Consider the following 71,488-nt stretch of genomic DNA (forward strand, 5'->3'; position numbering starts at 1 on the left):
TCACCTTAGCCTCCACGGTTCATTTTTAAAAATTCATTTTCGAACAGCATTTTCACTGTAACATTTGGACTTCTCTCAGTGTAAATATAGTGTTAAGCCGATGCATTAGCATGTTGTTTGGTGCCCCATATCGTATACTACCAAACCTTCACAATCAAATTTGTTGCTCCTTTATTCCAATTAAATAAGGACAACTTAATTGTCATTTAAAAGTGTATCACTCCTATTTAGGTTGAGTTATATGTCATTTATATTCTTATTATTCGACCATTTAAACCTCATTTGCCTCTTTGGCTCAAGGAAAAGTTGTGTACCCTCTCGGTTTTAGGTCGAGTCATATGTGTTTTAAATTTACGATCCTAAATCATATGGTTAACGATCAACTTGTCAGTTGTCGCTAGATGAAAGGTTTATTTTCTAACGACTCTTGAAACCTCGACCCATGAGCAAGTAAGCCAGTTGTTATCAAATAAAGATTTAAAGCTTAAAAAGATGCCATTGGCGATAATAAAATACTCCCCTAATTTCAATAACCACCATCTAGCTAGGCTTAAAAGCCCACCTCAAATCTGAAAAGCGGAGAAAACTCATTTTTTGAATGCTCTATTCTTAGCTTATCAAAAATGATAACATAGCATTCACAAGTGAGTTTATGTCTGTTTGTCAAATTTGAGGAGGAATTTAACCTCACGCAAGGGTGGTTATTCAAATTAGGAGAATATTTTGTTATTGTCTCATTTTTTAACTACCTAATCTTTAAACATCGGCTAACATTCTTGCTCATGGACTGAAGTCCCAAGAGATATTAGAGAATGGATCCATCGTCTAATAATATAAGTTAGTTTATGATCGCATATCTAAAACGTATATGGTTCAACCTTAAACTGGAAGAATACACAACCTTTCAATTTCAAAGATGAATAAGGCTTAAAAATCGTATAAGACTTACATAAATATAACATATTTCAGACTAAAACTGAGTAGAAAAAGTATTTTTGTTGTTTGTCATTATTCAATCAATAAGGACAAGGAACCGGAAAGGATAAATAGACAATTCATTTGAATCCTAAATACCCACCAACATGGTCAAGGACTTCCAAGTTTCCATAAAAAACGTGTAGTTTCGATTCTTGCAATCTGACAATCTCTAAAAGCAGTTTAACTATGTCATGTCTAATGCCTTTAGTGCTGATTCCAATCGGATTTATGTATTGGAAAGCCAGGCGAGGATAAGTATTCCCGAGTAAACCTGCTTACTCTGCTTAGGATAAGTATGCTTGAACCTTGAAGTGAAGATGAAAAATCATATAAGGCAATTAAGAAACGTTTTGGTGTGTATAGTGTATGCGTATCATTCAGGAAAAAAAGTGTATACGTATCATTGTATCATCCCTACGATCAAATTGCTTTTATTTCTTGTATTGTCAAGTTGTATAAATAGATGACGCCAAACTTGAAACTCACAAGTCTCATCAGTGATCTTTTTTTTCTATTTTTATGGTTCAAGTGTTATGAAAAGAAGTCCTACGTCAACTTTGGAAAAAAAAAAAAAAGAACCATATATAAGGATTCATATGCCTACTGAATAATTTAAATTTTATGGTGGTGGATTTCAATTCCCCTAACCAAATTACAGGAATGGGCGCATCCATTAGCAGAATGGGCTTATCACACAGGGATTGTATGCAGGTTGATTAACATGGCCTTGATAGTCATTGGAATACTTTTTTTTACTTGAGAAATTAGGTTTTGTTTTTACTTCTTTGAAGAAACTAAAACAAATTAAGGTGCTAAAAATATCAGCTAGAAGAGAAAACTCAAAGACCAGGAGGCGGGCAACTACAATTCTACAAACTCCAAAACCCACGTCTCCCCTTACCCAAATTTAGCTTAAAATATAAAGGCAGAAATTCAACAAGTGCAGTTACAATGAGACTACTAATCTACTATGATTTGCATGGTTTGGATAAAATTCAATTAAGTTAGAACATAATGGTGGATAAAAAATAATTCATTTATGATTTATTAAAAATGCATTAAAATTCAACCCAGTCAGATTAAGTAAAATCATTTGATTCATCAATTAAAAAATTGTGGATAGATATCTATTTTATTTATTTAAACGTATGTTATATTTCGAATTCTTATTTTTAATAATTATAATATTGCTGTGGCGGTGGATCACGTAGGGATTGGAAAGTAGTGGGAATAAAAAAAAGAAACAAGCGTTTACTAATAAGAAAAAGAAAAAAAAAAAACCCCTTCCATCCATTTTTTAGTAGTCTAATGAATTAAGCAAAAACCAATTAATCATATTAACCATTTGTTATTCACAATAACTCAACTCATGCAATACATTTAATTATATTTTTTAAAATGAATAAATTGGATTGAAGTATGAATGCATTGTTTAAATTATAGATACTTCAATTACTTCTCCAACTCTATTCAACATCGACAATCATTTGTAATTTCCATAAATCACGAAACTTTAATAATTTTTGTATTATTTAAAAACTGTGCCCCCCATCAACTAATAATCAATTTACATACTTCCAGCTTTCTTGATAAGATGTTTGGCTTGAATGTATTAACAGACAACGGATGCTGCTTATTTCATATCATCCATCCGACACAAATATTCTCTGAAAAGAAAGTTAACTTTGCATAAGTTAAAATTGAGAACAAAGTGGGGACTCTTTTTAAATCTTGAACGTGAAAACTAATAACCATACCTAACTTTTTTTATATAATTATTCTGCTTATTTTTCTGTGGTAAACTGGGCCATAAATTCATTATGCTTTGTCTGGGAGAGGATGCTTAAATAGTTAAATGCCCATAAAAATAGTAGTAGTAATAATCATCAAAAGAAATTATTAGTATTATAATTTCATAATTTTTCCAAGAAGAAAACTAAATTATAACTAAAGTGTGAGATGTTAAAGAAAAATCAGTTAAGATTTTATAAAATTTTTTGTCTCGTAATGATGTTTTTGGGAAAAAATAAATAAAATTGCAAATCATAAGCAAGAACAATAACAGTGAAAATAATGTATCCAAAGACATAAATGCTGTAAAAAAAAAGACATATATTTATGAATAATGTAGAGAGAGAATGAATATTTTTATAATAAACTAATTTAGTATCTAGTGTCTTATATGAGCATTAAATTCATATGTTATACTTTATAAGAATAACTATTTTATATTATTTAAAATTTAATATATTATTAATTATTTAGTTTAAATTATAACAAATGTGTATTAATAAATATGTCAATAAATATTTAGATATGTTTATATATATATATATATATATATATATATATTCTAGAAAATATTATTAGTAAGTATGTTATTCTAGTCTTTTAGGTAAGATCTTTTTCACTTTTACTCATATAAGACAAATTCATTAAAATGTCTGAATCCATCACAACAAATTGTTAAATTTATATAACTACTGGGTATATTAGTTAACTAGGCTTTGATTTTATATATGATATTTAATATTTATTTGTAGTTGAAAAGTATGTATTCCAAATACCTCATGCTCGTAATTCAAACTTACTAGTTGAATTATTGGGTATATGTAAATCGTAATGGTATTATGTGTCTTCTTTATATTTGCAAAGTACTAGTACTATATTTTTTCAAAAGAAAACGTGACTAGTTATTAGTAATTAATTAAAAAAAACTGTGCTATGAATAGTTTCTCTACAATTTTATTAAAAAGATATTCAACTTCTAAGATTCGTTTAAAAAAGGTATGAAAGAAAAACTATCAATATATATGTATTTTGAGTTGCAAAGAACTCCTTTTGGATTGGGCAGAGTCAAAGAAAGGAAAGAGAAATTTAGCAGTGTGTTTTTTTATTTACATTTTGTGTTTATAACGTTTGAAAGTCAAGATTTGCAGGTAACAATGGCGTTTCTGTGTGGCATAAAAAGAAGAGAAGAGAGACGATAATGGAATCCAATGCCTTTTCACATAATTGCTGTGCTGCCACTGCCACTCTGGTAGGTACCAACCAGCCAGTCATCAACCACAATTCATAGTAACGGTCAATGACCTAATCTACCTGCTTCGAAACACGGTCCTACCTTAATTTTATTTAACTGTATCAAATTTAATTTCTAAGAAATATACTAATATGTGAGTTTAATTAAAATCAAATTTAAGTAGAATGAATTTGAGTTGACTTAAATTAAGATACAAGTAAAATAATGATACAGATATATATATTATTACTCTTAATTTTTTACTCAGGGAATAATCAATTTAATATAAAATTGAGAAATTATTATCAATTAAATCTAAAACAAACTCATGAATCTTCCCTACTGTTTGACAGAAAAGATTGACAAAAATCATCATGGTGTAACAATATTAGTGAAGAAGAGGAGAATGTGGATGGAAAAGAAAATAATAGACGAAAAAGGTTCAAAATCGTAAGATTATTATTATGTATAAAGAAAAAATAGAGTAAGAATTAATATGTATAAATATGTTAAAGTAAAGTAATTAAAATAGGATGCAGGTCATTTATGAGATCCCAACAAATAGGATGTAGGACATTTATGAGATCCCAACAAATGGTAACTTCAATAGGATTTTTACATGTCTAAGAATTCTTTTTTTTTTTTTTTCACTGCAGAATTCAATTTTCATTTCCAACAAAATCCAAGTTATAATACCAATAAGCGAATTTTGTGACAACAAGATACATAATGTAAACTTGGTGTGTTCTTCAATTCACAGTTTCAGGAGAAAATGATCACGTACTTTAATGAATAAGCTAGTTCTTTATTGATGATCTTCTGTGTTGTAATTGGTTGGACTAAGTCAATGTACAAACTCATTGGACCGATTTGCATGTGATATCGGAGCAAATTTCAAAAGAATTGAGACAAGGGAATTACTTTTCGCATTTTCGTTTTCTACTTCTCACACTCTCTCCCTGTTTACAGTCAGAACCTATTCTAACAAAACACATTCACATGTCACAATAAGAATTTTTGGAAAACAATTTCAGAAACAGTTTTTACATATTTCTGAAAATGTTATACTGTGTTTGGTTGATCGGAAATAATAGTTAGAGAGTGGGCATAAAGGTGATAGAAATAATATGGATAATTTGGCGTGTTTAAAATAGAGTGAATGAATTTGAAAAAAGAGCGAATCTCACTATTTATTTCTATTCTATTTATAGTGAGCATTATTTCGTGTATCAGTACATATTTTGCAATCAATCAATTATTTTTGGTTCTTAAAAATTTACATTTCTACTTTTACACTTTTTCTTGTATTCAAATTTATTTGACATATGTTATCTTAAAAAAAAGAAACAAAACAGAATAAACTGATCTAAACCAAACTCAGTTATATTTTAAGATTACATTATCTTTTGTCTAAAAGTTAACTCAAATCCAATCATAAATATTTATAATTTTTTTATTAACAAATATTAATTATTAATTTTTTTAATAAATTCAAACTCACAATATCATGACCTATCTCTTTCTTTTTTTTTTCCCCACTTTTTATCACTAAATCAAGATTGTATCTCCACTAATCAATCTAAGCTTTACTTAGGAGTGCAAAGAAACTTGTACTATGATCGAATAGAATTTAGTGGAAGAGAGTTGTTAAATGAGCGTGATTAGGGATGAAATAATTCTGAGCAACATTATTTATAGACGCACTTCCTAAAAGGACGTGTTGGTCCGATAATTAATTATATTGTTGTTGACAAGGACAGGGGCAACCCTCACTCACTCACTCATTGTCCTTACTCACCCCTCTCTCTATTAGCATTAGCATCAAAAACACTCTCTTGGTTATCCAATCCAAACACCACCCTTCTTCTCATACCCTGCTCAGTTAGCAGCAGCTACTCTCATTCCTCTACCGGAGCAAAACTATAAACAAAAAAAACAAGTCCATCGTATGGGTCTCTTAGCATCCTCATGCTTCATTCTCATTGCTCTCCTACTCCTCACTCCCAAAGGTAAAAACGCTTCCTTTATATCTTTTTCTTTCTTAAACTAAAACAAAGAAAAAACATTTACTAACTGTCGCTTGTTGTTGTTGTTCAGGTGTTATGGGTGCCACCTTCACATTCTTTAACAAATGCGACTACACAGTGTGGCCTGGGATTCTCGCAAATGCCGGTAGCCCACCACTCGACAGCACCGGTTTTGAGCTCCCCAAGGACACTTCTCGCGCCTTCCAAGCTCCCACCGGCTGGTCCGGTCGTTTCTGGGGCCGAACCGGTTGCACCTTCGACGGATCCGGCGCCGGCTCATGCCTCACCGGCGACTGCGGCTCCGGCCAAGTCGAATGCAACGGCGCCGGAGCCGCCCCGCCGGCAACCCTGGCGGAGTTCACGCTCGGCACCGGAGGTCAAGACTTCTACGACGTGAGCCTCGTTGATGGCTACAATCTTCCCATGATCGTGGAAGGCACTGGTGGGTCGGGTCTTTGCGCCTCCACGGGTTGTACCTCGGATCTGAACCAGCAATGTCCTGCGGAGCTGAGAGCCTCGGAGGGAAGCGCGTGCAAGAGCGCGTGTGAGGCTTTTGGTAGCCCTGAGTACTGCTGCAGCGGCGCGTATGGCTCACCCGCCACTTGCAGGCCGTCCATTTACTCGGAGATGTTCAAGGCTGCTTGCCCTAGGTCTTATAGCTACGCATACGATGATGCTACGAGTACGTTTACGTGTTCCGGCGCCGATTATACCGTTACCTTCTGTCCATCCTCTCCAAGGTTAACACACTAACCTACTCTCTCTCTCTCTCTCTCTCTCTCTGTTTTTTTCTAGTATTTTCCTTTCTTCTTTTTTTCTCGTTGTTAATTACTCTTACATTTCATAGCCCTTCATTTCATTCATTGCTCGCTTCTGTTTCTGTTCCAAAGTTACTCACTTGTGTTGAATTTACTACCTAACTTTTTGTCTTCTTAATGTGGTGCTGTATTTGCTATGGTTCGATTCGTCTTTTATTCCTGCACTTAAAAACGCATATTTCAAAGTAAACTGTAACCTGTAACTAGGACATCACTTTTTCTTTTTTCTCTTTTACAGATTACTTTTATTTTATTTTATTTATATAGTTAATTTATTTGATTTAGTTTAACCCTTTAACTTATTAACTCATTTTAGAGAAAGAGTAGATATTATATTCCGTTTCTGAAAAAAAATCATTATGTGCGTAGTTCTTCAAAATTATAGATGTGAGACTTTTTACTAATCGCAGATAAATTTATTTTAGCTGATTTGCTTTTATTTTAGTTCAATGTCTCATGTATTTAACCTTTTTGGTAATAGCAAATAAATTTATCTTCGCTTATTTACTTCTATTTTAGTTTAATCTCACGTGTACCTCATGTAATAGCACTATATATACTATGTTATTGAGTGTTGGAATCTTTTTATAGTATAATTATACTTCTTTTGTAGGGCAAATGTTAAATTTATTTTATATTTTCTCTTTCAGATATTAAATCTACTTTTTTTAACACTCTCTTTACAATATTTTAGTACTCCAGTAAGCTAAATTTTACTATTTCCGGCATCAGTGCGGTAGGTGGGTGTTTCACACGGCCAAAGGACAACTTTTTAATGCTCATGCTATAAATAAATAGATGGTTAAGTGAGTCTTGACTCTTGAAGATGGTTGGTGCCTAGTGCTATTGCCATCATTACCTAATGCTATAGGATAGTAGTAACTTTTATATATGTGACAATTATAACGAGTGTCTTGCGTTCCCTCCTTAAACAAAATTTTGTTGGAGAAATTAATGATTATCTGAATGTGTGCATGGTTTGATAATGATTTTGCAGTCAGAAATCTTCACGAGATACCACTACCAACCCCATGACCTCAACAACAACATCACCAGGGTCAGGGACAGTGACAGGAACCGGAACCGGAACAGGATCCGAAGGGGCAGTGGTATACACGGGTGCGGACAACGGCGTTGCGTATAATACAGTTACGGATTCCGGGTCAAGTTCAGGATCCGGAGGAGAAACAATGCTCGCAGATGGGTCATATTTAGCTGGTTTAGCCATGGGAGACTCCCCTGAAAGAACAGTTTCCATCGCGTTTGTTTACTCTGCTAGCTTTTTGCTTATTCTCTTCCTGCTTTAGCTGCACCAGCATTGTTTGTTAAATGTGTAAATGGCTCTTAGATTTTCGGGTTTTTCGTGGGTGGGTTCAAGAATTTTGGCTTTGCCAGTAAAGCTGGCAGATTCTCTCCCTCATTGTAAACCACCTTCCAAAAGATTCGCCAGAAAAAGTATTCCGTGTTTCATTCGTTAAAGTGCTTGTTTTTATATTAGTATTATCATCTTGGGAGCATTTATCTCCCCCATCCAAGCTTTTTTGAGGCTCTATGATTGTTGTGGTTTAAAAAAAACTAACACATCTCTGCAATTTTTGGGCTGGCTTTGTTGGTTTCACATGTATGGTAATAATAATAATAATAATAATATAAATATCTGTGTGCTGTGTGCCTGTGTTGGGCTATTATATGGCTTTCAATTTGGTTTCTCAATTCTCACCAACGACATAAAAGACAGATCTTTTTTGCATAATGTGAACTGTCAAGTGTCTCATCTTCCGTCTGAATTAGGGTTCACTTTGCGGCTAACACGAGTAATTTGATTGGCTTTTGACCTTTTTGTATTTTGTTTGTTTTTCCTGCTACGGGTGAAGGAATTCTGAGAACAGATGCATTTAGAGTTTTTTTTGTTAACTGCGCATTTTGAGTTTTAACTAGTGGCCAAATAGAAAAGGTTAATTGAGGCCTGAGGATTGAGATAGAATATAGCTGAACACCAACTTCAATTATTAGATTCAGCGTAGTGAGCCTGAACGCCCGATTGCAAATGTAGATTCCTATTTTAAAATCTACTTGTCATCAAGAACGAGAATAATGTTCAATAAGATCGTATCTTATGGAAAGTGTCTTAATTCGCATGCTTTAAATTGGCGTTGTAGCTCAACTTAATTAATGAACCTTTTTCTTCAGCAATTTTCAAAAGGATGGATCATATCGTCCAAATGCTGCCGTTTAGGGGACCTACCACAAAGATAATTTCGAATATATAGTGTGACTTCAACACTAATTTAAGATTTTGTGGTATTTCATTACCTCACATGATGTAAGCTGGTAACTTGGGGTCGTAAAAATCAGGATTTCCTTTAGCTAATAATTCTGGCTGCTAAGTCCCGAGTTACAAAGAAATTGAAACTCAAAATTGGATAATGGTATTTACTTTAAACTAGTTTTTTTTTACACCTTTCACTATCTCGTTGAAATTATGGCAGTGTAATGGAAAGGTAAATATGCAAAGTGTGTGGGTCGTCCTTCATTTTGCTATTGTTAATCAGGTTCTGGAACAGAATTGATACCGACTTCCCAACTATTGTATGTCCCACCAAATCTTTATGCAAATTGTTTAATAGTAAGAAATAATTTTGCAAGAAAAGCAGGAAAATTGTAAAACGAGTTCTCTAATTTCTGTTACAATTCTTCCCCTACGAATTTTCGCTATTCAAGTATTCTGCAAATTTAAATGATAAATTTACAAGCATTACCTTTTAATTAAATAAATAAAAGATTGAAATATGTTTTTAATCCCTAATATATAGTTGAATTTTGTGTTTGATTCCCGATAAAAAAAATTTATATCTACTCCGTGATATCTAAAAAGTTTTATTTTAGATCTCTATCATCATTTAAGTGATAACATGTTCGTTAAATATTTGATAATGTAATTTGTGACACTTAAAAAATTATTAGTATTTATTTTAAAATCAAATTAAAAATGAATTTCTTTTTCTTTCCTATTTCACCCTTCTTTTTTGTCTCTCTCTTGTACCCTCTTCTCTTTCTTTCTTCTCTCGTGAACACCTCACCATAGTTAGTGTCATAAACTCCTTTGGTATGTTCCTTTCATTTTTTGTCATCTTTATTCAATGTCCTTGGAGTGGATGCTTTTGTAGTGGGTTAATTAAAAACTCATAAAAACATAATTCAGAAATTAGTATTATTAACTTAAAATCAACAAATCCCCTAAAATTAATCAATACATTTGAAATTTCAAATCACAAATCCAATTAATCATAAAAGTTAACAATTTTACTCTACATAATAAATTATGTTTGAATAATAATTAAAAATAATAATTTCAAATTATTACTTTAATCCTTTTAAAAAAATAGAATGTACAATACCTTATACAATAATTTTAGACAGAAAGAGAGACAAATGTAAGATGTAATAAACTATTTGATGAAGAAATATTGACTCAAAAAGTGTTGTTTAATATTGTATGAATTTATATATAAATAACACAACCATTAAAAAAATCAGTGATTAAATTTGTTCCAAACAAGGCCTAGGCCCAACCAATAAATGTCGGTTGCATTGATAACACCTAAAGGACAACACGAGTATCTTAATCCTTTATGGTGCATTATTGCTAGTCAAAACACACCTTGATCACTCGACTACTTGATAACCCACCACCAAAATGTAAGCCTAGTCAGCAGCAATTAGCCTCTTGTTGACCTCAAAGTCACTCGAGTAGTCGACTGTCTCTAATAGACGGCATGGGTCTTATATAACTTAATGTGAGCTCTTCCCAAACAACCCCTCTCATGAAACCTCTCATACTCCTAAAAGAAAAATTCTTCCTCTATTTTTTTTTCATTATAGTTAGGATCTTTGGCTTCTGGCAAAATCCCAACATATTTCTATAAATTTCAATCCTTCTGGTCGACTATAAAATTAATCTCCAATTTAAGATTTAATCACATTTAATTTTTTTAAACTTTCTACAAAAATGATTTTCTGTAAATCGGTCGCAAATCCTCTCCTATAAACTTAGCATGTGTCATTAATTTAGCTACATGCATTTAAGTATTCTCTCCCACTTTTTAAAATTTTACATACATCTTACTCCTTTTAACTAAAAGGTTAATACCGTCAAGATTTAAATTTTAACTAAAAGGTTAATAAAGTCAATACAAGCATGGAGTAATTTAGTGATAAAAAAAATTAAAGATCAAATTTAGAATTTCTCTTTGTTTTTATCTCAGTTGACAGCTATAGGAGCGCATATTTGTCTTTGTTTTGCCAGAACTTCTAGCTTTCTTTTAGTTCTATACTGTAAGGAATCTTAAAGGACCATTGCTAACAGGCTGAAACCTCAGGAATCAGTTTTCACTCACGTGCGCCTGATCCAAGAACCACGGCCCTCGGGATAATGAATGTGGATTCCCTACATGATATACAAAATGTTAAGTACAGTACATAAAACATATTTAGATTGTTATTTGCATTCTCGATGTTATCTTTAATTTGGAGAATGTAAAATGAATTTCATCCATAAATAATTTATTTGGAAAATTAACGATTAAATCATATTTGAACACAATTTAGAGTCCCAAGTCAAATCGGTTTGAGTAGAAGTTAAAAATTGCTTTTGTCCAAGTGGCAAACTTTAGTTTGGAAGCTGCAAACCAACTCTAGACTCTAGAGTGATCTCCAGCCTCGTAAATAGTTATATTATACTATAACTTGTTTCTTATAAATAGAGTTGGAGACATTAAGTTTTATTTCCATATTGCATCAATTGCATCTACTGCCACCTTCATTGAACATATTGCCAATACAATACAACACATAACACATGGTACAATGTCAAAGATTGCAACATTAGGATGGCCACTTGCAAACTTTGGACAGACTAGTGACTATCGCTATTAGCCAAATAACACTGACTGGTACGAACAAACAGCTAATAATAACACAGCGTGATATTTTAATCTATCAAAAAACTCTCACGATACTAAATACACTTATTTTCATATGGAACAAAAAGAATTCTCTCTGATCCCACATCATAAAAAAAACTAATAATAACAGTACATGGAGGCCTAAATGGAATTAAAAACAAATGGCCCTCCTTTATTGGAAAAATGAGTTTTAACTATCAGATAGGACAAGTCACCTTGCTGACGGATACTGAGATATCACTTGAGCATAAAGTTCATCAATCCCAGGAATGTCATACCATTCTGAATCACTGCCTATTTGATGTTCCTAAGGATTTCTTGGGCTTCTTGCTCGTGGAAATCTTGGTGTAAATATTCTTGGTTCTGATTGACAACAGAATGTCTAAGAAGAATCCAACAATGCATGCTCCAGTCATGACAATAAAGACTAGCCTGTAACAATGACCTCCAACACATGTGTTGCCTCCTCCCTCTGTTGTAGTTGCCTCCATATCATAGAGTATGCCAGCAAGCAGACCAGAGAAAAGGAAAGAACCGAGAGGAAGGTTAAGGATGAGAATGTTATAGATGAGACCATAATATTTGAGTCCAAATAACTCTGAGGCTGTAGGGACTGTAATGGCAAGCCTCACTCCATAACACATGCCAACTAAAATAGACCCAATGTATAGGGAACCTGGCATAGCCATGGCCAGGAGTATGTAACCTACCGCCATTAGAAGCTGAGATGCTGCATTCCAAAGAGGCCTAGGTGTTGCAGCTTTCCTGTAAAGAAAATTTTGAATTCAAAATTAACATAGACAGTTTAAACTTGATGAACCAACAGTAATAGTTAGAACTTCAAAAGGATCATTCTTGTCTTGCTACAGAGAGTCTAACAAAACAGAGAATCTAACGCCGATGTAGTATATTTCCATATAACCAGCATTTAACACTAATTCCATCGATAAATTACAGCATTTGAGGAATGAGGATATATAATAAGGATTTGCCATTGCAGAGTTAAGCCCTTAGATGGACAATTATACTTAAAGGACACACACATGACATACCAAACCCGTGACAATTTGATTCTTACTATAACTGACCGATCATGCTCGAAATCAAGACAAACAAATTAGTACCTAACTTTTTTCTGTGTCTCGACAAAAGTTACGTTCAAGTACTATATCATTAAGATTGAAATCTATCATAAAAACTTTTAATGCAGACATTGTTGAATAGACATAAATCTCAATAATGTTAAGCTTATTATAAGATATAATATATAACATGTGATTAAAGGACAATGTAATAATAAATAAATCAAAAACAAATTTGAAATAGAAAAGAATAGAACTTTTAAAAAAAGAAAGTAGTGCAACAAGTTCAAAAGGAAATTAGGGAATGAAATATTTAAAGTCAAAATAGGCAACTTACGTTAAAAAAAAATGGTACTCTTATGTTTATATTTAGCATTTTCTTTGCAAAAAATATAAGAATGCAAAAATAGTAAATGAAATCCCTTCATTTTTTTATTAACAAGAAAAGAGTAACCTGTAAAGTGAAAATAACAGAAATAATGTGAATAAGTAAACAAGAAAATAGCAGAAACCGTAAATATCTACGTTATTCCCACGAATATTTTAACAATCCAATAAGTAAATGTAAATGTAAATGTATGATTAGACAGATGATTCTTAATAAATGTAAATATGGTTAAGAATATGCGGTGTTTCAAAATCACAAATTCAAAAAATAAACTACTACTCCAACTTATAAAGTTTCTCTAACTTATTTGAATAAACTGTACTCATAAAATTGATCTAAAAAACACTCGCGGAACACGTTGTTGGGCAAAAGTATTATATTGATAATTTCCTTCAAGAGAAAGAGAAAGAGGAGGGGGAAAAAGTTAAGTAAAAGGTGCATAAATTAGTCTCATAAAAATGCAAGTTGGTCCAGTCAAAAATTTTAAAAAGAAAAATGCAAGTTGGTTGATACTAGTACTTAATACAGTAGTATTTCTTTCATTCCTGATTACAACATCTTTTTTCATAAACAAATTTGTTTTTTTTCTTTTTTTTATAAGATTTTTTCTGATTTTTAAATATATTAATTATTTTTTTATTCAATTATTCATTCTTTAAAATATTAATGAAAAATAATTAAATAGATAAAGAAATAAAAAATAATAATGTAAATAATTGAGAAATTTAATATAATTAATAAAATTAATTATTTTTTGAAGAAATATGAATTAATGAAAAAAAATCTTATAATAAAAAATAAAGAAAGTAACGATAAGACTTGATTGATGATTTGATGGCTTGTTCGAAAAAGAAAAAAGGACTTACTTGATGGTGAACTCCGAAACGGTACCCGAGATTATCCGTCCGAAAAACCCGAAAATACTTGTCAAAGACAGAAAGAGCGAGATATCTGGGTATCCGAGCGCCAACCCGATTTGACCCATATTGTTCATCACTGCCAAACCCGTCCCAACCCCACACAAAAACGACACGAACAAGATCCAAAAATCTACGCTTCTCAGCGCCTCCACTATCGTGTGCTCCTCACCCACCTCCGGCGCCCTCTTCACTATCTCCGCCTCTTCCTCCGCCACCACGCCTTCATTCTCCTTCTCCGGAATCTGAAGCAACGGCTCCTTCAGCCTCTGCCTCTCCACGTCATTTCCCCCTCCGAGCCGTCCCTTCAAGTACGAGTACACCGGGATCCCCAACGGCGAAGCCAGCATCACCACCAAAACCGCCACAAACAATCTTGACACCAACATGCTAGGGCTGGGGATGAACCCATACGCCAACAGAAAAAGCGCCACCGCCACCGCCACCACGTTGAAGAAGCCGAAGTACTTTACCTCTTCGCCGTCGTCATCACCGGCGGAGACGTCGGGGGGAGTCTCCCGGAGGAAAAACACACCGGTGAGGCAAACTGCGAAGGGAATGACAGAGAGCATGATGAGGAAGGAGCCAGGGTCGTCGGCGAAGAGCGCGGAACAGAGAGTAGTGAATATCGCAGTGCTCAAGCCTACAAAGCCTTTCAGAATCCCCGAAACGGGTCCTCTGTTTGAACGGAAGTTCCGAATGCATGTTACCAAAACGGCAGTGTTCATCCAAGTGGTGCTGTTGCCTCCCATGCAGAGAAACACGCACAGCTGCGTTGTAGCAAAGACGACGACCAATGATTGGTTTGGGGAGAGAATAAAATGAAAGGCGATAAAACAAGTATATATACCTGCCAGTAAGGGAGGGGCTGAATTCTCTGGCTAACAACGAGCCATTGGGCTCCGTAGCCAATAAGGCCTTCGACGGAGCCAATGAGGAGAATAGCCCAAGTGGGGAAGCGGTCGGAGGCGAGGCCCGCCAGAAGCCCAAAGGCTTTGCCAACGTCTTTAGCGACGGAGAGGTTGTTGAGTTGGAGCTGAGTGAGGTGCATGAGGGATTTGAGGGCGTCGGAGTAGTTTGAGAAAGTGTAGTTGTTGCCGGAGATGCATTGAATCCACACGGCCGCCACGAAGCCCAGCCATTTGCTGCTGCTGCTGCTGCTTGAAACATAGCTGCTAGTGCTGCCCATCGCTTTAATCCACATGGAGAAATGGAGGACGCATGTGTTCTACTTATAACAATGTCACCAAAGTTTCCTCTGTCCTTCTCCGTAACGTTGAATATTAGTGCCTATTGCTGGGAACCGTGGAGGATTTTTTTTCCTTCTTTTTTTTTTTATTTCTAGTCTCTTTTTCTATTAAATAAATTAGACAACGAAAATAAACCTTATAAATACATGCAAATAATGTATCTCCTTACTCCTCCGTGGTCATTAATTATCATTTGTCGGATTCATATTGCTCCTGTTTGGATTTTTGAACATTGATATTTTTTCTGAATAGTCGGTAACTCTGTAAGTTTCGTGGGACCAAACTTGGCCTTGTCCACTTGATTTTTCATGGTTGTTGACATTTTCACAATAACGGAATTCAAGGAAAATAGAAACTTTCCAATTCAGACATGGAAATGATATACGATATAGGTTTAGTTCAACTTTCATGGAATATTGTACGTGTAACTTTGGAATTTCATTTGTTTAATTTGGTTGCTTATGTTTTTAAATAGTTTCATTTTAATTCATCCTTTAATGTTCAAGTATTGACGTGACAATAGAATGTCAATATGTATCTATCCATTCCCATTGATTAAAGTAAAATTAAGAGTAAAAGTCATTCATCAAAGTGAAACCGAGCCTTTGAATCTTAAAGCAATGTCTTGGGTTGAAGGCCTTGAATTGAAAAATAATTGAGAAAAAAGATTTCACTAAAAAAAAAATAGATGTCTTTTTTGCTTTAAAAACAAATTATAAGAGTTTTGACATATGACTCAGTTTCTAATTATTCAATTTTTATCTCTATATTTTTCAAATTGTGCCCTATTTTTTAATAAAAGAATTATGGCCCAATTCTTAGTTATTCAACTTTTCTGTCCATATATGTTTTAAATAAAGCATTTTTTATCATTGTAATAACCTGAAAACCAACATGTAGGGAGTGTTAAAAAAAAACCCTACTATAACACCAAAGGAATATAACTTAATCCGTTGAATATGATGTGCTAGTGTTATAAATTTTCTAATACCCATATTTGATTCCTATGTTTCAAAATAACATATAAACATGAACAAAATACAATTATATATAGTATTTAAAGGTTTTTTAAAGAAAGGAGTTTTAAAGTGTAAACATCAAAAGGTCGTGTGTTATTGTTATTCATATCCATTTTTTATTTACTAACAAGCCCATAAACCAACTAGTATAGAGTTATTTTAACTTGTTTCATAATATTCCATCTATGTTTTAAGCATACAATTGCATTAATTAGTAAAAAAAGAAAAAAAATTATCACCTTTAATGATTTTATTCGACTTGAACTGAATTATTTTTCATAAAAAATACATGTGATAATAGTCTAGGTATTTATAAAAGAATTAGTGTTTAAAAGAAAAGCGTGTATATACAGTAAAAAAAATGTAAAATGTGTGAATAAAAAGGTAATAAAAAAAAAGTAACCAATTTTGAGAAAAAATGGAAATTGGAGACTAAAAGTTTAAAGAAAAAATCAACAAAGGTAAGAAAATGTTGATGGATGACTTTTGTCTTTAATCCGAAAAACTCGTATTTTTTTCAAGGTTTTGATGTTTTAAATCTTAAATTTTTTAGTACCGTTGCCCAATGTAAAACATTATTTTGATACTTATTGGAAGTAAGGTGGAAATTAACACACAGGAAAATGTGACAAAAGCAGTTTCAAATTTGTTCAAACATGTATTGTGATTTGTGACAAAGATCTTGTGAACGCCAACAAGTTCTTCCCAGGAAAACTGAAACAAATGGACGCTGTTGCTGAGAAAGTTTCATTTTTTCCAAGTGGGAATTTAATTCCAAAACGAAAAAAGTTGCAACTGACGTGCAACTTCTTATTTGTCTACGATGTCGACTATCCAGAGTCACATTTATTCAAAAGAAAAGGGCAAGTGGACTAGTGCCTAGTGGGGCTTCGTTTAGATTTTGATGGATTTTTTTTTTTTTCTGTTTGTTGATAATGTATGCCAAGCCAGTTGAATTTTATACAACAAAAATGTATCTATTAATTTATAAAATTACATAAATTTCTATTTTAAGTTGAAACGTTAAAAATACATCGATTGATAAAAAAACGTTAAAATACATATATTTTAGAGAAAAAAAATATAATTAATAATGGAATTGTCCTTCAATAGTAACGTTTAAGCGTTTAACACTTCAATAAAATTTTCTGTTTTTCTGAGAGCAAGCAACAATTTTTTTTTAAAGAAAAGCAACAATTTCATTGTGACGTTGCTTTCTCCTTTAATATTATTGGGTCACCTAAAAATGTTATGAGAAAAAGAATCGGAGAAAAGACCAGCTACGTAGAAACGTCAATGCCATCATACCGATACTTTGTTTAATGCTTCACTCCAACATATTTTTAGGTTCTTTTATAAATGAAGTCTTTTTAAAATTAATAAAAAATAATAGAAAAGGACGAATTTCATTTACCAGGAAAAAAAAAAACACCTTGATAGTCATTACACTAGACTAATTGATGATAAAATATATAAATAAATTAAGTATTTTTTTCTCAAAACCTAAAACAACAGCTTGAATCGCCTTAGATCGACTTGGGTCTACCCAAGTTTAATAGATAAATGAATTTGATACTTGTCCGTAACTTTAAACGTTTAATTGCATTTTTGTTTCAATTTAACTGATGAGCAATTTAGGTCTTAATCGTTTTTATTTTTATTTAGTACTGTAAATATTTTAAGTGCGTTGATTAAATTCTTCTATTATTTCTCATTACTTTAAAGTTTAAACCTTTAATTTTTTATTTTTTATTTACAGAATTAAAAGACCATTTCGAACAAATCCACCTTTGAAAAATGACCAGCATCCACACTAGGCCGAAAACAGATTCAACTTCCAATTATTGCTAGCCTGTTTTTTATTTGGAAAATTATAAATGGACGCTCCATAATCCATATGCAGATATGCTAGTTAACATCCAGAGAGAGAGAAAGAAAATAAAAGTATAATATTAATATGTGATATGATAAAAAAAAAAAAAAGGAGATATGAAAAATAATAAATGTCAATGTAATTTTCAAAATAATGAAATGTTCAAATATTGACACCTTTTTATTTTGTGTCTGAAGGACTCTCTAATCACATCTAAGCACCAATCTTCAATTCTTATCCAAATTGTAGAATAAAGTTAGAACGTCACCTAATTTTAATTATACATGCTTTAAATGAGCCACAGGTTCATTCAAAAATTTAATTATGAAAGTTAAACTTGTAGGTTGTAGCTATTTAGTTATTTAAATTTTTTTAAACATGTAGAGTCGTAGCAATTCCGTTGTAGTCTAGTTGGTTAGGATACTCGGCTCTCACCCGAGAGACCCGGGTTCAAGTCCCGGCAACGGAAACTTTTATTTTTCGGTTGAAAAACAACAATCATTAGATTGTGCCGCTGCTCTATGTTGAACCTTATCTAACAGTTCAGACTTTTGAGATATTTTTATATGTTTTCAAATAGATTTTTATATTTAATTTTGTAACAAAAACTTTAAAAACTATATCTAACATGATTTTTAACTATGTCACGGTATAAAAAAAACTACATGAAAAATGTTTTAATAAATTGTTAGTTTATGCCGTTCGCTCAAATATTTACTATTTTCAATATTAAAACCTATATATAATTTTTTTAAAAAAGAAAAACCTGTATATAGATTACGTACACACCATTTAAATTTACGTTAGCTTATTATAATATAAAGACAAAAGTAATGGCGTGTTTGTTACCTTGTCACGTCGAGTCAAATATGCGTCTCATAAAAGCTAATACAAATAGCTTAGCCTTAGTATGTGTGTAGGACGTGGTTTCATTGATTGATGCGAGTATAGAATGTGAACGTGTTTCCAAAACACGCATTAAAACCCACAGGAATGCATGCAATATTGCAATGTATCTGTAAATTTAACTGAGTTACAACATCTAATTTCTATTTATTTTACCCATGCATACCTTAATTTTAGTTTGAAATGGAAATGGAATACTAATTATTATTAAGATAAAAATAAAAATGGGTTGACTTTCACCCTTCTCGATCTAATTCTATTCCATTTCAATTCAGGAATTGAGTTAGGTTAAAATAATCCACAGAAAAACGAGTTACGTTTTTGTAAACTCAGCTTATTGATGAATCCAGTTGGATTGAGCTAGCTCACAGGTTCCCACTTGACACTTCTAAAATTCACCAAATATTATGTTAAATTACACGTTCATTTTTATAGAATAAAATTGAAAAAACAAAGCATACTTTTAGTACACAATATATCCTTTATTATTGATTAAAATCTATATAAGAATATTATAATTAATTATAGGTATTGTTTATAACTTAATATAATGAATAACATAGAACTTTATAACAATAAAAATGAATTAAAAAATAGGTTACTAATTATCAACACTTGCCCTTTTGCTTAAAATAAAAAGTTCAAATGAAAAAGAAAATAAGGAAAGAGAGCAAATTAAAATTTGAAATGAATAGAAAATTAGTGATTTATTTTCAATTTTTTATTCTTAAAATTATTTTTTTTGTCCTTTTAAATTTTTCTTCAACGAAATAAAGTAAAATATACTATTCTTGATATTTCCTCTCTCCTCTTTTTGCCTGTCTTTCTCCTTAAACAAACTATAATGTTGAGAGCATACCTTGTTATATGCTCCGTTTGAGCTTTGAGGTTTCGAAGGAGTGAAAGTAGAAAAAAAAATTTAAAAGGAAAAAAAATGTACATAACAATGTTTTTTTTTGTTTGGTTGAAGAAAAAAAAAACTTCAAGAAATAAATATTTTAATGTTCTTCTCTAATTTAAATTTCAAATTTGTTTCTTCTATTTAATTTTTTTCCTCTCTATCAAACATAGGTGAAGCTTTACAACCATGAACATTGTCTAATTTGTTCTTTTTTAAAGGAATCATCAAATTATTTATATAATATTTTTTAAACACTGTTTTTTTTATTTCTTTTATTACTATCATTCATTATACGTTTTCACTTTTTAATAAAAAAAAAACATATGTTTATAAAATATTATGCAATTAACATGTCTTTGGTTAAGAAGAAGATTGAGTAGGCACCTATTTTAGATATGTGGTGACAAAAAATATGTCTTTGCTTCTTGGTGATTGAGTAGGCACCTATTTGTAATTTACTGTGTGTGAATTGTGAGTTAATGATTAATGCTTGTGGTGAGTGGAGAAAAAGCAATAAGAAAAGGGGGGGAACAAAAACAGCTGTCCGGCGTACGGGTACGGGCGTATTAGACAGCTCATGTCGTATTAGACGGGTGTGGGCCAAAGGGCAGCCATAACATAAGTGCAACTTTAGTTATTATTCACTCATATCAAATGAAGGAGTGCATTTTGCAATTGATAAGATAAGATCTCGTGCCTATAAATCAACACTAGCTAAGACGTACGGAACATACTCATCACCAAGCGACAACCTATATCATATGATATATTGTAATCTACTAACAGCAAACTAATTATAATAAGAATGGTGATTAGGTAGTGTGTGCTTGATTTATATCTGGGTGTATTTGAGATAAAAATTTCAAAATTTATTGTAGGTTTTATAGCTTTGTACTTTACTTTAGGGTGTGTTAGTTTAGGGGGATGAATTTAGAATGCAATTAAATTGAGGTATTTGAGGGATGAAAGTTGTTTGTTTTGGGTGAATATGTGATGCAATTTCTTAAAAAATTGTGGGTGTCATTGGAAGATATTAAATTGTGTTGGCCAATGAGAAAAAGTGAGATATGTTCTTCCAAAATTGTCCCAAAAAAATCTAGTGTCATGGAAACTTTTGAATTTGATAGAACTACGGGTGTTAAGTTGTCAATATAATCCATTATGTTTAGGACATAGTTAACTAGGTGATAAGTATGTTTCGTACGTTTTAGCTAGGTGATAATTATGTTTATGACATAATTAACTGCAATTGATAAAATTAGTTAAAAATTAATTGAAAGTTGAAAAATTAGTTGGTAGTTAAAAATTGAAAGTTGAAAAATTAATTTATTAAATTATAAGGATTAATAAAACTAATTATTGAAATAACAAAAAAGTGTAAAATAACATAAAAATAATAAAATAATAATTTATTTTAAAAAGGTAACCAAGAAATCAAATAAATGTATTGAACATAAAAATGGAAAAAAATATAAAAAGATAGAAACTAGTGTTTTAAAAATACTACTTCAAAAAATGTTAGAAACTACTAAAAAAAACTTGTTTACCAAATAGCAAAATAAGTTTTTGCAGCTAGTAAAAATAGTTAAAAATTAACTGAAATATCTTATCAAACATATTCAAATTAATTATGTTTGTATCATAGTGGATCAGGTATGACACTATATTGAAACATTTTGTTGTTAGGTTGACTACATAATTGATTATCTTATTAATATAATCAGTTATATATCAATTGCATAATTAATAGATAGAGATAAAATGAATATTTCTTGCATTTCTGTTTATTCTTTACTTGCTATTTAATAATTCAAATCTTTCATCTCTTTCATCTTAATCAAATAATTTCACTTTCTATTATTTTTTCACTCTATTTCAATTCTTTTAATTCCTCACACTTTCATCTCTTCATCAAATACTATCTTAATTTAAATGTATCACTTATTTTCATCTGAATTAACTTTCATACTTTTTTCATTCTTTTAAACTAAACTCACCCTAAGATAACATCTATCTCAATAAGGATTAAAGTAAAAACATCATATATACAAAACAAATATAATCAGGCTTAGTTTAGTTGGTGAGTAATTTATTTAAAAAAATGTGAGTTTGATTTTCATTATCGATGTAAATAACTAATTGATGAGTAATTTATAAGTATTTCATATATAAGTGTTCCTTGAGTCTTAATATCTTCTCTAATATTGATGAGTTGTTAAGAGACCAAAATCCAACTCACCTATGTAGGAAAAAAATATAATAAGTGATAATTAAAAAGAGAAAAAAAGAAAATGGAGTGAAAGTAAGATACACGAATAAATGTTTAAAATTATAAAACTAGTTACTATATTATTAATTATAAAATTTCGCTGGGTTAATTTTTGTCGGTATTATGGAAAGTAAAAGATTAAAAAAAAATGAAATTTGAATTAAAAGGTCTAAAACTTTTATCTTATCAACACTCGGACCCCAATGTTGAAGATAAGAACAAATTATGTTTGATTCGCGCCTATTATACACTCATCCACATATCATAAATTCGTACCTTCATCTTTTCAACATTCAACAATCAAGATGATTATAGATAAGGATGACATTCTTAGAATCCAATTAAAATCAGATTTTTTTTATGTAAGAATTAAAATTTAAAAAAGTTAAATTTCAGATTAAAGAACAATCAAAATTATATTTTTTTAGGAAAATGTTAAATAACTTCACATCACACTTTTATTTTGAGTGTCAAATAAATGAATAAATATTAATTTTTATAATAATTATTTTAAAAATTATATCATCGGTAATTTAGGATTAAATAACTATACAAATATTTTATATTATTAGTGTGATCATTAAATTTTAACATAAAATATATTTTTAATTTTTTATGAGTATAAAAGTTTGATTTTAATATTTTTAAATAAAAAAACAATAATTTTAGTACTTCCCGATTATATGACTTAGGAGCATTGGTCACATCAAAGGGCAAGGCAAGTAAATGTAACACAATTATTACACCTGGACGATGTGTTATTTCCATTTACTTAACAATGTCGATAAAAGGAATTACATATGATATATGATATACATTTAAAAGACAATGTACTAAAACAATACGTTTTTAAATTTGACGAAGTAAAATTAAGTTTCAAGGACCAAAATTTATATTTCTTTTTTATTTTATTAAAGCACGCACAAAATAGGCAATTAATTGATATAGAGGAAACAAAACTTGTTTTGTGGAAAATTCAGACTTGTAAACTGACGAAACGGACAGAAGAATATATAAGGCAGCGGGGCATGCATTGTCAAGAAAATCTGAAATGATTCGTCGGGGACAGGGCATTTAGTTTATTGCAATGAACCAAAAAGAAAGTATTTTTCAACGTCACGAATACTTCAAGAAATGTTAATAAAAAATCATATAATATGAATTTTGTTTACTTTGAAATTCACGTGTTATATCTTAATTATGTTGCTTCTTGTGTTACAAATGTTATGCCATCATTTTAAAATATTATATTCTGAATTTTAAGCAATCAACAATTTTCAGTTATACACGTATATTTGTTTAAACTTATTTATTGAGAAAACACTTATTTTAAATAAAATAATATTTTTTGTTTTTTTAGTATGTTTTTTTAAATTGTTTTGCTTAAAACTTTTAAGAAACAAATTTTAAGTAAGTTTGTTTAAACTTTAAAATTCATTTTTAAAAGAACTTTTTAAAAAAAAAATATTTTTTTAAGAAACATATATGATTTTTTTATAAAAAAACAAAAAAAAACTACTTATTTTAAATAAAAGTAGTTTATAAAAAAAATTAAAAAAAATATTTATTTTATTAAGAAGCATGTTTTTGAAAAAATAAAATTAAACAAATTGATCCTTTTATATATCTGTTTTTTTTTTAAGAAAAATATTTAAAAATGCTTTTTTACAATTGCTTTTTTCTGAGTCTTTTTGGGTTTGTTTGACAATAATAGTTGATAATATGGGTGTTGTAAGTCTCTAACTTTTACAGGACGGTTACTTTGACATTAGAGGCCTATTGGAAAAAGAAAAAAAAAACCGCAAAACCTGATGGAAAGTGTCATACGTTGTAGAAATGTGTTTCGGTTCCCTTTCTAATCTAAAAGCCTTATATACTTCTAAAAAGTTGTAGAAGAAGTGTGTTTAGCTTAAAGCTTTAGGGGTATTCACTCAATGAGTGTTGTTAAGGCTGATAAAAAAAAGTGTTGTTAAGATGTAACATCATCATAAACACTACTTTCTTGTATGGGTAAGTTGTATTTATTGCAAACTAATTAGGTGGGTTAGTTTAGTTTTGGTTTAGAGAGAAGTGCTGGATAAAACTAAGAAGGTGGCACCAAATTGATGAGATTCCAAAGCATCTTTATCATATGGTAATGGAGTCGGTCTTCTGTCAACGGAGAAATTATAGGAAAACTACGTTCCCATTGACAATGCTAACGTTTTATTTACTTTTCTTTCTTGAACATCGTATATACGAGGAATTTTCAAGCTCAAATATGAGGACCCTTCAACACTTTGGCGGAATGGCGGTAGAGAGCTCATCGTCATTAGGAATGGAAATACGTAAGATGGTATGTCAGGCACATCGGAGATTTAAAAAAAAAATCTTTTTAGATAAAAAGATAAGGTTTTATTACACTTGATGGGCTAGTTTTATATTTTATGCTATATGTTTTTATTTATTATAAATATTATATTTAATATTTAATATAGGTTAATAGTAATCTTTAAAATAAAATATTTTAATTTGAAACTCTTATTCTTTTACTATGTTATACTCCTTTAAATTTAATTATGTTTTAACTATATTTCATGTGTACTATTAATCAAATTGTATTATGTACGCTGAATATTGTAATATCTATCATTGTCGATTTATCGGGAATTTACATATTATCATACTTGATACGATAACACTTCACTCAACTTCTTATTAGTCATAACTGCCTGTAGGTAGTTCTTTCAATGTACTTTATTTTTATTCACTCATTTTTGGAAAATTTCTAAAAAATGTCACTCATTTCATAATTGTTTCAAGTCAAATATGTTTAGTTGTACAGTTTTTATGTGATATGTTACCAAAAATTAAATGTATTTTATTGGTATATGTAGTACTAATTAATTCTTTTAAGTCATTCTCAACTATATAATCTCATACTTACACAACTTCTAGATTCCTCTCATTCTAATGTGATTCATCTAGGGTGTTACGTGTTCTTTCGCTTGGTTCGTCCTTGAACCACACCATACTAGGAGAAATATTTGTTTTGATACAATTTGTAACATCCCTCATCCTCAATTTTCACGATGACACTTCACTCAACTTTTCGTTGGTCAAAATCTTCCATAAGTAAGTATTTTTGAGACATTGGCAACTAGCTTTGACATCACTCAACTTCTTTTAGGATCATTGACTGTCCCCATAAAATAATACGAGATTTTTTGATATGTTTTGTCCTTATTCACACACGCTTTTGGGAAAACTTCTTAAAAGATCACTCATTCTATAATTGTTTCAAATCAAACACACTTAACTGTGAATTTTTTATTTAATGAGATATCGAAAAGTAAATATATGTTATTAGTATAAATAATATTAATTAATTTTTTTAACTCATATCTTTAACTTTAGAATCTCTTCCTTTTACGACCTTTAGATCCTTCTCTGGTATTATTCACAAATATTCTATTTATATCTTGCACGTTGAAACTTGATTCATTGCACATAATAAATGAAGTTTGTATTACAAAGAACTTGACTACATTGACTGGGTCATTATTTAACTCTACGAAAAGTTGAGAGAAACTTTGCGTGATATACTACAGAACTTCAAAACTAGAATGATAATTTTGTGTAAAAAAAAAAAGGCATGGGAAAAACAGTTTAGAAAGAATGTACATTGAGATTAAACTAAAATAAATCCTTTAGGTGAAAATAAAATTATGACAACAACTTGATAATTATAAAGTTTGTCAAAATTTATTTTTCTTTATTTTTATTTTTTACAAAGCATGTAATAATTTAGGTGGGCATTATTTTTTATGGTCTATTTATTAGGCTTATTCACCTATTTGTAAACTTTATATAAAACAAATTAAATATATAGGTTTTCAAGCCCATCAAGCCTTCAAACATGATAGGCCTTAAAAATTGTCGATGATAGACCAACATGTCAACTTCAAACTCTGACTTTGACTTGTTTTCACTGTTACCTGTTTGTTCCTTTTACTTTATTTTTGGAACAAGAGATTCATGAATTGAGATCCTAATGAGACCCTAATGTATAGATACAAATGGTCCAATTCGTCCAATGGGAGCAAAAATTTTGGGGAGCATCAAGTGTACGATGAGACTATCATTTGGGAGCACTCTAACAAACTAACACATGAGTATACTTGTGCTAATTAAGTCTAGAATCTTTTAGGGTTTAGGGTTAGAGTGATGATACAAACTGTCCCCTTTGTAATGAAGGGGAAGAAACAATTTCTCACCTTTTGTTTGTTTGCAGGGTGGCAGCTTCCATTTGGTATCTGAGCGCGCATTGGTGCGCTATCCAATCGTTGATTCATCCTATGGTGGAGGACTTCTTCTGGCAGTTCTCAAATTAGGTGCAAGGGAAAGAAGCTAAGTTGATGTGGTCAAATGTTTGGCCGGAGACAATATGGAAAATTTGGGAGCAGCGAAATGATGTGGTGTTTCAATGGTGGCCAGTTCTGCAGGATGAAGATATTGGAGTTGGTTAACGTGAGGTGATGGCACTGGAATAGGGGGGGCGGGAAATTAAAAGGTTTTCATTACTCACTATATGATTAATATGATATTCCAATGTGCGATCGCTGATGAATCAGATGCTGTGAAAAGGCTCTGCATGTTATCTGAATTCATTATGCTACGACGATTTTTAGATAATATACAGGCACTTGTGCGGACTGTCAAGCTTAATCAGTTGGGAATTGAAGGATCAATCGAATTTGTTGATGCATACGGAAGTAACATGCATGTATCAATGGGGAATTGAAGGGCTCAGTTGCTGTTCATAGTATATTTTTTAGAACTTTGTTTTGTTTTAGGGACCTGTATGGAAGTGGTCTAGAAGGGATGGTTCTGATTTAGGTGTTGGTTCGGGTGGTTAGCATCTATTTAGGTTCCATTAGGATTTAAATGGCAGCTAACCATGTCAAGTTTTCTGTCTTTTTTTATGTATGTATATGGGTTATGGTACCTCTTGTATCAATATATTTTCTTAGCTAATTTTTTTAAAAAAAGAGTAAAACCTTTTAGAGAAGAAAACATACTTTGAAATGAAAAAACCATTAGTGTTATACACAGTATTGTCGGTGGTTGTGTTACCGTCTTCGCTGCTGCATACGATGGATCGTTGCTGGGGTTCCCAAACATTGGCAAGTTCGTAATGAGTCGAGTTGGGTGAAAGAAATTTGGAAGGTTTTTCTATGGTCTTTTGTTGTAATATTATGGGAATGGAGTTTTTTTCTTCAATGAAATTTTTGAACAATTTTACCGCAACGGTTGCTCTTCAACAGCCTCACATATAAAATGGACTTCAATTCCCGCCGCCCAATAATGGCAATCAATCTGTTCTACCCTACCTTTGGTTTCCATTCACCAAATTCACACCCAATCTAACAGAATTATCCTACCAAAAACCAATTACTTTTTGTGCAGGAAACTGGTTTAACGTCGAATTCATCAACACTCAATGTAGTTTTGAGACAATTGTGTTCATCAATTCCGACATAAGGATAACCTAATCCCACAACAAACACGGCAAAACCAGTTGATTAGGGAAATAAACCCTAAAAACACAATAATAACACCTAACGACTAAAAGTAATTAAATGACTAACATAAAAAGGGCAAACCAGTAAAATTACTCAAACTCATATAAAATAAACATTAACTTTTGATTACTGCAATATATTACCTATATACAATTTTTGAAGTTGAATTTGATATTAAATCATTGTTTCCAATAAAAAAATTATAATTTAAATAAAAAAACCCTTGAAAACATTATATTATACTCAAAAATCTCACGTACAATTTAGATAAATTCCTGACCATTTTTAAATTAACATTTTAAAAATTGTTTTTTATTAAATGGATTTTTTTATAAATAAACTATATTTTGTCGTTAGGAATTAGAAGAGTTTTGAACTAAATACTGGTCACAATTTCTTAATATAAATAGATTAAACTTTGAATCAATTAAACTGATGTCTTAATTATATGGTATTTTGTTATGAAAATAGTTAAATGTATTTGCTTTCAGAAAAGTTAAATGTTTCTATAAAAATAACTATAATTATTTGAACATCAATTATGTATTTTGGGAATAAAATTCTCACTGTGAGGCTTTTCCAATAATCAGGACCTCATTATTCCGAATTTTCAAATTAAATTAATTTATCAACTTGTTTTCCCTATGTGGACCGCCCTCTGTTCCGAGCTTGAACCATCTTCAGCTTCAAGTTCTTAACAAAGCGCCCCACGTTCTGAGACAAACCCAGTATGCTGTCTGCCATGGAGGATGAGAAAGTTTCGATTTTTCATTGATTGGGTATAACTGCACAAAGAGGTTAGTGAAGCAATGCATAGAGCGATCGTGTTTCTCATTCACCCACGATTCCTCCTCCTCTTCCTTGTCCTCTCAATTTTCCTCATTTTCACATTTTCTGGTTCTACTACTACCAGTGGTTTTGCTACACCTCAACAGGTGCGCCCTTTAACCCTTTATCTGTCTGTTGTCTTTGTGGGTCTGATTTTGGGCAATTGTGCCGGGTTTCGTGCATAATGTTTATATTACTGTGAGTTTGATGGGGTATAGTTTAAGTTTCTTTCCATAGATCTGAACGTTCCGTTACATGCATTTGCCACGTGTTTTCGTTTTACTCTTTCATTTTTACTTTCTGTTACTGATAGAATGAAATCAAAATGGAGTTTTTGTATTTTAATTTTGCTTACATTACCTGTAATGCCATCCCAAGGAAGTGCACCTTATGAAATTAAACTCTTTGATGTAATTGAATTGTATTGCTTTCGGATGCATTTTAACTTTTGCCATTGTAATCATTCTTATTATTAGTTGTCTGCTGTCTATGCAGTCTAATTTGATTACTGATGAATATCTCATGGCTCAATTCTGTGGGATTGCGCTGTGTCTGGGTAGCATGCTTTGCATTATAATCAATTCCTTCTTTATTAATTCAAGTAAGTTGTTTGAGTTCCTTTTTGGTTGGGTTAGTGTATGCTCTATGCAGTACTAGAAGTATGAACTAGGTAATGTATTCAAACTTCCAGCTGTAGACTAGCACAAAATTGGAGCAGCTCAAGAATAAAATGGAGGTTTAGCCCTGAAAGTGAATCAACGGAGGGTCATAACTCATAACATACATTAGCCAGTTTGAAGAGGCATCCATCTTGTAGACCAAATGTGTGTACCCGTGCCTTGTAACCCAGCTTTAGAAAGAAGAGGATAATGAGAGCTTCAAAAGGTGGGTGGAGACACAGAATCTTTTAGTTCCCATGATTCCTTTAAGTATTAGTGAGAGGACATCTACACTATAGGGCTCCCGAGGCACAGGGTGCATTTAGTGCTCACAGAAGGCTATGATCATTTATAAATGTGATAGAAATTGATGAAACGAGGATACTAGATTAGGAGAGTATACTAGTAGAAGAATGTGACATAAACAGAAGAGGATAGTATTTTGATGAGAAAGGCAATATGAAAAAAAGTGTTTTGAAGAGGATAGTATACCTGGGTAAGCAATACCGCAGAAGTTAACTTTATCCTTTGATTTCAGTTTGAGTCTTTTGCTGAAATCAACCCATCATGTTTTATCTTTCCCACCTTATTCTGAGCATTCCCTGCTTCTTGGAGTGTTACCCTTATCTATATTTGTGGCGGTAGCTCTATCTAGTACAGGTTCATTGGTTGAAGTTGTATGAGCCACACTCTGACTATAAATGAAGTTTTTTTGTCCACTATATTATGTGTGGACCTGTTTTGAGACCACCATTTTTAACACTGAATATTTATAAACATTAAACAACAACTTGTGTTAGTTGTGTATCATTTGATTGCAAATCGATGGTTAGGTGTTAGAATATTAGGAAAATATCTTTAATTTATTAAAGAATATCTTAAATTATCTCTTACGATTAGTTGTTATTTTGGAGTATCTTAGATTATCCTTTAAAATTAGTTTCTTATCCCATAATATCTCCTAGGATTAGTTTTCATATTTCTTAGTAATTATCATGTTTTGTTTTGTTATTTAAGTAAAATTAGGAGTCTATTAATTAGAATAAATAAAGGTTAGTGCCTTAGTCTTTTGAATAAGATCAGTGTATCGAATTGTATTCATGATTCAAGATTATTATCTTTTTCTTTTCTCTCCTTTTTTTGCCAAACCCATATACCTTCAACATGGTATCAGAGCCATCAGGACTTGTCCTTCATTATTCTGCTATTGAGTTGCTACTCAGAACTCTTGTAACAATGTCTATCTTTCCAAATCCTTCTCTTTGTTCCTTGATATTTGTTGTTTGCCACCATTACATATCCCATAATTACATTAGTGTTCTTCTTTAGTTTTCAAGCTCCGTTGTTACTAGCATATGCCATTTCTTTTGCTTTGCATTTTCAATGGTAAAATTTGCAAAATAATGAAAGTTGGGTGGTAAAATGTGCAATTAAGCCTAAATTCTAAAAACTTTTTAGTTTAAGAAAAGATCTTTAAAAGTTCTCATTCAAGATGATGATTTAGATTTATAATATAGGAGTAGATTTGGAGTCTATTAATTAGTATGAAAGTTCTCAAATCATATTCATAATTCAAGGTTATTTGCTTTTTCTCTTCTCTATTTCTCTCTAAAAGCTAGTAATTTCAACATTAGGCCATGTGTAAATTTTTCCCACTTATGATTTCCATCTTAACTGATAAACTTTCCCCTTTTCTGATGTAGGTTGTTGAGATCATTGAGGAGAAACCAGAAGAGGAGCCTGAAATTACACACAGAGTATTCTTGGATATTGATATTGATAAACAGCGTTTAGGTTGTCAAGGAGTATTTTTAGAAATTTTACTCATTGCAATCATTTGAATCAATTTGACTCATGAAATACTTTTGTTACAAAGAGGATGTAGAAAAATTGAAGCAACAATTTAGGCTCAATGTGCTTAAAAAATGCTATTTTTCCTTTCCTATCTGATATTAACAACCTGCGGTATGCAATAACTTCTACAGGTAGGATAGTGATTGGATTATATGGCAAAGTTGTACCGAAAACTGTGGGTATGTCATTGTTCTTCTATTTCATGTTCTTTTGTCTGCAACTTAATTGCTTTAAGAATATAATTTTTCATTTTGCATGAACCAAGGGTCAGCTTCTTTAGTAGAAAATGTAATATTTGTGGGTATTCATTTTCTTTCACCCTTTTATATAGGGTGTCTACTTTAGACTTCAGTTATTTCTGTAAATTCAAACTTAAATGTGCTTGATGAAGCTTTCTCCTTGTATATTTAGGCTATTTACATACAGTAAGGCTTATACGTTATAACATTGCAATTTCTAATGACTGAATTTTCTGTCTGCAGAAAATTTTAGAGCTTTGTGTACAGGTACCTGTAGTCTCTTCATTTCGTTTATTAATTTGATCCCCATCGGTCCTTGCACTGATTAGGAGTGTTCCACGTGTAGGGGAGAAAGGCAAGAGTGAAAATGGCATAAAGCTTCATTACAAAGGAACACCATTTCATCGGATAATATCTGGTTTTGTGATTCAGGGTGGAGACATTGTTCATCATGATGGTAAAGGGTCTGAATCTATTTATGGTGGCACCTTTCCTGATGATAATTTCAAGATTAAACATTCTCACGCTGGTGAGTAACAATTTGCTTGGATGAAAGCATTTCGCTTTATTATTAATATTTTTATAACTTGATGTTTTTCTGTCATTTCTAAGATGTGTTTGAGTTGTTTCTATAAAATCTTACTCCCATGATTGCAGGTGTTGTTTCTATGGCAAATTCAGGACCTGATTCCAATGGCTCACAGTTTTTCTTTACCACAGTGAAGGCCAGATGGTAAGTTATTTTTGTCCTTAAAGTGTATGGTTTGGGCGATTTCTAGACTGGGGATCAGATGCAGTTGGATTAGTTCTTGTAGGTTAAGCGCAGTCTTTTTTAGGGTGCGAGCACACACACTTGTGAGAATTCTGATTTATCGTGAAAAACAAGAACTATAAATCTAGATCATTTAACCATACATGCAGTGGCGGACCTTGAACTAAAATTTTGGGGGAGCCAAAATAAATTTTAAGGCATATCTTTAATATGCAATATCATATTAAGTTGCAATATAAATACAAAGTTGAGAAATAAAATTATCAATTACATAAAAAATGATAAATTGTTTACATAATTATTACAAATAAAAATAGATAAAATCTATAATCATTACTTGAACATGCATGAAATTTTTGAGCATTAAGATAGAAAAAAACATTATAGGCTAAACATTACATATTTTAGAAGGAAAGTGATTATTTTACGAAAGCATAGGTTGCACAACAATAACATCAAGATGGAAAACGAGAGCAATAACAATGCTTCAAAAAGTTAGTAGATCATTGGATTTATATCAAAACAGAAAAATAAATCAATAACACAATTGAGATAATATATATGTATATATATATATATATATATATATATATATATATATATATATATATAATAACTAAAGATTGAAAATGAAAACACATATATACTTATCAAGATAAATCGTGCAAATATGAAAAACAAGTCTATTGATATTGTTGAAACTAAGCTACAGGTTAGGTGTTTCAGAGAATAAAAAATGATAAAGAAAGAGAAGCAACTAATCTGTAAGTTTGTGTTAAGAAAAAAGTATCAGAAATCCTTGAAAATGTTAAAACTATAATTGGCCAAAAGAGAAACAATAAATGATGGGCTTTCAATTTTTGTTGAAAAGAAAGAACTTTTGTCCTAAATTGTAAGTTAATTGAGTTAAGGTAAAAGAAACTAAGTATTAGAAATAATTAAAGTTTTTATTAATCATATTATTATAGACATATGTGTTTATAATTTTGAAAAACTCTGGGGGGGCCATGGATCCCCATCCCTATATAGCACCGCCAATGCATACATGGATGGTTAAGATCATATATTTATCTCTTAATCTCATTCATTCAAATATGATCTAGTGGTCCAAATTTTTAGTTCTGATTTCTTACAATGACTAGAATTCTCACTTGATATACTTTCTATATATAGATTGATTGACACTACCTTTGAATTTGTTCTTTTAAAGGCAAAATATATACTCATTGTGTCATCATCTATGAAGCACGGACACCTCTCTTGTCCGTAGTATTTCTGTGTCAGACGCATTTCCGACACCGACACACTCAAACATGTATCCGAGATTTCTTATTAGGTGTTTGATTCAAAAATTACTTTTTGTTGTTGAACACTTAAGCTGTCACTTTTACACAACTAATACATTTGAAAAGATATAGAAAGTTGGTTTAAAAACATGAATCTACCATCAATTTGGATATTTTATTATATGTTACTCATATGTTATTTAATTAAAATCTCTTTGTTTGTGTGTGAATGCGGTATCTTCATGTCCTATATTATAGACATTACCGTGTTGAAGTGTTTGTATCCATGTCAGAGTCTATGCTTCATAGGTTATTATCACTAGTTTATAGTTATGAGTTATGATATCAATTTACTTGTAAACTTTCCAGGTTGGATGGAGAGCATGTTGTCTTTGGCAGGGTTGTTCAAGGCATGGATATTGTGTATGTAATTGAAGGGGGAGCCGGAACCTACAGTGGAAAACCCAGAAAGAAGGTAGTGATAGCAGACTCTGGGGAGATACCAAAGAACCACTGGGATGAGGAAAATTGAACTTCCTCCTTTTGGTGACCGACCACTAGCACATGTTTGGATAGCAGACACGGCTGGTTTGTCTTTGATCTTGATTCTCTAGTTCTTAAACCATGGTTTACAAATTATTGAAAGTATACTGAAACCCGATTTCTTTTATATGTAACAATGTAAGCAATATATTTGGTAAGTCCGTTTTATGTTTTTCTGTTTATTGTGTTTTTCTTTTTTTAAATCATTCCTGTATATTTATATTAAACACTTTATATCTTAACACGGCCCTTTGCTGTAGAGAAAGGGGAAGAAATTATATTTTCTTGTTTCCGTTGAATATTCTGCTGCCCCAAAGGTTGCCGTAATTAACTATGCTCTATTTTTCTCTCTTTATTTTCCTCTATCACATAACGGATTTCATTCCATACTTTTCTTTCCCTTCTGTTTCTCTTAATTGTAAAAAAAAATAAAAAAATGTACGAAATGATATCACTTCCGGCATTGTAAATATACAAGTTAATGAGTTTGAAAAGGAATTCCCTTTCTATTTAGTTTATTTAATACTATATATTATGATAAAAAAATTCTACATCTAAATTACTTATTTCTCCTCAAACTTATATATAAGTTAATGAGTTTGAAGAATATATCGTTTTCTCCTCAATCTTATTATTCTCCTAAAAATTTATTAAAATTATAAATTTCATGATAAGTGATCATTGTAAATATTAAACAACGATTTAATTAAAATTTATTAAATCTTAAAAGGTTTTTTAAGCGATACAGAATTTAACATTTTTAATTAAATAAACTTTAAAAAAGTATCCTAACTTCTTTATTAAATCCTATCAAAAAACTTCTTTATTGAATAGGTTTAGCTTGACATAAATTATAAAATCAGATAATAATAATAATAATAATAAGATACTGCACACTCCGATCATTGATTGGATGATTCTTATTGTTGTTGGCAGCACTAAGTAATAAGTTACGTTTAAAACCTCTGTTGAAGTCTGTGGAAGATTAAGCCGTTCAAAAGAATCAGATCAAATAGAATTTGGTTTAATGTTAGAAGTTAAAGGAATTAATTGAAGCAATGAATGTCAAGCCAACAAATGATTTGTATTATTAGAGGGGATGATATCGGACAACAATAAGAAAGAGCCACAACCCACATGTTTCTGGTGTTGTGCATGTATTATTAATTATTAAGTAATAAGAAAAGTACAACTTTGAACATAATCTCTTTCTCTTTTTCTTTCTTAATATTATCTTATTATAATTGTAAGGTTATGTTAAAGAGAAGTGTGATTTTTTATTTTCTAGCTGTTATTTACCAGAGCAGAGTCAACAGACTGAATGTAAAATGAAGTAAAAAGCCAGATCTGCATGAGCTTTCAAAGCATGTGGATTGCAGCTCAATATTTTTTGACAGATTATACCGCGTCCTTTGACTTGCTGTCTGGATATGGTGTTCAACCACCCCGCTTCACCTACGTCTGAGCCGGTCATCAACTTGAACCATCGGCTCTGATACCAATTGTTGGAGAGATTCGAGGGATACACCTGTGGACCACGAACCACCACATAAGGAGACCTGACACCACACTCTAACCCAAAACCTTAAGGCTCAGGTTTATGGGTCTTCTCCTCACTTATATGGTGTTCAACCTTTTCACTTCTACCAGATGTGAGACTTCACCTCACACTTGTACTCAACATCATGTTCTTCCAATATCTCTCAATTTAAAAAAAAAAGGTGAAACCATAATCAAGGTTCTAAAAATATTGTTTAAGAAATTTAAAGGAAAAATATATTTTTTAGAAAAAGAAAAATTTTATTTATAATCTTTTTACCTTCTCTTATGATTTACATGATAATTTTTTTTAATTAATACCCTATGCCCACTGATTAACTACCAAAACCCTAAAAAAAAATAGAGAAATAGTAAAGTAGTATTAATATATAAAGCATCTTAATAAACGAACAAGAGAATATCCTAACAATGAAATGAATAATAAATACTATTGTACTAAACACTAAGAAGAAGAAACACTATGTATAATGTCTGACCTAATATCTCACAAATTAAAAAAAAAATTAACATAACAAGTAAAAGTATTCTGTTTTGGTTTGAGAATTTTTTTACGGCGAGGAACATTTCTTACACCCATTTGCAAGAAAAGAAAAGAAAAATAATATTTTTATTTATTGTCTTGTCTATAGAAAATTATCTTTGAATGCAACTACTTAATGGAATATAATCAGGCGTAGTACATATTAGAAGTAATCCGATTAATACACTAAAACCATAAAACTCCTATAATTTTAATTGGTGTGTAGAGTTTCAGACATAATTTTAATTGGTGTTTTTGGACGGATTGAACATGGAACATTCTTGTCCTGAGGGCTGAGGCAGCGCCACCAAAAACACAACATTGAACCCTGAATAAACACTCGTGCTCTCTCCGATGGGTTCTAGCGAGGATCCGAACAACAAAGTCGATTTTCCGTACGAGTCCCCGGCATCGCAACCCTTTCTATCGAAACCCTCGTACCCTTCATCGTCTTCTTCGGCTGTGGAAGAAGAATCGGAGTCAAACCAGCAATTCCATCACATCACTTACAATTCAGGTCCTCGCTCCTTCAAGGACCTTCCTTTCCTCATCCTCTTCCTTCTCTTCGTACTTTCCTCCTTCGCCTTTGGCATCTTCGCCATCATCCACCGAAACAACAGCTACCCCTCTCTCTCCTCCTTCACCTACGACCCCACCACCACCTCCTGCGTCCTAAACCCTTCTAATTCCTCCTCCTCCTCCTCCGTCTCCACGCTCTCCCTCGTCGACACAACATCATCCGTTTCTCCGAAATTGGTGAAGGGTCTCATATGGACTCTCGTCATCACCTTCGTTCTCAGCGTCCCCTTGTGCTGGGCTCTGCTTCTCTTACTCAAGCATTACACCAAACAGATTGTCTACGCTGCTATTCCACTCTTTATCGCCATCCCCGTTTTCCTCAACGTGTATTGGTTCGTGGCCTGCACCCTCGGCGCGTCTTGCAGCAACGCTTTCCCCCTCGCGTACCGGGTTCTGATTTTGGTGTTCTTGTTTTTGGTGATTGGGATCATTGTGTGGATCTTGGTGGTGAATTGGCATCGCGTGGAGCTCACGGTGAGCATAATCGGGGTCGCTTCCCACGCACTTTCGAGGAACATGGCTTTGTTCGGGGTGCTGCCTTGTTTGTCTGTTGGGCTGGTGCTGTATTTTGTTCCAATCGTGGTTTTCATGGTGTTTGCGAGGTTTAATGGGAAGATTGTTGTGAAGAATTTGAAGAGTGGATATGACTGTGAATGGAAGGAGGATTCTTGGGTGCCAGCTTATTATGCTTTGGCTGTTCTCACCATGTTGTGGTCTGCGGCAGCTATGGTTGAAGCTCAAGTTTATGTCATCAGTGGGACTATTGCTAATTGGTATTTCTCCAAGGAACATCAAACTCCTAAGCGGAGTATTCGAACTCCTCTCAGGTCAACATTGTTGTTGTTGCCTTACATTTGTTTGCTTATAAGTTATATCATGTTTCATTCAGACTCCAGTGTTAAATTGGTTAGTTTAACTTGAATTGCGTGCTTTGATATGATTTTGGTATATCCTATATCCTAGTTTATACATCCATGTGTACTTTATAAATTCTGTATCCAGTGTTAGAGTGCTTAGTTTGAAATGTTTTCTTTGCTTCCATTTTCAGTTATTATTTATGTCAATGACTCTTGCTTGTTGCTTTGGAAAATTTTCTTAGTTCAACATTGCTGTTACCTGTGGTGTGTCTTGTGGCTTTTGAATATGATATGGTTGTTCCTTGTAGTGTACTCCTTGATTGGCTGATAGGAGAACTAATGAAAATTAATGTTCAACTGTGTTGAATGATTGCTTCTTTTCATTTAGATAGACATTAACTGTGGGAATTTGGCTTGCAGAAATGTTTTTGGTCCTTCTTCTGGCACGATATGTTTGTCAGGATTGCTTGTCTGTGTTGTTCGAATGGTGCGTTCTGCGGTTGATAGTGCAAGACAAGAGGATACTCCTGGGATAGTGAACCTTGTGTTGCGGTGCTGTGTAAATGCATTGCTGACAGCAGTTGATTTTCTTAACAAGTTTACCATAAACTTTGCTGCAATAACTGGTGAAGCCTACTGCTCTTCTGCAAGGATGACATATGAACTTCTAAGACGCAATCTTCTCTCTGCTGTTTTTGTGGAGACCATCTCATCTCGCATCCTGGCTGGAATTGTCTTTGTTTTTTCTGCATCATACACAATAGTGGTACGTGGTGTTAGTATGACTCTTTTTAATGCTTGCACTTTGCATTAGAAATTTGCTGTGAATTGTAAGTTCTTGGCATGGACATTTTCTCTTGAAACATTAAATAATTTGTACAGTGATGAAAGTTTGGCCAGTGCATAAAAAATGTATAAAATTGAAATTTTCAATCATGGTAAAGGCACCAGTCATGTCAGATACTAAATAGTGAGATCCTACAAAGATTGTGAGCAAGTAATTGATTAAGATGGAAATAATTGAAGACAGAATTGTAGGAAGTGTTTAGAATGCAAGAATAAAAGCGACTAGGGTACAAAACTCCATTCTTGTCTTCCCATGCAACTGAATTCAATTCAATGCTAATCAAATCATGAAATTGGAGTTTGAACCTATGAAATTAGATTTAGCTCAATTCCTTGAGTCAAAACCAAGTATATTTCTTATTCCTTACACAATATCTAACTTGATTTAGCAACGAAATCAAAGATTTATAAAGAACCCCCAAATTTGATGTCTGTTCTTATACACACCCAGACTTCTGGCAAACAATTTAAATTCTAGTCTAAGCCCGGTGTTCCAATTACCCCACAAACCTAAGATCAGTTTCTATAGCGAAAAACTAAAGAAACACCAAGAGTATTGAGAAAGATGCACAAATTTCATGGAATAAACTTAGATAAGAAAATTCAGATTACATAAAGATTCAATATCAACCTTATTTAGCTTAGAGAGGATTAGTTACACATGGAAAACGAAACAGAAGAACAAGAAAATAGAAGGGATAAAATTCGTTTGTCCTGCTGGATCCTTTCCCTAGGACTCCAAGGCTTCAGGAATGTTTTGGAACTCTTTGATCCTCTATTCCTGCATATGCCTTCTTTTGGTCCAAAGATTCAAAATAAACTCTTGACCTGCGACCTTCAGCGCCTATTGTTGGCGCTGACTAGATACTCTTTAGTCTAACCCTTGGTGCTGGCTTTGTAGCATTGGGCACTCCAAGATAGTATCTCACTGTCATTTCATCACATGATGCTTTAGAGGAAACACATAATGCTGACTTTGTTGACCTTCAACTCCTAACACTGAATCGCTGATGATCTAGTTCTCAAGACTAGGTTATTTTTAGATTTTTTTGCACAAATAAAATATAAAAATCATTAAAAAAATGTAAGTAATTTCTAAAAATATAAAATACTAAAATTTTACAATTAAGTGCCAAAATGTAAATATGAGAATCTAAATTCCCTAATAATGATGCCTAAAATTAGCTATAAATTTACATTGTGTTGAGCTACCAAGGAAATAATAACCCCTAAAGAGGTTAGAGCAAAGCCTAATTGAAATGAATTGAATTATTGATTGTGTCATATAGACCCTTATGTCCACGCCCTAATTGTTAAGGTAGACTTATGATATATCTCTTGCACTTGTAACCTGTGGATGTTGACCGTTTGTTTGACCACTTGCAAGTTAGAACATTTCCTTCCATTAGCATCTCTACATTTGCACTTGGTAGCCATAAATTGTAGCCAATTTATATTTCTTTTCTTGGTAATTGTTTTGAAGTTAGAAGGAGTTTGCAGGAGGATTTAAATCAGTTGAAAATTCATTTTCTTATAAAACTCCAGACTCCGGGCAAATAATGTCTTAAAAATACTTTTAGGGATAAAAAAGTATGCCATTTATTTGATGGACTTGGTTATTCTGTCTATTTAATACATTGTTACTACTTACTAGTTTGTTTTTCTATTTTCATTGTTTTCTGTTTCTTCTATCAAGTTTTGTCTTAATTGTTTATGTATTACCAGGCCTGTGTTATCTTAAAAGCTGGTACCAATCTTGGGTCTGACTCATATTTTGTGGCTGCGATGGCATGGGTGCTACTGATGGTAGTGCTGGGTTACCTCGTGCATGTGCTAGACAACGTAATTGACACAATTTACGTCTGCTATGCGATAGACCGGGATAGAGGAGAGGTTTGTAAACAAGACGTCCATGAGGTTTACATTCAACTACCCATTAGTAGAAGTCTCAGACAGTCTGTTACTACAAGAACTCTAGGTGTGTAAATAATTCTTGAGATACAAATGTTTTTGAATCCTGGGATTGCTATTTTATGGACAGTGTGGAGTTAGAATTGTCTGTGACTGTGACTATGACTTGTGAGCCTATTGTGCATACTCCTGAATGTTTCTTCTTTAAAATTTGTTTTCTATTTTTTTTCTAAGGGTAACTTTTAGTTAATCTGAAAGTTGACTGCAGTTTTGTGTAACCTGAATGATGTATATTTTGTTTGGGGGGAAAGAGGCACAAGTTTACCCTGTTAATCAAAAAGATTTGTTGGAGAACTAAGCAAAATCTGTATTACTTTTGTAGTGCTTTCATTCTTATTTGTTTGGTGCATTGATTTGCTTTGATCCCCTTTAGGCATTTGTATACTATTGTCTTAGTCACGAAGCCGTGTAAAACTGTAAAAGCTTCAATTCCAAGTATCTATCTGTTTCTTCTTCCTTTAGAAATACTTGTTTGTTTTAGACATGTAAAAATGAGTTAGGCGCCAAGTCTATTGGTCATTGTTTATTGAAAATTGTACTCTCTCGACCCCCTAGATCGGACATAAGATGATCTGGGCTTTGATTCTAGTCCCTTTGTGCTTACGCGCTGGGGACTGTGGGGCTATGTACCCCCTCAGCGTACTTGGTCAGAAACTGAGTGATCATTTATTGGGTTTGCCTATTTTAGGGTCCTTCGGATTCAAGACGACTGATATCACGATAAATGAGCATTACATCATCCATGTAACACCCCCCTAAGCTATAATGATGGTCTAGGAAGTGTCGCTATGTGATGCCCATAATGACAATTAATGGGGAGTTAAATGCAGGGACAACCGTTATTAGGCATGGGAGAGACTTGTGAATAAGAATCTCGGAAATAGAGTTGAAAAGATATATTATACTTTTACACTGAATGTTATTGGACTAGTTTTGACACGATCTAAATACAATAACAAAAATGATTGTGATTTTTTATTAGAAAAAAACCTTTGAAAACAATTCAGACCAACCTAGTGCATGTTTGGAAACCCGTAAAATTGCCTCCAAAATTACTTGAGGCAAATACTATCAGGGGAGTTACTTCTAGCCACTTACATTTATCACAAACGAACGGTTATTCAAACACATGGCTATTATATTTCTCAGGCTAAAATTTGGGTTACTAACTTTTAGAATGCGTGGATAAATAGCTGAATTAAAGCTTTACTTTATATTATTTTTTTCATAAATTTGATCATGGGATTTGTTGTAATAAGGTAAAAAATATATTTTTTCATAAGTTATATTAAGAAGTTAATTAAAATAAGTTGAAAAAAAGCTTATGAGAATTATAAGTTAATTTAAAATGTTTCTTAAAAAAAAAATCCGAACACTTTCCTAGTGGGTGGACCTGATAAAAGGAAGATGGACTGAGATAATTAAGGGCACTGGCAATGTCAGGTTCATTTGGTTCTTGTATCAGGTCAGTTGTCCCTTATGGTGGAGAAATTCTAATACTATATTGCAAGACCAATGTCCAATACTCAAGGTAGTTTTGGAGCAATTCAAAACTGTTTTCTTATTTTTAATATTTTTAAATTCAAAGGCCTACTCGTAGAGTATATGAGAACTCATTCAGTTTGAGAAAATGCCTTTTATTTTTATAAATAATCACAAAAATGTAACTTTACTTTTACATTTTTTATTTTCAATGATTTGTACAAAATAATGAAAATAAAAATTTATTATTTTCACTAATCCTATACATTTTTAAAAAATAACAAAATAAAAAATGTATTTTTTATAGTAATTTATAAAACTAGAAAAATGTTTTTTTTTTAAAATAAAAACAAACTTGACACTTCTCCTTGTGGAGAGGTGTGATTCACTGTACATGTTAATTGGTCCAATAATATACTCTTGCTGGAAGCATTTTGTATATAGGAAACGTCAATAAAGCATTGTTTTTACCTCACTAAGTGTATGTTTGCATGCAAGTTAGGAGAGTTGATTTTTTTAATAACAAATTATTTTTTCTTTATTTTGTGTCTCAAATTTTTTTCATATGTGACTTACGTATAACTAGACTCCTTATGTCTTAAAATTTATGAATGCCAATCTGAATTTTAGAAAAAAAAATTAAATCCTTCATTCCTTGTGGGTTTAGCAAGTTAAGTGGGTTTCAGTTTGCAATTCCAAAAGGCAAGAGTTCTTTGTTTCTTGGATCCCATCACGTGAAAGCTGGCACCGGGAGAGTGGCAGTGATAGTGACAATTATTTATGTGTCTCTTGCTGCTCCTTCCTTGCTCGGTAAAATTGGCTATCAAGAAACAAGCCACATGATTCAAAATCTCGAGTAGATATATACTGTTTTTTTAGTAACAATGGCTTCTCTGCATAAAGTTTAACATTTTACAGAGGCAGTGGCAATTCCAAAACTTTATTTTTAGTTACAAAGTTTACTTTCATAAACTATTTTGCTAGCAGTTTGATAGGTTATATTACTCCACAAAAAGCCTCTCTTTGCTTGACAGGTTGGTAAAGGAATATGATCAGATCAACTGATAACACCATCATAACGTACCCTTTAGCCAGATCCCTATCGATACAGATGTTGATCAAACCCCAAGACTGCAGTGCAGATGCATCAACCAACATAATATGTTGAATTGAATCAAACATGCATCTTCACTCTCGTACTCTTTTGAATTAGCATGAGCATAGGGAAGAATTCACCTACCTGATATGGTCTTGACTTTTGAGGAAGCATTTTGTGAACACATAATGTGCTGTGAGGTGTAGTCAACAAAGAAAACCTGCCTGTTCTGTTGTCTTCCATTAGCATTTCCTTTGAACTGGTGGAGTTGCAAAATTTTATGGATCTATTATCTATATATATAACAACTGTACATGTACGTAGCTCTATGGCCTAAATATGTTGAGTTGATGAAGCTTTATAATTTTCAATGGTAATCAGTTAACTTAAAGCTAGGAGCGGAGCCTATGATTTTAACAAAAGCCCCAAGATATATAATTGAGACTCAAACCATGTTTAGACAAATAAGGAGTGACATGGAATAAAAAGAAATGAAATAAAATACAATACAATAATCACTTTATGGATATTTCATATTGAAATGAAAAAAAAAAAAAAACACAGACGGGTGTTGTCTCTTATCTCAAACTAGAGGTGAAGAAAAGGATTGATATTAAGTGGAAGAAGAATAATCATTTGATTATGAGTACACTTCAATGGATAAAAGAGATAAGATTAAAGAACGAAATCTTAATAGGGATAATAACAAAATAAAAAATAATAATATTACGGTGTAAGGTAGATATAAAAATTGGAATTTCTTAATTATTATATTATACGTGTAAAGTATTCATATGCTTTTGTTAATAAGATGTAGAATATTCGTTGACTTTTATTGATGAAATATTTTTTTGTTAAAAAAATGATTTAACACAGATTAGTGAAGTTTCTACCATATTTATTATTATTATTATGAATATTCAAACTTCAAACCTTATAAAAAAGAGCTTAGAATAGTTTCATCCGAACAACTTAATGTTAGTAAATGTAAAACTTAAAATGTGAAACAATTATGATCGTAAATGGAACATTAAAATTTATTTTGAGATTCCATTTGATCATATTTTAATTAATCTAAGCCATGAAATTGAAGAAATTAAATTTTATTTTTCTTCATGTCGTTCATATCCGTAATCTAAACAGAGTGGCTGCGTTGCATTGAGCCATTGTACGTGTTACGTGACAATGGCTTCAAGGTCATGGCCTTGTCGTTGGGTTTAGACTTTAGCGGATATATATAGTCCATGCATGCCCCCTTAAGCTGGCCTTACTTGGTGAACCACTTTTCTATCATAGGATAATTTTCTATATGCAATTAGAAGCTAGCGGGCCAATCTGGTTCTGCAAGAAATCCGAAGATGTAAGCAGTTGCTTAAAAAAACAACAATGTGTTCAAATGTGTGAAGCACTTAAGCTATACAAACTGCTGTCTGATCTTGTGGATTAGATCATGGAGAATGGAGATCATTCTCTGAATCAGAATGTACCAAGCAGCATAGCACATGATATGTATATGTATGTTGTCTCTCCCTTTAGTTTGCGAAATATTACTTTTTTTCAGTTCTTGGTGTAAACAATGATAATGAGGAGAGTCTAGAGTTAGAATCTGATCAACGCCTAATGTTGACAAGTCAAATAAACATTAATCAGAATAAGGTCCAACAAGATAAAGTTAGCCTATATTATTTGCTGTTTTGTTGTCAAATTGATCGATCAGGATTATTATACACCACAAGAGTGGGTACTTCCATGCAGAAGAAGCTCCTTGTAATATTAAAGTAGTTTGATTCTAGTGGCCCACCACTCTACCACAAAGTAGTTAGACATCATGCAAGACCATCCTATAATCAACAAGTAGTTTATGAGTAAAAATATTAAATCTTGGGATTGTGTTGATAGGAATAAGTGAATCATGCCACCTCAACTTGTGGGCCTAATCAGAGTTTATTAAGTCAAGTAGAGGGCCCTTGGTTCGATAAACATGCCTCCCAATTCACCTGCATAAGTTATCTTGCTGGCTATATCACTGGATTTTTGTGTCTGTAATCTCCATTTATCCTCTTTCTCTATGAGCTAGAGCAAGCAATGCATGTGGAAAAATATAGCATGGCGACACAAAGAACTGAATGTGTGACTGCGATATTGAATCAGAAATAATTTTAAATTAAACAGAATCATATCTGAGTCGCTGAATATGTCAGAATTTCTATCGCTGTCTCAATATCAACTTAATGATATGATATTTGTTGCGGTATTAACTCTATTGGCTTCATTTTCTTAGACAAATGCATGGGATTACTTTAGCCCTTGGGGCGTTAAATGTCGAAGCTGAAAGAAGCACGAATAATATATATATATATATATATATATATATATATATATATATACAAACGGATGATAACCAAGTTCAAGTTGGCAAGGGAACTGAACTGTGATTGGCAAAATGTACGTACATACACAGTTTTATGAGGAGATAATTTTTTATTGTAGTTTTTTTTTCCACCTTCTTATCTGTTTTTCTTTCACGCAAAGACTATTTTCAGAAGCAAAAAGTGTGATGGAATGTGTGGGTGTGATCCGAGATAAACAGGACCATGGTCAGCTATACTGCAAACAAATATTTGTGTGTTAAAATACATTGAATTGGTGGGTGTATATGTTTATCGGGAAAAGTATATTAAATCCATATCGAGCTTAATTAGCATTTTTTTTTAACTCAACCTCATGGCATCTTCAAATAAACTAATGCAAGTGCTAAAATAAGTTACTTAAAATTAAGTAACATTGCTGTTGTTTTTTTATTGGAGTTGATAATTTTACAGCGTATTGTTTAACTAAGTTGTTTATATAAATAGATATTATTTAATTCATTATTATAAAAAAAATATTTTTTAATTCAAAATTTAATGTGATTTAAGTTAAGTATACCAGTAATATAACTTTAATATTGAAATAAATTTTTGTGTAAAATTTTTAAATATACGTGACATTGTATTCATTGATATATAATATAAGTTTACTTTTTCTTCTATTTCATTTGTGGATTATTAATTATTTATATGTACTTTTTTTTCTCTTATAAATTGTGTTTGAGTTTAACTATATCCTATAAAAATAACTTGTTTGATGAGAATTATCATTTAATTATATATTTAAAGTTAAACATGTCACTACTAGAATTATCATTTATTTATATAATTTAATTTATTCTTTTTATGTCGATCTAGAATGAATAAAGTATCTTGAATATAAAATTTGGAAGAAATAATATTTATATATTTGTAAGTAGGTTGATAATATTAGATTTCTTTATTAAATACCTAAAATAAGGGGAGAATTAATGCATTTCCCCTTATTTTTATTACTAAAATTGCTGAATATGCTATTTTGGTCCTTTGCTTAGTTGTTTATTTTCATTCTAGCAAGTTGTGGATCGAAATTTTTACAGTGTCCTTTTCATTCCTTATAATTATTTCCATATAAAAGTTAGCTACCCCCTTATGCAATCTAGATTATGGACACAACACATCACACCTTTGTGAGGGAAATCAATTAATACCGTGACCAATTTGGGTTAAGTCCGTCTATAATTTTTTTATTTTGCTTTTGTTGTCACTTTTTATTACAACTTTTGCGCTCGTCGTTGTCACGAGACCTTGAATGGGTTACCATTAATTAAATGTCAGTATCCTATGTACCTTAATGGTTTATTTAGTCATCCACAATTATATTCCCACAAGTATTTTTCTTTAGAGATAATATTCTTTAAGTTTTTAATTTTAATTTTTTTTTCTGAATATTGTTTAAGTTATTACCAGATACTAAATATAAGCATATTTCTTCTTCTTTTTTTATCGGCATATACGTATCTTTCTTGATAGAATTTAAATTTGAATTTGCTCATTAGTTTCTAAATCATTAATTTTACTATAATTTACTGATATTTAACAAGCTTAATTTTATCATTGGACTTTTGTGATTTTGTTTTCACGAATTTCAACATTATACTATTCAATTTTGTCAAAATTTTACCACTTCGTTATAAAAATGACTTATGAAAAATAATGAAATTCGGGGCATATCTATTATTAAGAAAGGAAAGTAATTAACAAGAGAAAAAAAATCCATATCCATTTTAAAGAAGAAACTATAAATGATTTTTACTTTTTTTATAGTTAAGATATTAAAAGTTTTAATTTTTCACATTTAATGATTTATATTTTAAGTAGCTTTAAAAAGGTGAAAAAGTTTTATTAAAAGGTATTTTATATATATCTTACAAAAAAAGGTTTTTTATTTAAGATATTAAAAGTCTTATCAATGCTTTTATTAAATATTAAATTCTTGTGTTTTAATTTAATATTTTTAAATAGTTAAAAGAAGTACGAAAAAGGATCTTTTAGATAATTCATGAACAAATAAGGGTGAATTTATTTTTAAATTATTTAACGAGCTGAAAACATATTCAGAATATAATAATGATCGTTTTTATAATATATTTTACAATTTTTATAAAACAATTATTTATTTTTCATTATTGCCTTTATTAAGATTTTGAGTATTTGTGTATTTTGTTGTTCATTAACAAGGATAATTTGAGAAGTAATTAATTCTCTTTTTTTAAAAAAAGACAATAGTAATATTTATTGATAGTGGTGCATAATTTAATATTTTCACTTTACTCACGACAATTAATGAGGATAAAATTGGTATGAAAATTAATTTGCGTATTACAAGTGTCTTATATTAAGATCCTTTTTGAAGAGATTTTTTTTAGTAAAACTTTCTTCAAAGTATTTAACATAATAATCAGATATTCAAAATTTGAATTGGATATATCTTTATTTGAGTTGAAATAATCTTGTGTCATTTAATTCACACACAATGATAAAAAAAAAGTGCATTAATAACATTTATAAATGAAATGTTTTTATTTTAAATTTCTTAATCAATGTGTTTAGTATTTGTCAATTAATGTTGTTCCTTGTTATAATTGTCAATTATTATGCTAATTAATTTATATTTTTTATTGTGAAAAAATGTACAAGTGTTAATCAATAACTTTGTTTGATTATAAAATTCATTAATTGTATCAAGTGTGTGAATTAATTAAAATGAAATTATTTTAACTTAAATAATAATATTAAATTCAAATCCTAAATATGATTAATTAAATATTCAAATAAAAAATTATTAATACTACTCATTTAGAGCAGAAATTTCCCTCTTATTCAAGATACCTGTAGTTAAAAAAAATTATTAATTGTATATATACAAATCAGAATATTAACTACAAATAAAGAAATGATTTAATTTTGTGATGACCATTCGACCTGTGTACCAGAATTAATCATTTTGAAAGTTGATCTGGCACCCCATTTGACATTGAACTTCAATTCAAGATTGTTTAGGAAGTATTAAAAAATGGAGGGTTATTGCCAAATGGTTGAAATTAATATTAATAATACACTAAATTAGTTTGAAAAATGTGAACGTTAATATTTTTTAATTACTAAACAACATTTTTTTATGTTATCAAATGATAACTATTTTAATGTTGAGTATTATAAAATAAGATTTAAAATGATATTTTTATAACTCGAGATCAAATTAATGAATATACACCGGAGAGTTGCAAGATAATTAAGTTTCTTAGAATTCAATTATTAACTATTTGTGTAAAAAATTATATTTCTTGATAATTTTTTTGTCATACATCAAAGATCAGTTAGCATTTTCAACAACTTATGAATTAAAGATTAATGTTATTCATGATTTATTATCGTTGTGAATCAAATTTTTGTTGCATAATATAAATTAAATATAATTTTTTCTACTAGACTGTTCCACGTGAACAAAGCGGGCCTTATCCCACTTACTTGGTGGTTTATTTATTAATTTGTGCAAACCAAACGAATAGTAATAATGAATATAGTTAATTTGATGTATTATTTATTAAATACTATAGAATAGGATAAAATTGTAAATAAGAAGAAATAGGAATGGCAATCTGAAGGAGGCCCTGCTTATATATAGAGCCAAGTCCCACTCTTCCTTCAAATTCTCGTCAACCTTCTCTGCTGAGACAACAATGGCGATGGCTTTCAAAATGGTACTGCTCCACTGCATCTGCATCTGTAACCACTCTTTTTTTCGATTTGGTTGTGTATATATGATCTTAAAGTGATGAATTAACACTTAATTAATAGGCCACTACTGGGATGTGGGTGACGGATGAGTGCAAGAACTCTTTCATGGAAATGAAGTGGAAGAAGGTTCATAGATACATAGTCTTCAAGATCGATGAGAAGTCAAGGCTTGTCACCGTTGATAAGGTGGGTGGTCCCGGCGAGAGCTATGGTGATCTCGCCGCCTCCTTGCCCGACGATGATTGTAGATATGCCGTATTCGACTTTGATTTCGTCACCGTCGATAACTGCCGCAAGAGCAAGATCTTCTTCATTGCATGGTATAATTAATCAACCTAGCTTCTGTTGATTATTATTCATATGTCATGACCATAATCATTTTTTTCATAGGCAAGTCTTAATGGTTAGTATTATTAATTTTTGTTAGCGAAACATTTGAACCTGTAATCTTTTTTTTTTTTTTTTCCACTGGACCAATCTTATATTTCTGTCGTGAGCATAACCATAACCATGGTTAAGTGGTAGTGCTACTCACCCCGTTTGACTCCAATACTAGTAATGTTGTAGAAAAATGGGATGGGAAAATGACCCACTAACCAAAAGGGTAATTTAACTTCTGTTTTAGGTGTGAATAATGCAATTGTCGTGTGAATTTAATATTATGATGATTGATGGCAAAGGCTTTATTTTGTTTTTTGTTTTTTACGAAAAAATTCAGGTCTCCAACAGCATCAAGGATAAGAGCAAAGATGCTCTACGCAACATCCAAGGATGGTCTGAGAAGAGCTCTGGATGGAATCAGCTATGAAGTTCAAGCCACCGATCCAGCCGAGATGGGATTCGATGTAATTCAAGACAGAGCCAAATAGATGCCCCCTTTTTTAAAGTGGGAATCCAACTCCTTATTTATGTGCCTGAGCTAATCAATTAATCCATCAATCTTACTCTCTTTTATTTGCTATAATTAAGTAACTATATATAGTCCAATGACTGTATGACATGTGCTCTTCTCTTCTTTCTTGTTTTTATGCTAGTTTAATTGTGTTCGATGTAAGTGGGGCATCTAATCTTCAATCCTTAAGTCATAATATTAAGTTATGTGTAATATATGACTGTCGGGTGTATGATAAGTTAAGGGCAACAAACTTTGGTTGCAATCTCTTTAATGATGAAAATTTGTGGAAAAGAATGGATTAGCTCAACTTTTCCCACGGAAAGTTGATGCGTTACCATATTTATAAATGATGCTTTCACATTCTACATTCTCAATACTTTAATTACTTAACTATTGTAGTTTGCTAACTTGGGCTCGGCAGTTTTGTTCAATGGCGCCATAACGAAGGCACTTGCCAACAATGCTTCGCTCATGGATTCGTACAAAACCAGAAATAGAAAATCAGAAACAGCGGTGACTAGGATCTGAGACGACATCAAAATAAATTAAACAATGCAGGACCTTTTGCAAGTCAGAAGTATTTTTATATACTTTTCTAATACTTTACGCTTCTTTTGGGTACAGAAAAAGAGAGAATAGCAAGTGCTCCACAAATACTTTAATTTTAAAGTAAATCTAATGATTAAAAAACTGATATTTTACATAATTAATAGTAATAATATAAACATGCTGACTGCAATGTTACTTAGAGGCTAAACTATCCTCCTTCACACTGTTTCCTTTAGCTTGATTCGGTATTTTCTTTTGACCTTTTCTTTTCGTCTTTATCTTTTAGACAGCCAACAAAATTGAAAAGATGTATTGCCGTGCATGAAATTGTAGTATTTGGTTAATATTTGGGTAATGCACCATCAGTGTGAAATTTCTTGTCTTCATGACAACATGTTCAAGGGGCTTTTGTACGCCTTTACTCTAAATTTCTCGTACTTGAAAGTTACAAATAAGTTAGCCAGCCTATCAAGATGGGGATAGGCATAAAATAAATTTGTTAACAGATTGAAATACCTTGTTAAATATACCAACATTTAAAGTTGTCATTTTCAATACAACATTAATAAGCAAATATACATGCATAAGATGTCGACAAATATGAAACTATTTAGTATATATTTTGAATAAATTGCACTTCGCTCTCTTATAGTTCCACACTTTCAACTTATTTTCTTATACTTTTCTTTACTACTAAATTCCTTATTATAATCATGGGTAATAATGCAGTTTATAAGTTTAGAACCGCAGTTAAATCAAATAATATATGGTTCATATATACAATCATACCTTGTATACGATATGAATGTGAAGATATATCAAAGTTATTAACAAATATTTCTCAAAAGTATACACATAAGCATATGGATGTTTTGTATGCATATTTTGATCTCACTTTCTTCGGTTTCGCTCAGAATGAAAATTGAAGCCAAACTTGGACTCAGACACATTTGTATACGACAATTTCCAAAAAAACAGAAATAAGGTTACGCAGGTAAGTAGTCTTTGTCGGTTAAGGAGGCTAAATTACGTAGATGGATTGACTTGTCCAAAATTGGGCAGTTCTAGTGGGTAGATCGAGCTGGGCCGGGCTTTACTGTTTATACCTTGCTACTTTTTATTCCCGTGTCGTTTTCATGTTGCTGTGGAAACCATTCAAGCTTATCACCATTTCGTCTTTTTATACAACCCCACCTCAACTACTCTGCTTTTTTTTTTTTTTTTTCCTTTGCTAATTATTCTTACTCAAAAATATGCTATTATCAAATACCTTTTTAATCATTTGTTGAGCAATATATATAATTAAATGATTACCTTTCCCTTATGATCTAATGCTTGAATGGATCATTAAAATATTTCAAATAATAAAAAAAGGTATGAAGTCAAATGATCCTACCCTCCGACCTCCGTGTGTATATATAAAAGCTGCTGAGGGGGCGAGGTGTTGCTTGCGATTGGCATCAAATTAAAGCAACATAGCAAACTAAGACAATATATCTCTCTTAGTCACTTTGCAGTTCTTGACACTGCAGTTAGTTATTCAGATATATTGTTATGTGCTTACTGGTTAATGATTTGTACACAAAATTTCTGCATGATACTGTATTTGGCAACAACTAAGAAAACCTTCAAATTCGTCTAGCCCAATGAATGGGTATATATACAAATCCATCGCCTCTTGCAATTCACGAGTAGCTAGGGAAATAGCATTAAAGCAGTCCTTTATTTCTCACTATGTTAGAAATTAACTGAGCATGGCAACTCCGGATCCAAAAACTGATTTAAACAAATCTTATATGGAGTATTCTAATTATACTCTTGACCAACCTGGGACATTTTAACATTTAACTTAAGATCGACCATCCCAACTATCAGAAATGAATGTACACCAGTCAACATATATCCTTCCTAAAAGGCTAAAACCATGGCTATGTCTCATTCCTCGATGCTAAAATAGCAAAACTACAGCTAAACTACATGATTGTTTTTTCTTTGCTACTAGATGATTGTTAAAACACCATTCGACTGCGTTAAAATATATAGCATTTTCACAATAGTTTCTGAAAGTAAGAAAATTAAAAAAAGAAAAAAAAATTCTGAAAATACAATATTTTGATCACTTTAGTTCAAAATTCAAAAACGTAGTATAACCTAACTACTAATATTAACACATGTTTAAAAATTAAAATAACAATAAATATTTAGAAACTTATTTGATATTCTAAAAACTTATTTTAAATTTTCTTAACTTCAGGACCAAAATAATATTTTTTTTTCCATGAGAGAATTTACCTCATCTTTGTTTTGTATTAAAAAATTTCGGTGTATCCACAGTGTGTAACACAAGTAGCAAGTAGTTTGATCCTTTTAAGTATATGTCAGAATTTCAATCTATGGTATGTGAATAAAGCAACACGTGGGAGAAGAGAAATGTATCCTGATATTCTAGTTTTTTGAGAAATTAGTCTCATAGTTTTTTATTGTGAAAATACCTTTTTAAAAAAATCCGATGCACGTAGTATCTAGTATGTACCATTTGCCTTGTTTGCGTGCGGATAGTCTTTGCTGACATGGACCACAACCCGAAGCCTTGTCATGGCCGAGTTACTTAGAAATTGTAACTGGGCCAGAATTGCTAAAGGTTATGCATCAAATTTGGGCTTGACCTATATTTAGTTTAGATCTCTTTTTATTTGGTCCAGAAATTTAGTTCATTTCTAAACTATATATCCATCTTACCCAGTCCAGGCAGGGCCACCACCACTGTATTTTTGGTCATAAAACTAAAATCAAATTTTCAACTCCCTCCCCACCCCCAAGCGGAAAAATCAAACTGCCAAACCAAACTTAAAATCTTTTCAAATGAATATAAGATCTTTATATTAATATGAACTCATGTTAAACCATTACTTAACTGAAAATTGGTTAATGAAATTCTTAATTTATTTTTCAACTTTAATTTTCGAATACTACCTCTAACAAATTATCAATCCGAATGGACAAGCAATCGACCTGATAACTATCTTTTCTCAATTCTCCAATTTCTTCTTTTCGTTTTCAAACTAGAATTCGTACATCATTCTATTTCGCGATAAAAAAAAAATAGTACTATTCTTAGTTGGTGTTTGATCTGATATTTTTTTATATATAGAGGAGAAATCTAATCAATTGAATTTTAAAAAACAAAAGAAAAAGTAATTTCAATGAAAAATACTTCTGAAGAAGTTAATTAGATTAACAATTATTTCCAGTTTCAGAATATATATATATATATATATATATATATATATATATATATATATATATATATATATATATATATAAAGTTAACTGCTTTTAAGTAGTGACTTAGATTGTGCTTTTTGGCCTGATTGACGCAAATTAAATCAATAACTTGTTTCTTTGTCTTTTCCTTGGACCGGCTTTGATGTCATGGAAATCAAAGAAGTAAAGCACTACTACATCCTGCTCGTCCTAAAGGAAGGGTATAGGATCCTTACCTCCGCTACATGTGATGTGAGGTCCATGGATTCTATATCTCCTTGCAAATCTTCATCAACCACAAAACCATCTTATGAATCTTTATTATGATAACAAGTAAGTAATCTCTGGGATTTATTAAGCATATTTTATTTCTTTGTTCAATTTTCTTATTATTTTCTAATTTATATCTCTGGGATTTATTTTGTTTAGATAGATTTTTTTATAAAAAAAAAGAGTTAAATGGGGAAACTATAATTTTTAGTATTTAATAAAAAAAAAGAGAATAAAGGGAGAGAAAAAAAAAGTAGAACTCACTAATCTCTCTTTAAGTAGAGATAAAGATAGCTAGAGGAAGAAAACTAGATACAATACTGAATTTTTTTATTCATCTACTTACTTATTATTATATTAAAAATATATAAAAGTAATTTACTATATTTTTCTCACTTTTTCCTATAACTCATTTTTTATTCATCTACTAAAAGTAATTTTCTCACGAGAGTGAAAATGGAATACTGTTATTGTTAGTGTCGAAACTTGTTTGTAAATGACCATTTGAAAGTTTAGATTTTTTTTTTTACTTTTATGTGTAACTTAAATTTTTAATTTGATAATACAAAAAATTTAAAATAATACTTTTTTATTTGATTTTTTACTTTATCTTAACTGTGTATTGTTATTAAAATATTATAAAACTGATATTAAACTAGTGTAAGATATAATAGCTAAAATTAATAATTATTATCATATATAACAATAAAAAAATAGTATTTGAGTTTATTTATTTTAGGTTAAATTAATTTATTCCTCTTTTAATTTATTTTTTAGGTTTGATTTGATTCTTTATTTTTTTTAAGATTTAATTTGGTCTTTTAATTTTTTAAATCTATTCAATTTGATCTTTGTTGTTTAAATTGAGTTAACCGTATTAAAAAATCATACTTTATAAATAATAATTTTAAACTATCACAAAACTTATATTTAAACGATAAAATCATTCAAATTAATTTAGATAGTAATATTAAATTGAATTGATTTTAAAAGTTAGAGGATTAAATTAAACCCAAAAAAAATTTAAAGACTAAGTCAAATCAATTTTAAAAATTAAAGGATCAAAGTAAACAAAAAAAATAGAGCAATAAATCAATTTTTAAAAATAAATTAAAGGAAAAAACTAATATAACCTTTATTTTATTATCATTAACAGTACTTAAATGACAAGGAATAAAAAATTGTATATCTAAAAATTATATTTAAAAAAATAAATAAAGTAAAAATAAACTCCATGTATAATTATAAAATTATGTTTAACACTTTAACCATTATTAACAATATATTTGGGGCGGCGTTACTTTAACTTTAGTAACTATTGGTCTTTAACATATTTGGTTTCTTTTGTCCAAGTGTCTTTTACACTGATTTTCAACCACATGGATGGTATATATTGTTCTTCTATTCCGAGTTGACTCAACATCTAAACTCGTCGTCAAAGGGTACACACCAACTTCTGACAAAATTCACTTTTCCAACTCAAAGGAAAATTAAAGAAAAGAAAAAGAACAAGTACGTGTCGGACCAGACCACTCTTTGGGCCGTGAATGACTGAAATCATCACATGTCCATCCACGCATAAATCTTTGTGTAACACAATCTCTACCGTTCATCTCAGTTGATAGTGGCCCAGCCAATGAAGCTGCACCGTCCGATAGAGGGTCATGGGGACACTATCTTAATAGGGGACATAGATAAAGATCGTGTAATAAAAAAACCTTAAACAGCATATTGTTTTCCACGCGCCTTTCATGCAAGTAGAGTAACTATCCTCTACATGTTCTGCAAATTGAAAGCGTTCAAGGTCTCTTCTTAAAAATGTATCGTAAACTGTAGTTGCATACAATGCAAGATCATGGATTTGGAAACATCCTCCGTCTTAGATGCTCTCACTACCTACATAGTTGATGTTATTCTAACTTGAAAGACAAGATAATTTCACATTGCATTATATAGAGAGAAAAAGAAAATATTAACTAAAAGTCTAATGATGTTACAAGTATTCCAATTGAGCTTCGCTTAAATTGGCATTTACCATGATGATCTTCTGATCAAAATTTTCTTTTTCAGTGCTTTTATTTTTTTGCTTTATTTCGCTGGCTGTCATTTTTTTTAGTTAGTAGTATAAATAAATTCATGGGGCCAATGTAAATGACAAAAGAATACCAAATGAATAGTATCTTTAGCTTTCCTAATTTCTGTCGGTTGATGGAAAATTAATAATATTAAAAAAAACATGTCTGTCGGTAGTGTTGTTACTATAGACTTTTGTTTGGGGGTAAAGTCCCTATCAATTTGCATGTCATTGCTGTATACAATTCCTCACCACGTTGAATGTGATATCTATTTTCGTTGGTCAGATAGATTTTAGTTGTTTCCTTCTTTTTTATATAATTTTTTTTCTTTGAACTATACATAAAATTAGTTGGTACCAATTCTTCTTGTTCTTTTGAAGGAAGTAATACCTTTTTCGTAAGTAGAATTTGTATTTTAATCAACTGCTAAATTAGATTTTGAAGTATATATACATAATTATATAATAAATATTATTCTAGTTACTTTCAAACATAATAAATATTAAACTTTTTTCATTAAAAAAAAGCGTTTAAACTTTAGAAGTTTAAACTTTCATGACAAATCTGACACCTTCATTTTCACGAATAGATAAAATATTAGTTGATGAAACTCATAATTAACATGTATAAAAAAAAATACATGAATTTTTTTGAATGTTGTGAGAAGATAATTAGAATTGGTATTTTAATTAACTGTTAGATTAGATTTTGAAGTATATATACATAATTATATAATAAATATTATTTTGGTTATTTTGAAACAATAAATATTAAACTTTTAAAGCGTTTAAACTTTAGAAGTTTAAACTTTCATGACAAACCTAACACCTCTATTTCACGAATAGATAAAATATTAGTCGGTGAGACTCACGATCGGCATGCATAAAAAAAATGCATGAATTTTCTTGAATGTTGTGAGAAGATAACTCATGATACTTATATGATATTACTATTATTCTTTTTACATTTCTTACTTTAAAAAAATAATTTTATTTATTTTCAGAATTTGACATAATATTAGTTATTAGTTTTAATTATATTTTAATTTAAAATAAATAAAATATGAAATATTAAAATAAAAACAATGTGAATAAAAGATATATTAAAAATTATAAATATTCTTAATATAGAAATAAATATTTGTCTTAATCATAAACACCTTTAAACTAAATAAAGAAAACAGGAAAGTTGTAATTTTCTGTCGCCACTCTTCGTTGTAGTACTTAGAATAAAAATTATAGTGATTAAATAGAAGAATATTAGCATGGAAAAAAGAAGAATATTTAGAGTGTATTTGGTAAATTGTTTTAGTATTTTGTAAGCTTCTTTAACCAGTACAATAGCTTAGAAGAAGCTTTGCAGCAGCTAATGTTGGATATAGAGAATAAATAGAAAGAAAAAAAATACTTAAATCGGAGTAATTTTTTGTTTCTTATAATTTTTCTTAATTCTTAATTTTAGTTTTTGTTATTTTTTATTTTAATATCTGACTAAACCATTATTATAATTCCAACAAAGATATAAATTTTCTATTGATATTTAGTTTTTTAATTTAAATAACATTAAATTTGTTTTTTCTACCTTCATTAATCACACCATCACATAAATATAAAAATCGTCACGTCCAAAATCAAAATAAAACAAAACAGATTAATAAGAAACCAACAAAATAATTAAAAAGTCCAAAACAAAAATAATCATGTACTAAACTAAGAAATTATTTAAATAAAAGAAGAAACATAAAAAAGAAGGAAAATTATGGGTGGCATGAGAATACTAACACTTATCTTTCTGTTCAACTTTTGTGCTTAACTTTTGCCTGTAAGTGGCATTTTCACAGAAAAATATTCCACTGCCTTGTTCTAATTTCAAAGAAATATTTATATATTTACAATATAGAAACTAGTGAAAATATATACTCGTGCTAATTTTGACCAGAATATCTTAGAACATCACGTAGTGCCTGCATTTTTTAATTAAACTTTTCTAATTATTTTTTTAAACAATATCAAATACTATTATTTTAATGATATTTATCTTTAATTAACTGTTAATTATTTATATATTAGTCACAAAATTAGATATATAATGAATTATTCAGAAGTCTATAAATGAAAATAAAAACTTAGTATGAGTCGTTTTTTCACCCACTTCTAAACATTTATCATTATAAATGATTTGGATATTAATTTCAATACATGTATATTAGTTATAATTTTATAAGTGAAATAGTATTCTGAGATATTAAAAATTAAATTTAACATAGATAAAATATTAAATTATATTTTTAAGCATACATAATTACATATATTAAATGTCGCTTAAAAAAAACAATGGAGAGAGTACAATTATTTCGTTGACGAGCACCTATGGTTGTTAGTAACATATACGAAAGATTGTAAGGCATAGTATTTTGTTGTCATTGTCTGGAAAGAATTTCACCATGAAAAAAGGACACGGTGGGGTGACTGGATGCGATGGGATGGGCCTTCTTCTTACGTGTCTTGGCCTTCCACGTTTCATTATGTATCGCACGTTCATTTTTATTTTTTTTCGTCAAAATCAAAGATAATATAATTTTTTTTTATAATAATTCCCAGTTTTGATTTAATCAACTGACTTATATCACTCTACATTGATTTTCTTTTCTAAAAGAAAAGCGAAGAATTTGAAGCTTACCTTTTTTCTCTTATATGATGGGGATACACATCATTTTCTTTTCCAATATAAATAAAATAAAGAGGACCTTGTAACAGTTACACCACTTGATGCTATACAGTCTATCACATGGCATTAGAATCATATTTTTTTAAATAAAAAAATACTGAAGGAATTTTCGAACGAATATTTGATACATGATTAAAAATTAAATTACAAATAACACATTTAAGAATTACTTTGATGTATTAACAATATATAAAAATTACTTTATAAAAAATACGCTAAAATAATTTTGATGTTATGGTGAAATAAACAATATAAAAAAATGACACTATTAACTGATTAAAAATTACTTTATATATAATATTTAAAATAATTATTATAAAACACGATAATCTTATTATATACTGATTACATTCCATAAATAACAGTATAAAAAACTTATATACTGTATATACAATCTAACTATATTTTATACTTACAAGAGACAATTATTTTGCTAATAAGAAAATAGGTTATATACTATAATTTAATCATAAATTATTATTTATAATAAATTTATTAGTTTTTATAAATAATTATATTAAAAGTTCCACGAGTAATGATTTTTTATTTATTGATAGTGTAAAAGTCTTTACACCGATAAATATATAGTTATTAAATTATGTGTGTATTTATCAAACTTCATTGTTGACAAATCAATCATTTGCATAAATAGTTGTTAATCAATTATACCTAAAATAAGTTTACACAAATTGTATGGGCGATAATATTTATAAAATATTTTTCTATAATATTGTTTATAAAATATGTTTTTACACAATTCTATACTTTTCCTATATTTTCTATTACAAAAAACTGTACAGAATTACTATATAAATATAATTCCTTTGAAGCAGTTTGAGGTTCACAACCATGAACCAACACAAGAATTAGATAAATATTCTTATATTATAAATTATAATATATAAATTTTTAAAATTATTATAATATATAGTTTAGAGAATAAGATTTTTTGGTCTTTTAATTTTTTTAATTAATTATACACACTACATACTCCTTCCCTTTGTTTTTATCTGTCTTTAGATTTTTATGCAGAAAACAAAAAATATAATAAAATTTATTGATTATGATATAATAGTTGTGGGTTTTTCTTATTTTATCCCTTTCTTTTTTCACTTCACAATTAAATAAATACATATATAAAATAATTAAATATTATATGAAAAATAAAAATATAATTGATAAGATAATAATTAATGAATTTTAAAACTTTACAAGCCACAAATAAATATAAACAAATTTTAAATCCAACAATTAAAAAAACACAAAGGAAATAACAATTAATGAGTTGTTAGGAAAAGACTGATCTCTACAAAATATGTCATTAGAGAATAATAAATTTTAATTATAATTAAATCTTGAACACATAATTAATCTCATTATTAAACCTCCCAAAGTGTTAAAAGTTTGTAAAAATATTTCAAAATGAAAAAGTCATATATCCTTGGAGATTAAAAAGAAATTCTTAATTCTTTAAAAAAAAACTCTTAAAAGAATACATACACCATTATTTGATTCGACAGCTTCATAACACGAATACGACAAATTTAATCTAAAGTTTTGACGTTTACCCTAAAGCATTAAATGCATTTTGTAGAAATGTTTTGTTTTGAGATTTAATTATGAGTGGGCAGGTTTTTTTTTTTATAATGAAATTGATAGGAAGTATTTATTAATTTTGTTAATAATTAATTTTTATAAAAACAAATAAATTTAATATCACTCAATTAACGATTTATCGGTTGCACAAGTAGGTTTGGTTTAGTTTTAAAACATTAAATCAATCAGATTATACATTCAGAATGTAATTTTTTTACACTAATATTCAATCCCCAATTATTACATATGTCAAATTTATTATTTTTATAAAAATTAATTTGAAAATCATACTAATAATATTTTCTAATTAATTGATATTATATTTTTTTATAAACAATTGATATTACAAATTTTAAAATACTATTTAATAATTAAACTATAAAACAATTTAATTCACTTATAAATATGTTAAATTTAAATCAAATGACTTTGTTCGGAAAAAGTTAACTAAAAAGTTAGTGAATAACTGGATAGAAAGGGGTAGTTGGAGATTAAAAAGTATAAATATTAAGTAAAATTAGTTAAAAAGTATAAAATATATTTTGATTTATTTAAAAAGTATAATTAAGAAATTAGATAAATGTATTAAAGAAAAATGAAAGAAAATTAAAAAAATAAAAGCTAGCATTTAAAAAATACTAATTTAAGTAACATTTTAAAAAACATTACAAACTATTAACAAATTACTAAAATAAACTTGTTGATTAAACTGTTAAACAAATTTTTTAATTAATAAAAAAATTAAAATTATCTAAAACATCTTGTCAAATATAACTTATTTTAATCAAGTAAATGAGTTAGATATTTTTTTTTTGAAGAAGTACAGAACCTAGAGGATTAGAAGTATCTGGGAAAGAGATCAATTTGATTTACTGTGTTTGTCGTGTGTTTGATTTTTCATTTGATTTGTTGTGTTTAAATCTTACTAAATCAATTTAAGTAATAGGTTGTCAAAACTCTTGATTATAAAATCAATATTCAAAGTAAAAAGATCGAGACTAGTTTTCTATTATATAAATTAAAATATAAAATTGACAATTTTATTATTAAACATTATTAATATTCTATGTCTTGTGTTTTTTGAAGGAATATTTAATATATTATCGTCTCAATCATAAAAAAAACATGTCTCTTAATTATCTTTTTCTTTTGTTTTTCTCATATATGAAAAATACTTACAACATATTATATAGTATTATTCATTACAGAATTAGTTTTTGTCATTATTTTTAGAATCTTGAGTGTTCCCTGGGCATGAGTGGACGCTATAAGACTCAGTGCACTCACTCACTCACTCACTCACTCAGTGACTGTGTCTGAAAATGGGCAAACAAGTATTGAATTCCTTTCGTCCCCCAGTGGTTTTCTTGTTATTCTTCATTGTCTTTTCCGTTGTTTCCTGTGATGAAGCTTCCAAGACCTTCATCTTTCGCGTGGATTCCCAATCCAAGCCCACCATCTTCCCCACCCATTATCACTGGTACACCTCCGAGTTCGCCCAAGAAACCAGCATCCTCCACGTATACGACACCGTTTTCCACGGCTTCTCCGCGGTGCTCACGCACCAACAAGTCGCGTCCATAAGCCAGCACCCCTCCGTCCTCGCCGTCTTCGAAGACCGCCGCCGCCAGCTCCACACCACGCGCTCCCCGCAGTTCCTCGGCCTCCGCAACCAGCGCGGCCTATGGTCCGAATCCGACTACGGCTCCGACGTCATCATTGGAGTCTTCGACACGGGCGTCTGGCCCGAACGCCGCAGCTTCTCCGATTTGAACCTCGGCCCCATTCCCCGCCGCTGGAAAGGCGCGTGCGAAACCGGCGTCAGATTCTCCCCCAAAAACTGCAACCGCAAGCTCATCGGCGCCAGATTCTTCTCCAAAGGCCACGAGGCAGGTGCGGGTTCGGGTCCTCTCAATCCGATCAACGACACCGTCGAATTCCGATCCCCTCGCGACGCCGATGGCCACGGCACCCATACCGCCTCCACCGCCGCCGGCCGCTACGCCTTCCAAGCCAGCATGTCCGGTTACGCTGCTGGAATCGCGAAAGGCGTTGCTCCGAAAGCCAGATTGGCTGCTTACAAAGTTTGCTGGAAAAATTCCGGTTGCTTCGACTCTGACATCCTCGCCGCCTTTGACGCCGCCGTGAACGACGGGGTGGATGTGATTTCGATCTCCATCGGTGGCGGCGACGGTATTGCCTCCCCATATTATCTGGACCCCATCGCAATCGGATCCTACGGCGCAGTTTCCAGAGGAGTGTTCGTGTCCTCTTCCGCCGGCAACGATGGTCCCAGCGGAATGTCAGTGACGAACCTTGCTCCATGGTTAACAACAGTAGGCGCAGGCACCATTGATCGTGACTTCCCCTCACAGGTGATTCTGGGCGACGGTCGGAGACTCTCCGGCGTGTCGCTATACGCCGGAGCAGCTTTGAAGGGGAAAATGTATCAACTTGTTTACCCAGGGAAATCAGGGATTCTTGGAGACTCACTCTGCATGGAGAATTCTCTAGATCCGAACATGGTGAAGGGTAAGATAGTAATATGCGACAGAGGAAGTAGCCCGAGGGTAGCAAAGGGGTTAGTGGTGAAGAAAGCAGGGGGAGTGGGAATGATTCTGGCCAACGGAATATCCAACGGCGAAGGACTCGTGGGAGACGCTCATCTTCTCCCAGCTTGTGCTGTTGGTGCCAACGAAGGAGACGTAATCAAGAAATACATTTCCTCTTCAACAAACCCCACAGCCACTCTTGATTTCAAAGGTACTATCTTAGGAATCAAACCGGCACCGGTTATAGCTTCTTTCTCAGCGAGAGGACCCAACGGTTTAAACCCTCAGATACTTAAACCGGATTTCATTGCTCCCGGTGTCAACATCCTCGCCGCCTGGACCCAAGCTGTCGGCCCGACCGGTTTGGACTCCGATACCAGGAGAACCGAGTTCAACATCTTGTCTGGCACTTCCATGGCTTGCCCTCACGTCAGTGGCGCCGCGGCTTTGCTCAAATCGGCTCACCCTGATTGGAGCCCCGCCGCCCTAAGGTCCGCCATGATGACCACCGCCACCGTCCTCGACAACCGCAACCAGATCATGACCGACGAAGCCACCGGGAACAGCTCAACTCCTTACGATTTCGGTGCTGGCCATCTTAACCTAGGACGAGCCATGGATCCTGGCTTGGTGTACGATATCACCAACAATGATTATGTTAATTTCCTTTGCGGTATTGGTTACGGGCCTAAGGTGATTCAGGTGATCACTCGCGCGCCGGCGAGTTGTCCGGTGAGGAGGCCGGCGCCGGAGAATCTGAATTACCCTTCCTTTGTTGCTATGTTTCCTGCTTCGTCCAAGGGGGTGGCTTCCAAGACGTTCATACGGACTGTGACCAACGTGGGGCCCGCGAACTCAGTTTACCGCGTGAGCGTGGAGGCGCCCGCGAGTGGTGTCAGCGTGACGGTGAAGCCGTCGAGGCTCGTGTTCTCGGAGGCGGTGAAGAAGCGGAGCTATGTGGTGACGGTGGCGGGGGACACCCGGAAGCTGAAGATGGGTCCGTCCGGGGCGGTGTTCGGGTCGCTGACGTGGACGGATGGGAAGCACGTGGTTCGGAGCCCCATTGTGGTGACTCAAATAGAACCGTTATAGAGAGCCTCGAATCGATCATGTCGTTTTGATCGATGCGGCTCGTGACTCGTGACGTAAGTGGGTGGCACCCCTGTAGGTTGCCACGACTAGTATAAAAGACAACAAAAACACAAATATTTTGTATTTTTTCTTTCTTTTTCATTTTTAGATTTTTGTTTAAGTGACCAAGTTTGGAGGTGTAATCCGTTGTTGTACTTTTTTTAATAAGTTTTTCTTCTTCTTGGGTTTAATTTAGCTTCACCTTGTGTTTATAGACTTTTTAGTGGTCTATCTATACTCGATAAAATTATAGGAGTAATTTGTAATATTTATGTTAAGCCGTCATTATTTAATTTTAACCACGTTTGATTTGAAAATATCTTTTTCTATTACAGCATATTCTGTTTTCTCTGTTGTTGATTAGTTATTATTATTGCAATCTTAAGTTTGTGGTTTATGCTGCCAATCTTACACTGTTTTAAACTAAGCATTGATTATGACAGGAACCTAGATTCGTTGTCTAATATACTTCTATCGCCTCCTCTCTCGATTCTGTTTTCCATAATATTAGATGTGCATGTAAGCTTTGTTTTGAAAAAATAAATAAAAGAAGCTAAAGTTAATTTTAAGAACGAAGAATGGAGTTTGCATTGTCTTTATGTGACATAGAAATCAATGACATTTTCTGTTTAGTAAAATTTTATTCTTTAACTGAAAATAAGAAAAAGAGAATTTTATTCTTTAACTGGTTAGGGGGATTTTGTGGGTTGGAGATGTGACTGTGGAAAGGTTGAAGTGGGGGAATGATTTCTTGAAGAAGAGGTTGGAGTCTGGTTCACACTCCCAGGTTAGTCCTCAGGCATTGGAGAGCATGAAAAGGGTTAAGAAATTGACTATGATGTCTGAGAAAGTTGCCACTGGTGTGCTCTCTGGGGTTGTCAAGGTGTCCGGATTCTTCACAAGTTCTGTGGTCAACTCCAAAGCTGGAAAGAAGTTCTTTAGCCTTCTTCCAGGGGAAATCGTCCTTGCTACCATGGATGGATTCAGTATGTTATGTTCCATTATGTGTGCATGGAATAGGTAGGAATTTTTTATTTTATTTTATTTTTCTTATAATTATTTTTCTTTGATCTGCAGATAAGGTTTTGGATGCTGCAGAAGTAGCTGGAAGGAATGTCATGTCCACTTCATCAGTTGTGACCACCGGCCTAGTTTCAGATAAGTAAGTTCGTTCTCTATTTAAGTATTCTTCTCATCACTAACATAATTGCCTGGCCTCAAATGATACAAGACCTTTGCTTGATTTTTTATTTGTTTTTTATCAAACCAATGTTTTGTTCAAATTAGTTCGTTGTTTGGTTGTGACATGTGGGGATTGCACTTGCTTGGTTTTAAAATTGGACAAGCCCTTATTTCTGTAGGTTGCATTTAATTAACCTGTACAAGAAGCACCTTGAGCCTTATTGATGTGGTGTGATTGACTTGGTCTTTTTTATTTTTTGCTGTTGTTAGATATGGAGAGGAAGCAGCACAGGTTACAAATGAAGGCCTTGATGCAGCAGGGCATGCGATTGGGACAGCTTGGGCCGTGTTCAAACTTAGGAAGGCACTCAACCCCAAGAGCGCAATCAAACCAACAACACTAGCTAAAGCTGCAGCTGAAGCAACTTCTACTAAACTTAAGAAATAAGGCATGGTAACAAAAGAATTAGGATCCCCCCAGCACCCTTCATATATAATAGTTTGCCTTTTTCAATCTTTATAGTGATTAGGATTTATAGTTAATCCAGATGTTCGGGAAAAGGAATTGGGTTAAGTCCAACGGGTTATTTACCGAATTTGCGATGTTGAATTCCATTTATTTTTTTCCCATTCTTGTCTACTGATATATATAAATTGCATATTCATGGTTGAAAGTGGATGAAGTTATGTTTGTAGTTGTATGGTATAGCCAAGTTTCTTTCTCGCTGGCAGCAACTCTATTCAGTTATTAGTATTTCGTAAATAACAGAATAGCCACAGTAATGTAAATGAAAGTGAAAAGAAATCTTAAATTTAAGGGATATCAGAGGGGTGGAACAAAAGTAATCTAGCTAAAGAAATAAAAAGGCAAAAGGAAGAAATACCATGGACTGAGGAGAAGAAAAAAGTACTATGACTAAAGAAATAACACGTTCAAAGACTTTTATTCCTTACAATTGACTTCAATATAGCAGTTACACAGACACGTATACGTCCAAATTCTGAGGTATGTTATGTCCAATTATCATTTTTTTCTTCTTCTCAAATCAATTGCTCTAACAGCAGCGGCATGGAGCGTATATACTTAAATTTCACAAACCAACTTATCATTAGTTTTCTATAATATCATCAAGCTTAAACACTTCTATTTCTACGACCTTCTTTAAATCTCACTTAATAACTAGTTTTAAATGGCTTATAAGTCTTGAGGTCCAAAACAACCCCTGCCATGGAACCAACTGCAGCTAACAATGAAATGATGAGGCAACTGACACTAAGTAATTGAAGTCCAATCCACCGACTAGTCCATCGTCCAATCTTCTTTTGCGAAATATACATGTCGATAGGGAAATAAACTGTTAAGGGCCAGAACCCAAAAGCGCCAAGTATTCCAACCACATCGTTGAAAAAAGGCATGAGCATGGCTATGAGGGTCGTCAACAGCACAAAAATGGTTCTCCATACTAAGCGGAAGAAGTTGAGTTGGTACACACCAAAGCAGGGAATCGGTATATCATATTCTGCCGTGACAAAATTGCTCTTTGGCCATTTGCGTACACTCCATTTTTCCACAAATGCAAATAAGGGCTGGGAAAAAACCTGTGGAATAGTATATACATTTCATATATAAATGTAAATATACCAGTACATTTCTTTAGCATGCTCCCAGCCCTAGTTTATATCTAGAATTGAGAAACTAATATCGATTCAAAATTAAAGCAACTCAAACCAAATCATAGTGACACAAACTGCAACATGATAATGTTCAACAGTTTTCAGAAGTTCTATCAAGTCTTTGAAATAAGATACTAGTCATTATTCCTTGAAACAACGTACTAACCATCAAGTCCTAATGTGGCACCATGTAATTGTTATAGTTTAATTCAATTTTAGTCACAATCATCTGAAAGTGTCTCTAGGAAAATGTATATAATTAATTAGATGTTCTATGAGAAGAAAAGCACAACCCAATTAAGGCAAGATCATTATAAGTTTATATTCGATCAATTCTCTCTTATTTTTCATTTCTTGTCTACTGCTGCCTGCTCAGAAGCTCTTGAGCCCATCATAATTCTTGCGTCAATATGTAGACTTCACAACAGATAACTAGCATTGAAGGATCATATGTAATATAATACCTGATATGCCCCAACTAGGTGGATAACAATTGCAAGGTTGGCAATGTCCAGAAGCCAATAAGGGTTATAGAACCCAAAACCAGTCAAGAGATTTCCAGGTGCATTATCTCCGAAGGCTGCATAACCCATGCATCCACAGAGTAAATAGAACACTGTGGTAACCGCGATGCTCAATGTTGTGGCCTTTCTCATGGTCTTGTGCTCTGCAGGAGGAAATTTTATGGTGTCCTGCAACAAAGATAAATTGTTTCTTAATTAATTCCCATGCAACATTATTAATCTTTTTGTGAAGAATACGTATTATTTATTATGATAGGCCATATCTGACTTACCTGAATTTCGATGAGGATAATGGAAAAGGAGTATGCAAAGGCCATTGCCCCAAGAGCTTGTAAACTCCTCCATATTTTCTGTGTGCTGGTGACTGTTCCGGCTTGTGTTACTGTGCCAATGCTAATTCCCATCAGGCTTCCTTTGAAAGTTTTATTTTCTGCAATATGAAAAACAATTTCAGAGGTTGCAAAAAGAACTAAACAATGGTTTAAGGCTGCAGGTAAATGTTAGACACATGGAATATAAATCTGCTTGCACCTGCTACTTTGGCCACTCCAAGACTCAATCCAACTGAAGAATAAGTGAAGGACATGATAGCTGCAACTATGGATAGCCACCACACCTGATCAAAGTCTGGGATTTGGGAAAATATCACTTCTGCTATTCCAAATGTTATCATATACCCATTGCTTGACATGTGGCAGGGATCTTTTCCATGACTGCTGTGATAGCAATTCGACCTTTTTATGGCCCTGAAGACAGGCAGAAAAGTCAAGAATAAATTAACATCACAAATATAGTTCCAGCAAGTGAATTCATTTTATAGAGCAAGAAAGAATAACTAAAGTCCCTTATTATGTTTGAACTCACATCATACTGACAGAGGCAGCAATGGTGTACCCGATTGCAACTCCAAACAGATTGATATATTGGATGAGGCCACATAACTTGACCTTTTTTCCTCCTGAAACACAAAGGGAATGGCATGACATGATATCAGTTTAATAACAACAACACACTTTTTGTGGTTACATTACATTACATACACACACACTAATAACATGTTCTTAATACCCAAGATGGACTTGACAGCCTCCATGTAGGTGTAATTTCTGTGTCCATTAACGGAGTCACCGGTCCTGTAACACTGTGTTAATAGGTTGGAAGTGTAGAGATTGACGACGGCAAAGAGAAACATGACAACAGGTCCAGCAACCCAACCAAGCTGAGCAACCGCCCATGCTAGTGAAAGGACTCCCGACCCTATCACAGCAGTGATGATATGAGCAGTTGCCGTCCAAAATGTTCCTGCACAACATGCTTTAATTTGTCACTTCCACATTCTGCTTCATGTGTCACCTTCAGGATTGTTACCATTTTATGTCAATGTAGCTTATGAGACAAATTTTGCCTTCTAACACTCTACTTCTACTCTACAGCACGTTACTTTCTCAAATATAAAGTACTTTTTTTTTTTTATTAAAGATTAAATTACTTATTTTGTTTTGATTATTATCTTTTTAGTAGAGGGCGAGCCCTGGTGCAGCGGTAAAGTTGTGCCTTGGTGACTTGTTGGTCATGGGTTCGAATCCGAAAAAGCCTCTTTGCATATGCAAGGTAAGGTAAAGAAAATTAAAATATAAACTATAAAAATTAAAAAACCACTCTTAAAGGACTAAAAGAGTAAGAATTATAAAATTATAGAGACCAAATGAGTAATTTAACCTTTATTAAATTATGTTATAACTTTACTAAAATGAATTATATAATTTTGAGTTATTTTTATAGGGATCACTACTATATTTCAAAAAAATTGCATAAATGAATTTTTACTTACCAACAAACCATTAAGATCATATTATCTTTTGCTAAGCTATAGCCTACAAGGGCTTACCTATTTGAAAACTTAAATAAAGAAGTTATTTTACAGAGAAAACAATGACATAGTTACTTTTATCTGAATTTTTTAATAGAAGTTTATATAGATAGATAAAAAATAAATAAATGATATTTAAAATTTCGTGAAAAGTTTTTAAACTAAACAACATTTTTGTGCTTGAGATTGATTTATATAGATGAAATTATATGAAATTCATGTATGTAATTTAATTTAGCAGGTACTTGAATGCTAGCTCCTCCCCTGAAATGAATCTACCATAGCTTTGAATTTTGATATTAAAGTAAAACCTGTTCTCTTCAAGCGACCATCATCATCGAAGCACTTGGAATAGTTAGACTGGATATTCATCGCTTGGGTCTCCGTTTGGATATTATTGGGTCGCACTTCTACTTGTACGTAGGGCCTGACATCGTGCCTCTCTTCTATCTGTTGTAAACAAATGAACATCAGATCAATAACGTGATCGAATAATACTATACTAGCTGGTGACTAACAAAATTAAAAGCAGAAAAAGCGTATGATACTCAAATATAGATTCCTTTGTGCACTTACAATTCCTTGGTGGATTCTGCTAGGAAGGGTTCTACTTCTTGGCAACATGGCTGTGAAATATGAAGCTCGATACTAAGAAGAAAGCTGAATGAGAGAGATGCTTCTAAAAGATGAAAATGAATGGATTTTATAGCTATAGGAAAAGATTGTGTCTATGTACAGTCCACGTACAACACGTTTCCATTGATATTATAGTTAGAACTGTATAACATTTTCAAAGGTTTAATGGGCAAGGATAATTTCAGCTTGCAATCAACGCCTCTTAGGACCTTAATTGGGAACATGTTGTCTATGAGATAACAAACTGCCACTTAACTGAGTGAGTGCATGGATAGATGGGGCCATGAGATGGTCCAATAGAAACGATAGTTTATATATCTATCAAGATATGAAGAGAAAAAGGTGGTGATATCTTTTTGTTATTGGCATCCAGCATGAAATTTTTTAATCATAAAAGGACAATTGCCTTACCTATTCCGTCTCCCGATTAGATTATTCAATGTATTAAAATCGATTGCCAATAATTTTGTACATCCTAAAACTACTAATGGCTAGCTTTACTTTAAGTACGTCCATGTTCATGATCAGGATTACTTTCTCAACTTTGTGATATCACCAGATGACATACGTATCATCCAATTCACTACGACAACACTTTGAGTTGAGCAAACTATATTTTTATCTTTTCATTTCTTCTTAAGCTGCCTCGTCAAATTAATAAACCCCAGTTCTAGCTACCTTCTCTTATCATTAGAACACTACGGCTTAAAGTTCCAACAATATTTTATTATTTTAATTGGGAAAGCCTACTACTTATGAGAAAAAGAAAAGGAACAACTTTATTAGTCTGTTCTTGCCTGTACACTGTAATACATACATGTACTAACTAACAAGGTCGGAGGAATAAAAAGTTTGAATTGTGACTCTAGCACTAGAAGAAGGTGTCATGGTGATTATGATTGCTTGCCACCATCATCAACTGTATCAGTTTGTCTGTTTGTTTTTAGACTAATGTGCTGTCCAAGTCCAATCTAGCTTATTATACAGGATAGGTGCTTAATTTGCTCTTACTTCACAGGGAAATGAAAATGGCGAGCTTCTCCTTTTTTCAAGTGTCGACGACGAATCAACACTTCAAGAAAAGAGTAATATTTAATCTGCTGCTGGTTGATGCTGGAACACCTCCAAGTCCAACTGTGGTATCTGAAAAATAGTCTCATGCTCAAAACACTGAAATCAGTAAAAAAAAAAAAATGGCAACAAGGTAAATCATGTAACCGAAGGGAGATCAGTTAATGTTTTTTATTAGACCCTACCTGACTCCATCTGTTTAGAAAGATAAAATTATAGCAACTGGAATACTAAGAAAACTACCATCAGAGAC

The 71,488-nt window shown here is 31.8% G+C and overlaps 8 protein-coding genes and 1 non-coding gene across 9 annotated transcripts; 7 read left to right on the forward strand and 2 right to left on the reverse strand.

Moving 5' to 3' along the window:
- Positions 1–5,622: 5,622 nt before the first annotated feature.
- LOC100801173 (thaumatin-like protein 1) lies at positions 5,623–8,324 on the forward strand. Its single transcript, XM_003540790.5, has 3 exons — positions 5,623–6,009; positions 6,098–6,767; positions 7,843–8,324. The coding sequence occupies exons 1-3, from the start codon at positions 5,949–5,951 to the stop codon at positions 8,150–8,152; spliced, it is 1,041 nt and encodes a 346-aa protein (XP_003540838.1). The 5' UTR covers positions 5,623–5,948; the 3' UTR covers positions 8,153–8,324.
- A 3,313-nt stretch (positions 8,325–11,637) lies between these two features.
- On the reverse strand, positions 11,638–15,608 carry LOC100807372 (protein NUCLEAR FUSION DEFECTIVE 4). The gene is made up of 3 exons (XM_003540797.5): positions 15,047–15,608; positions 14,146–14,966; positions 11,638–12,574 (listed from the first exon to the last, which is right to left on the reverse strand). The coding sequence occupies exons 1-3, from the start codon at positions 15,398–15,400 to the stop codon at positions 12,097–12,099; spliced, it is 1,653 nt and encodes a 550-aa protein (XP_003540845.1). The 5' UTR covers positions 15,401–15,608; the 3' UTR covers positions 11,638–12,096.
- Positions 15,609–18,734: 3,126 nt separating this feature from the next.
- On the forward strand, positions 18,735–18,807 carry TRNAE-CUC (transfer RNA glutamic acid (anticodon CUC)). Its single transcript has one exon. It is a non-coding gene; the product is annotated as a tRNA-Glu (tRNA).
- A 9,793-nt stretch (positions 18,808–28,600) lies between these two features.
- CYP40 (peptidyl-prolyl cis-trans isomerase CYP40) lies at positions 28,601–34,434 on the forward strand. The gene is made up of 7 exons (NM_001255037.2): positions 28,601–28,913; positions 31,169–31,259; positions 31,451–31,498; positions 31,802–31,825; positions 31,905–32,087; positions 32,216–32,291; positions 33,986–34,434. Exons 1-7 carry the CDS (start codon positions 28,788–28,790, stop codon positions 34,146–34,148), a joined length of 711 nt encoding a protein of 236 aa, NP_001241966.2. The 5' UTR covers positions 28,601–28,787; the 3' UTR covers positions 34,149–34,434.
- Positions 34,435–36,422: 1,988 nt separating this feature from the next.
- LOC100810591 (CTL-like protein DDB_G0274487) lies at positions 36,423–40,790 on the forward strand. Its single transcript, XM_003540802.5, has 3 exons — positions 36,423–37,645; positions 38,096–38,441; positions 40,247–40,790. The coding sequence occupies exons 1-3, from the start codon at positions 36,594–36,596 to the stop codon at positions 40,505–40,507; spliced, it is 1,659 nt and encodes a 552-aa protein (XP_003540850.1). The 5' UTR covers positions 36,423–36,593; the 3' UTR covers positions 40,508–40,790.
- An 8,367-nt stretch (positions 40,791–49,157) lies between these two features.
- On the forward strand, positions 49,158–50,325 carry LOC100526982 (uncharacterized). The gene is made up of 3 exons (NM_001249906.2): positions 49,158–49,182; positions 49,280–49,539; positions 49,938–50,325. Exons 1-3 carry the CDS (start codon positions 49,162–49,164, stop codon positions 50,086–50,088), a joined length of 432 nt encoding a protein of 143 aa, NP_001236835.1. The 5' UTR covers positions 49,158–49,161; the 3' UTR covers positions 50,089–50,325.
- Positions 50,326–61,720: 11,395 nt separating this feature from the next.
- On the forward strand, positions 61,721–64,595 carry LOC100817537 (subtilisin-like protease SBT1.6). The gene has a single exon (XM_003540812.4). It carries the CDS (start codon positions 61,918–61,920, stop codon positions 64,237–64,239), a length of 2,322 nt encoding a protein of 773 aa, XP_003540860.1. The 5' UTR covers positions 61,721–61,917; the 3' UTR covers positions 64,240–64,595.
- A 374-nt stretch (positions 64,596–64,969) lies between these two features.
- LOC100812553 (senescence/dehydration-associated protein At4g35985, chloroplastic) lies at positions 64,970–66,134 on the forward strand (the record flags this gene model as incomplete). The annotated part of the gene is made up of 3 exons (XM_003540605.5): positions 64,970–65,264; positions 65,356–65,440; positions 65,731–66,134. Coding segments are annotated over 3 exons (558 nt in total), but the record flags the coding sequence as incomplete, so codon positions are not given.
- A 243-nt stretch (positions 66,135–66,377) lies between these two features.
- LOC100776384 (amino acid permease 4) lies at positions 66,378–70,379 on the reverse strand. Its single transcript, XM_003540819.5, has 8 exons — positions 70,105–70,379; positions 69,840–69,978; positions 68,727–68,960; positions 68,523–68,616; positions 68,190–68,404; positions 67,931–68,088; positions 67,599–67,826; positions 66,378–67,059 (listed from the first exon to the last, which is right to left on the reverse strand). The coding sequence occupies exons 1-8, from the start codon at positions 70,150–70,152 to the stop codon at positions 66,634–66,636; spliced, it is 1,542 nt and encodes a 513-aa protein (XP_003540867.1). The 5' UTR covers positions 70,153–70,379; the 3' UTR covers positions 66,378–66,633.
- Positions 70,380–71,488: the final 1,109 nt, after the last annotated feature.

Source organism: Glycine max, chromosome 12 (assembly GCF_000004515.6).
Source record: "Glycine max cultivar Williams 82 chromosome 12, Glycine_max_v4.0, whole genome shotgun sequence".
Lineage (NCBI taxonomy): Eukaryota > Viridiplantae > Streptophyta > Magnoliopsida > Fabales > Fabaceae > Glycine > Glycine max.

Excerpts from the sequence above, each read along its gene's own strand:
- LOC100801173 (XM_003540790.5), top strand. The coding sequence starts at position 5,949 with ATGGGTCTCTTAGCATCCTCATGCTTCATTCTCATTGCTCTCCTACTC. Across the intron at positions 6,010-6,097 it reads CCTACTCCTCACTCCCAAAG|GTGTTATGGGTGCCACCTTC; the intron begins GTAAAAACGCTT and ends GTTGTTGTTCAG. Across the intron at positions 6,768-7,842 it reads TTCTGTCCATCCTCTCCAAG|TCAGAAATCTTCACGAGATA; the intron begins GTTAACACACTA and ends ATGATTTTGCAG.
- LOC100807372 (XM_003540797.5), bottom strand. The coding sequence starts at position 15,400 with ATGTGGATTAAAGCGATGGGCAGCACTAGCAGCTATGTTTCAAGCAGC. Across the intron at positions 14,967-15,046 it reads AGCCCCTCCCTTACTGGCAG|CTGTGCGTGTTTCTCTGCAT; the intron begins GTATATATACTT and ends GCTACAACGCAG. Across the intron at positions 12,575-14,145 it reads GTTTCGGAGTTCACCATCAA|GAAAGCTGCAACACCTAGGC; the intron begins GTAAGTCCTTTT and ends TTTTCTTTACAG.
- CYP40 (NM_001255037.2), top strand. The coding sequence starts at position 28,788 with ATGCATAGAGCGATCGTGTTTCTCATTCACCCACGATTCCTCCTCCTC. Across the intron at positions 28,914-31,168 it reads GTTTTGCTACACCTCAACAG|GTTGTTGAGATCATTGAGGA; the intron begins GTGCGCCCTTTA and ends TTTCTGATGTAG. Across the intron at positions 31,826-31,904 it reads TTTTAGAGCTTTGTGTACAG|GGGAGAAAGGCAAGAGTGAA; the intron begins GTACCTGTAGTC and ends TTCCACGTGTAG.
- LOC100810591 (XM_003540802.5), top strand. The coding sequence starts at position 36,594 with ATGGGTTCTAGCGAGGATCCGAACAACAAAGTCGATTTTCCGTACGAG. Across the intron at positions 37,646-38,095 it reads AGTATTCGAACTCCTCTCAG|AAATGTTTTTGGTCCTTCTT; the intron begins GTCAACATTGTT and ends TTTGGCTTGCAG. Across the intron at positions 38,442-40,246 it reads CTGCATCATACACAATAGTG|GCCTGTGTTATCTTAAAAGC; the intron begins GTACGTGGTGTT and ends ATGTATTACCAG.
- LOC100526982 (NM_001249906.2), top strand. The coding sequence starts at position 49,162 with ATGGCGATGGCTTTCAAAATG. Across the intron at positions 49,183-49,279 it reads TGGCGATGGCTTTCAAAATG|GCCACTACTGGGATGTGGGT; the intron begins GTACTGCTCCAC and ends CTTAATTAATAG. Across the intron at positions 49,540-49,937 it reads AAGATCTTCTTCATTGCATG|GTCTCCAACAGCATCAAGGA; the intron begins GTATAATTAATC and ends GAAAAAATTCAG.
- LOC100817537 (XM_003540812.4), top strand. The coding sequence starts at position 61,918 with ATGGGCAAACAAGTATTGAATTCCTTTCGTCCCCCAGTGGTTTTCTTG.
- LOC100776384 (XM_003540819.5), bottom strand. The coding sequence starts at position 70,152 with ATGTTGCCAAGAAGTAGAACCCTTCCTAGCAGAATCCACCAAGGAATT. Across the intron at positions 68,617-68,726 it reads GGCTGTCAAGTCCATCTTGG|GAGGAAAAAAGGTCAAGTTA; the intron begins GTATTAAGAACA and ends TTTGTGTTTCAG. Across the intron at positions 68,089-68,189 it reads TGGAGTGGCCAAAGTAGCAG|AAAATAAAACTTTCAAAGGA; the intron begins GTGCAAGCAGAT and ends TTCATATTGCAG.